The sequence below is a fragment of the Microcaecilia unicolor genome, unplaced genomic scaffold, assembly GCF_901765095.1.
Source record: "Microcaecilia unicolor unplaced genomic scaffold, aMicUni1.1, whole genome shotgun sequence".
Classification (NCBI taxonomy): Eukaryota; Metazoa; Chordata; class Amphibia; order Gymnophiona; family Siphonopidae; genus Microcaecilia; species Microcaecilia unicolor.
In genome coordinates this window covers 262,603-329,793 of record NW_021963002.1, presented here as the reverse complement: position 1 = coordinate 329,793, position 67,191 = coordinate 262,603, and the positions used below count along the sequence as shown (strand labels likewise).

Sequence of the window (67,191 nt, the reverse complement as noted above, 5' to 3'; positions counted from 1 at the left end):
TGGTCATCGCGGCCTTCCTGAGGAAGGAAGGAGTACAAGTCCATCCTTATCTGGACGACTGGTTGATCCGAGCCCCCTCTTATGTAGAGTGCGGCAAAGCTGTGAACCGGGTGGTTGCTCTTTTGAGCTCCCTGGGGTGGATCATCAACTGGGAGGAAAGCCAGCTGCGCCCAACTCAGTCCCTGGAGTATCTGGGAGTTCGATTCGACACCCAAGTGGGCAGAGTGTTCCTGCCAGACAATCGGATTGTCAAGCTTCAGGCTCAGATGGACCAGTTCCTAGTAGCCTCTCCTCTTCGGGCTTGGGACTATGTGTAGCTGTTGGGCTCTATGACGGCCACGATGGAAGTAGTGCCCTGGGCCAGGGCTCATATAAGACCACTACAACACTCTCTGCTGCAGCGCTGGACTCCGATGTCGGAGGATTATGCTGTGCGCCTTCCCTTGGACCCAGCAGTGCGCAAGGCGCTGAGCTGGTGGACGCAGACAGACAAGTTGTCTGCAGGAATGCCTCTGGTGACCCCGGAGTGGATTGTCGTCACGACGGACGCCTCTTTGTCGGGCTGGGGAGCCCACTGCTTGGGAAGGATAGCGCAGGGGCTCTGGTCTCCTGCAGAGATTAAGTGGTCTATCAACCTCCTGGAACTCAGAGCCATTCGGTTGGCGCTTTTGGAGTTCATCCCGGTACTGGCGTTGAAGCCTGTACGGGTCCTGTCGGACAATGCCACGGCTGTGGCCTATGTCAACCGCCAGGGAGGTACCAAGAGCGCCCCTCTAGCCAAGGAGGCCATGAATCTATGCCAGTGGGCGGAAGCGAACCTGGAACAGCTGTCAGCGGCCCACATTGCCGGAGTCATGAATGTCAAGGCTGACTTTCTCAGTCGCCATACCTTGGAGCCCGGAGAGTGGCAGCTATCTGCTCAGGCGTTCTTGGACATCACGAAGCGCTGGGGCCAGCCGAGCCTAGATCTGATGGCGTCATCGGCCAATTGCCAAGTGCCGCGCTTTTTCAGCAGAGGACGGGACCCTCGATCCCTGGGAGTAGATGCTCTTCTCCAACAGTGGCCGACACAAGAGCTTCTCTATGTGTTTCCGCCCTGGCCCATGTTGGGCAGGGTGCTAGACCGGGTGGCAAAGCATCCGGGCCGGATAATCCTGGTGGGTCCGGATTGGCCCAGACGTCCCTGGTATGCGGACTTGATCAGGCTCTCAGTGGACGAACCTCTGCGACTGCCAGTTTAGCAGGGCCTGTTACATCAGGGTCCCGTGGTGATGGAGGATCCCTCCCCCTTTGGTCTTACGGCCTGGCTATTGAGCGGCAGAGTCTGAGGAAGAAGGGCTTCTCAGACAAGGTCATCGCCACTCTGCTGAGAGCGAGGAAGCGCTCTACTTCTACTGCTTACAGAAGCAGGTTCACTTTCTCCATTTACTGCTCCAATTTCTTCAGTGCTGGTGTTCCTGCAAGAAGGTCTGGAGAAAGGCCTGTCGCTCAGTTCCCTGGAAGTCCAGGTAGCGGCCCTGGCTTGCTTCAGGGGCCGCCTGAAGGGTGCTTCCCTGGCTTCGCAGCCAGATGTGGTGCGTTTCCTCAAGGGAGTTAATCACCTGCGCCCTCCTCTGCACTCAGTGGTGCCTGCGTGGAATCTCAACCTGGCGCTAAGAGCCTTACAAAGCCGCCTTTTGAACCCTTGTCGAGGGCATCTCTGAAAGACCTGACGTTGAAAGCAGTCTTTTTGGTGGCTATCACTTCAGCCAGAAGAGTTTCCGAGCTCCAGGCACTCTCTTGTCGAGAGTTTTTTCTGCAGTTCACTGAGGCAGGAGTGACTATTCGCACAGTGCCTTCCTTCCTACCCAAGATTGTTTCTCGCTTCCATGTGAGTCAGCAGCTCTGTCTCCCTTCCTTTCGTAGGGAGGACTACCCAGAAGAGTATTCTGCTCTCAAATATCTGGATGTGAGACGGGTCATCATCAGATACTTGGAAGTGACCAATGATTTCTGGAAATCGGATCATCTGTTTGTCCTGTTTGCAGGTCCTCGTAAGGGTCTGCAGGCTGCTAAGCCTACAGTGGCAAGATGGGTCAAGGAAGCCACTGCAGCGGCTTATGTGGCCGCAGGGAAGGTGCCGCCTATTCAGTTGAAGGCCCACTCCACTAGAGCTCAGGCGGCCTAGATGGCAGAGGCCGGGTCCGTCTCCTTGGCAGAGATATGCAAGGCGGCAACTTGGGCATCGGCCCATATATTCTCCAAGCATTACCGCTTGACTGTGGCTGCTCGGGCGGAGGCCCGGTTTGGAGCTTCAGTGTTGAGGTCAGGGATTTCAATGTCCCGCCCTGGGTGAGTACTGCTTCCGTACTTCCCACCAGTCTATGGATTGATCAGCATGATGATATGGAAGGTAAAATTATGTATCATACCTTTGTGCTGCTGCACAATCAAAAGTATGCAATCGACGTTAGTTAGCGTCGGTATCGCAGTGTTGCCAGATGGCGGAAATTTTTGCAACCCAAAAGTAGCTCAAAATAGCACAATATGAATATAAATATTGATAAGGTCAATATTAATGTTAATAAGGTAATCGTAATCATCATAATTAAGTACAAAGGTAATGCCACACTGGGACAGACCAACCGCCACCTGAAGCTGAACATGTCCAAGACCGAGCTCCTCGTCTTTCCACCTAAGCCCACTTCTCCTCTTCCCCCACTCTCTATCTCAGTTGATGGCACCCTCATCCTCCCCGTCTCATCTGCCCGCAACCTCGGGGTCATCTTCGACTCCTCCCTCTCCTTCTCTGCACATATCCAGCAGACTGTCAAAACCTGTCGCTTCTTCCTTTTCAACATCAACAAAATTCGCCCTTTCCTCACTCAGCACACCACCCGAACTCTCGTCCACGCTCTCATTACCTCTCGTCTTGACTACTGCAACTTGCTCCTCACTGGCCTCCTACTCAGCCATCTATCCCCCCTTCAATCCATTCATAACTCTGCCGCACGTCTCATATTCCGCCAGAACCGATATACTCATATCATCCCTCTCCTCAAGTCGCTTCACTGGCTTCCGATCAGATATCGCATCCAATTCAAGCTTCTCCTCCTTACTTACAAATGCACTCACTCTGCTGCTCCTCACTACCTCTCTACCCTCATCTCCCCCTACGTTCCTGCCCGTAACCTCCGCTCACATGACAAATCCCTCTCAGTACCCTTCTCCACCATTGCCAACTCCAGGCTCCGCTCATTTTGCCTTGCCTCACCCTATGCCTGGAACAATCTTCCTGAATCCCTACGCCAAGCCCCCTCCCTACCCATCTTCAAATCCTTGCTTAAAGCTCACCTCTTCAATGCTGCATTCGGAACCTAACCTTTCGAACATATAGGTAGCCCCAATCTGTCTGACCTATCAGATTAACTGTACATTTGTCTTTTAGATTGTAAGCTCTTCGAGCAGGGACTGTCCTTCCATGTTAAATTGTACAGCGCTGTGTAACCCTAGTAGCGCTTTAGAAATGTTAAGTAGTAGTAGTAGTAGGTCCATCAAGGCCAGCATTCTATATCCAACAGTGGCCAATCCAGGTCACAAATACTACTACTACTATTTAGCATTTCTATAGTGCTACAAGGTGTACGCAGCGCTGCACAAACATAGAAGAAAGACAGTCCCTGCTCAAAGAGCTTACAATACCTGGCAAGAGCCTGAAAAAGTTCAATACATTTTATGCTGCTTATCCCAGAAATAAGAAATGGATTTTTCCCAAGTCAATTTAATAATGGTCTATGGACTTTTCCTTTAGGAAGCCATCCAAACCCCGCTAAGCTAACCACCTTTACCACATTCTCTGGCAACAAATTCCAGAGTTTAATTACAGGTTGAGTGAAGAAAGATTTTCTCCAATTCGTATTAAATGTACTACTTTGTATCTTGCCCCCTAGTCCTAGTATTTTTTGAAAGAGTAAACGAACGATTCACGTCTACTCGTTCCACTCCACTCATAATTTATAGACCTCTATCATATCTCCCCTCAGCCGTCTTTTCTCCAAGCTGAAGAGCCCTAGCCGCTTCAGCCTTTCCTCATAGGGAAGTCGGCCCATTCCCTTTATCATTTTCATCGCCCTTCTCTGTACCTTTTCTAATTCCACTATATCTTTTTTGCGATGCGGCGACCAGAACTGAATACAGTAGTCGAGGTGCGGTCGTACCATGGACCAATACAAAGGCATTATAACGTCTTCACTTTGTTTTCCATTCCTTTTCTAATAATACCCAACATTCTATTTGCTTTCTTAGCTGCCGCCGCCGCACACTGAGCAGATGGTTTCAACGTATCATCAAAAAATAAAATAAAATTCTAGACCTAGTCCTTAGTGGAGTATTTGTGTGTATTATATGCGTATGTTCTGTACGTAACAGTTGTGTCAAAAGGTGCCATGAAACAATAAAAAATGAAACGCACACCTGACAGTTGTTGCCATTCTGCCTTTTTTCTTGGGCATGCGCAGAACATAGACGCATACTGCGAGACCATTCTGCGCATGTTCTAGGCGCTTTCTCTATCAAGCTGCATGTAGACTTACTCATTTGCATACAATTTCCTTGACGCCTTGACTGCTGTTCCATATTTGGTAAGTTCAGCGGTGGGTATACAAGTACCTGGATATTAACGGCAACTTTTGAGCACTGGTCCTCCAGCATGGCTCTTCTTATGTTATGCTATGTTTATTGTACAAGCCCCAAGGAGTATTATGAGATTCTGACTACTGTAGATCAAGTAGGGCAGAAAAGAAAAGGTAAAGCAGGGTCAAGAGGGAGGATATGATACATTTTCCAACGAAGAATTTAAGATTAGTTAAAGGGCAACCTATCAAGGTATTTGGGTAGGGCTGAAATCTTTTGTAAGGGTAATGAACATTTAAGTTGTCAGATGGCAGGACAATGGTCCATTCCTCAGGCACATAAAAATTAAATTCAGAAACAATGATAAGTAACTGATGAAATCCAAATCGTGAATCACTGATGGACCACTGTTCTCTCTAAGCTGAGCGGGTGTCCTCTAACTTCATTGCCACCAGTAGGGGGTGGTGCTTCAATATTTTTATTTTCAATTGCTAGGGACAGGCAGGTTCCCTGGAGTCCTGCAGACCTTGCCTGTCCCTCACTATTGAAAATGTGATAGTGAAACAGCACCCCACACTGGCAGCACTATAGATGGAGGACTCCCGCTCAACTTATGAGGGAACAGTGTGATGGCCTATCACACATTAGGTTTCATTTGACTAAAAATCACCTCTGTTAAAATGTAGTCTCTCACATGTACAGTTTCAGTGGATTGGGCAAATATCTCATCTCATACCAGCATTTTGCATTTTCCTACCTTGGGGCAATGTGTTATCTCTGTGAGCTTGAGGGGATTCACACCTAAAGTGCACAAGCAGAAAATTATTGAAGTGGCAAAGCTCTATGGCTTATTAAGAAAAGCAAGGTTAAATTTCTGATGGGATGACAGTTGCATCTGCATTTCCTTAATGCTCCAGTGTGCAGGTTTTGTCAATTTGCTTTGAAGCACTATTCTTTACTTACCACATTGATTTGATCAGGTTTCAGCCTGACCCTTCTTGCCAGAAACTAAAAAAAAAAAAAACAATTGGAGAGATTTAGACTAGAGCTGAGGACAAATAGAGACCAGCAGGTGAGGAACTGAAAGGGTCATGGAGGAAGATAAAGCAGACAAATAATTGAGAACACCCAATGAGCTGACTTTTGAGAACATGAAATGAAGTTTGAAGCCTCTTGATAAATGATGGATGAAGTGTAAATGTGTTGCCACTTAGATATCACCCTCTGTCTCAGATGCTGAAACCTCCATCGCTGTACTGAACACTGGAGCAATAGCACGGGAACAGCGTGCAAGCACAACTCCCTAATGCTCAGTGCTAATAAGATGCAAATATAGGCGTGCTCATAGCGTTGAGCATTAGGGAGTTTGGCGGGAGGATAGTGTTTGCTGCATGTACTCAACAGCTGTGAGTTAAGTACAGCTCTTAAGGGCATGCCTAGAACACCAGAGGTGCAGGAGGGAAAGAGGAGAAAAGGGAGACTTTTGCCAGCGGGAAGACTTTCAGATCCACCCGTAAAGCTCTCCATTGCAATCACCTACTAACCGCTCATGAACAGGCAGGTGCGGGAGAAACCCAATTTCTAGCTCCCCCCCCCGGCTCTCTTCTGACATCTCGGTCCATGCAAAGAGTGCAGAAGGGATATATTTGGGGAATGATATTAACCTGCACTGTAAAGTTTAAGGACATGTGTTCAGAACATGAATACCAGATATTTACCTTTAAAATGTTTATTTACAATACAGGAAATGCAATAATGTTAAAAGAGGCAGTTTTTAGGGATCTTAAACAAGGGAAATGTGCCACTAGATAAATATTGTTAGAAAGTCTGAATTATAAATTAGGCTGGATTAATAGTAACTCACTTTGATAGAGGCTGCTGGTTGGAGTGGTAAAGGAGATCCTTGCTGGAAAAGAAGTCTTTTTGTTGCAGAGTTGTTGCTGGAGCCTGGAGAAAATCTTATCTTGGACGTGTATGAAGTCCAGCGAGGCCCAGGGATTCAGTGAAGGTCCATAGAGGTACAGATCCGGAAGAAGCAGAGAGAGAGAGATGAGAATGTTCCAGGGTTTTTATAATTTCTTGTTGGACCATAGGCTGAAGTTAGGTGGGGTGTATTTGATCCAATGAAAACTAATGGGTAGGTTCTCTTCTGGTTTTGAAAATGGAGCAGGGTAGCTGTTCACATGTTTAATGACATCATAAGAGTTTCTGGCTGGCTATCTGCTGGTAGATACACAGGTATTTGACAGATTAAAAGAGTCATTGTCTGGCTTAGATAGACTTTCTTTTGTTAGATTAGGTAGGTAGATGGGCTTTTCAGCCTCTGAGTCATTGTCTGTGAGTTTCATCCATTTTTTTGATTGCTGTTAATATGCAGACTTGTTCTTTGGAGATGTGGTAATGGACTATAAGTATCCACCTGGCTAGCCTGGTATCAGTGGTCTTCAAGGGGAGGGTAAAAGTCAGACCAGTTTATCTGATACTGCTCCAATAAGTCTTTGCAGCTGTATATATATATATATATATATATATATATATATATATATATATATCTTTTTCACGTTACCAAGATCCCTCTGTAACACTAATTGTATATTTTCTAATATATGACCACTATTCATAAATATTGTAAGCCACATTGAGCCTGCAAAGAGGTGGGAAAATGTGGGATACAAATGCAATAAATAAAAAAAATAAAAAATTATATATATATATATATATATATATACATTTGTATCTGATTCCAGCAAAATCAGTAACTCTGAAAATTCCTCATATCATGCTACACTGGGACTGGGAGAAGGCTAGAGGCTGATGCAGGGCTGGAGCTGGGAGAAGGAGGTCTGATGGTGGCAGATGCTAGGACCAGGCATTGAGTTGGGAGAAGTGTCTAATTCTGGGGCTGGGAAAAGAGGCAAATGCTGGAGCGTGGCAGTGGGGAAAAGGGGTTAATGCTAAGAGAGTGAGAAGGAAGAGGAGGACAGATTGGGGGGAATAATTCAAGGGCATGTGCAGTGGAAGCTGGAGATGGCAGAGCAGAAGGACAGATGCTGGAGGCAAGAAGAATGACAAGCAGGGAGAATACAAGAAAGAAAGGGAAAGAAAAGCCTTCAGGGGAGAATGAAAGGTGTGAGAAAAGAGCGGGATGAAGAAATACAAGGATGGAGTAGATGTGAAGGATGAGGGAAGTGCCTCTAGTGGGTTGGGAGTAAATGAGAATGGGTGAGAATGGTGGACATCAAAAGAGAGTGTGGGTAGTCTCTAGTGAGGGAAGGGTGCAAGAAAGAAGAGCCTTCAGTGAGAGAGAGAGAAGTGTGTGTGTGTGTGTGTGAGAGAGAGAGAGAGAGGCAGCATTTCTATAGAGAAAGAGGGGGAGGGATGAGCCTGTAAAAAGTGAGTTAAAGGAAAACAGGGGCAAAGGATGGAGAGATGAGTGGAGAGATAGCATGAAGAATCAGGAGATTGGGGGGCCTAGGAAGCATCTTTGACTCCTCCCTCTCCTTCTCTGCGCATATCCAACAGACTGCCAAAACCTGTCGCTTCTTCCTCTTCAACATCAGCAAAATTCTCCCTTTCCTTTCTGAGCACACCACACGAACTCTCGTCCACGCTCTCATTACCTCTCGCCTTGACTACTGCAACTTACTCCTCACCGGCCTCCCACTTAGCCACCTATCCCTCCTTCAATCCGTTCAGAACGCTGCCGCACGTCTTATATTCCGCCAGAACCGATATACTCATATCACCCCTCTCCTCAAGTCACTTCACTGGCTTCCGATCAGTTACCGCATACAATTCAAGCTTCTCCTCCTTACCTACAAATGCACCCGGTCTGCGGCTCCTCACTACCTCTCCTCCCTCATCTCCCCCTACGTTCCCGCCCGTAACCTCCGCTCACAGGACAAATCCCTCCTTTCAGTACCCTTCTCCACCACTGCCAACTCCAGGCTCCGCTCATTCTGCCTTGCCTCACCCTATGCCTGGAACAATCTTCCTCAACCCCTACGCCAAGCCCCCTCCCTACCCATCTTCAAATCTCTGCTTAAAACTCACCTCTTCAATGCTGCTTTCGGCACCTAATCTTTCGAGAAATATAGTATGCCCTATCAGATCGACTCTACACTTGTCTTTTAGATTGTACACTTGTCTCTAGATTTACACCTGTCTTTTAGATTGTACACTTGTCTTTAGATTGTACACCTGTCTTTTAGATTGTAAGCTCCTTGAGCAGGGACTGTCCTTCCATGTTAAAAATGTACAGCGCTGCGTAACCCTAGTAGCGCTTTAGAAATGTTAAGTAGTAGTAGTAGTATAAAGAGAAGGGACTATGGAAGTTCAGAGAGAATATGAAATGAAGAGAAGCTAAAAAGGAGGAATAAGAAAATGGGTAGGGGGTCACAGAAAGAGGAAATGACCTAGATATCAGGAAGAGTTGAGTTACAGGGAAAAAGTTGGAGCTGGTGAGAAAATGACAGCCGGAGAATGTAGATAAGGGCTTGTGGGGGTGATTATAGTGAAAGGAAATGGGGGACTATGGAGCAAATGACAGACAAAATAGACTGAAAAAGGAAAGAGAAACAGGGGACAATGGGAAGACAGTAAGAGAGAGAGAGAGCCAAACTGGAAAGGAGATGCTGAAAAGAGAATTTAGGAGAAGAATAACATAAGGCAAGTGGAAAAGAAACTGAATCCAACCTAATTAGAAATATTAAGTGCCAAAACAAAGGTAGGAAAGAAAAAAATTATTTAAAAAATGTTTGGAATTGAAATGTGTCAGCTTTGGAAAAAGTACATTTTTATATTTTGTAGCCTACAGAAAGAAATGCATTTCTATTTCTCATTTACCAATATACAAATGTCTAAGGAAGCCAGACTCTATATGTCAGTTTTTGTCTGCCTGTTTCTTTCTAATTTATTGTCCTTCTAATTATGGTCTCTTATTCTGAATGTGTGACTGAGGTGAAGGATTCTGCTAGTGTGTATTTCCTTGGTAGGGATCTGTAGCACTCCAGCTTGTTCTAGTTTCCAAACAGTAGCTATATTGGTGCTCTAAGGCCTGGTGTAGTTTTTACAGTATTGTGCTACTACATCTTAAGAAGGAAAAGTGACTGAAAGCGTAGCTAAGGTAAAAGAAAAGTCATAAGAGAAGATAACAGGAAGAATAGAGGAAATTGTTTTTGGTTATCCTTAATCATCCCTGTTGTAAATAAGGTAATTTTCTGGAATGGCTGTGGGATTGAGATGTTCTAAGGGGTGGAGCCGTGGAATGGGGCAGGGCTAGGGGCATGCACTACAAGTCTCCCTTTCAAAAATTGGGCTCCCTTGGCAGCTCTGCCATGTAGAACATGCCTTACACACAGAAAATCCTTGATAAAATTATATTTAAAGTGGTTAAAAGGGCAAATCCTTTTTCAAAATTACAATAACAGTAAAATAAAGCTACCGAGCATAGACGGGTCTTGCATTTACATATTCCAAAGTAGCAAGTAGGGGAACTTAGAATGCATATGCAAGTCCATGCAGGTGTGGGTAAACTTGAGTGCAATGCAGGCATCTAGGAGACACCCTCTACAGGACACACACAAGGACTTCAGCTCTGGATGAGTGCTCTCTCTTTAGATTTCCAAGCACGGGTCCTACACTCTTCTTCCAGACAGCTCCAGAACAACCCCAACATAGGGACTCAATGAGGTCAAACTGAGCCCAAGGTATCAAGATCTGCGGTGATAAGCAAAGCGGAAGAAATATACACTCAAAAACCCACAGGACCCCCCTCAGTAGCACAGTACCTCTCCCTTTTTCGCAAACCCACATGTCCCAGTCCAGTATCTTTCCTTCATTCTCAAACTCCCCACCCTTGTAACTTTCCTTTTCCAGAGTTCCACCCCCCCTCCTCAGCCAAGGAGGTTCAATGATAAGAGATGGCATGAGCCTATTTGGCCTATTATTTGGGCTGAAGCCAGTGGATGGAGCTTGCCACCATATTGGTTTGTCCAAAACAATAGCAAACTTGTGAGGTTTATATTGTTTTATTAAACCTCCTTAGTTTTTTCAGTGTTAGGAGAGGATGGGGGGAAGGATGTAAGGGGAGGAGGGGTTTGGGGAGTTTTCGAGGAGTCCGTGAAGGGGGGAGGTTTATGTTTTTGTCAGAGCTTGCTTTGTTATATTTGTAATGCTGTATTGTAGATTTCTGTGCTGCACTATATGCCTTTTTTTTAATCTAAAAAAGACATTTATTAGAGAACATGAATTGCAAGCTATATGAAAAGTTGATACACATGTGCTTCTTCCCTAAAGGATACCATGGATACTAATTTAAAAAATACTTGACATGGTTCAGACCCTTCTTAAAACTTGGTCTCCTCTTTACCTGTCCTGGTAGGGTCGGCTGGAGTCAATAAAATGATGATCTCCCCAAAAATTATGTTCATTTTAAGTATGTTACCTATCTTATTTCCCCCTTGCTTTTATAAAAGTATTGACAAAATTTTGATTAAGTTCTTGTGGTCTGGGAAAACTACCAAAATTGCTCTTGCTACTCTTAAATCCACCAAGGAGAAATCTGGGGTTTTATTCTCCGATTTTCTCACTTATCATTGAGCCTTCATATTACAGCAAGCCTCCAAGTGGTTAGTAAGTGATCTGGCCTATTCCCCTTCATGGTTACAAATTGAAAAAAGTAAATGGTATCCCCTAGACCTTAACTCATATCTACATTTAACACTTATGGACAAATTAAAACAAGACCCCTTGATTTCCAATGCGTTTTCATCTTTACTAAAACTAGACAATCTTATGGTCATTACATCTGACACTTCATTGAAGTCATCCTTATGGTATAACCCTAATATTTAGATACTAAAGACTCCAGAACATGAAAAAAGCTTATTTTATTAACAAAATGTTAATCATTCACACATGACAATCTTTCACATATTACCACTCATTCACTTTAACATGTATCAACCAATTATCAGAATTCGGAAAAAATGTATATAGCTATGCCGATTGATCTTTACCAATAATTGTTATTCATCGGTGCTTGTGTATAGTCCTTTAAAGCAATATACAACTTATACATATGATATTATAAGTTCATCTTCAATACTGGTTCTATGAAATAGAGCCAGCACATAGTTAGTGCTGAATATCGTGCACTAGCACCATTTTAGAACCATCTTACACCGTAGTAGTATGCTCAGTCCATGAAAGTTCATAACTATTTTCGTGCTACTAGCAACAGTGATTAAGACACTCCAAAATTGAAATGGCTGAACACATGTAAGCGTGCTTGAAATTTTCACATCGCCGGTTCCCCGATGCTGATCGGCATTTCGTCTCCTTCTTCAGGAGGAACCACAACTGTAACAATATTACAGCATATCATCCATTGTTCACTTCATGCAAAATGTATGAATTATTTAATTACATTAACATATTGAAATGTACTTACTAATAATATAACACTTGGCTGCTCGCCAGCGTGGCAGTCGGCAGTGCTTCCGTACAGGAATCACGTCACCGGAAGTTGCTATACGCATGGCAAAAAGGCGCATGAATTAAATACCCAGCACGGCGCCCTGACAAACGTCACACCCATTCGACCTCCAAATTGAGGCCACGTGGTGTTACTGTGTCCCATGTATAAATGTAACGCTGCTCCAGTGCAAGTAAGCGAGCGCTTATGTCCCCGCTTCTATCGCTAGGTAAAATCTGAATTAATACAGCACATTGAAGCTGGTCAATAGTGTGTTTATATTGCTGCCAATGAGACACTAGTGGATTCTCCCTTTTGCCCAAGCGTAGGTTGCTAATATGTTCCGCCAAACGTTTTTTTAATTGCCTCTTCGTATGGCCAATATAATATAATGCACAAGGGCACCAAATACAATACACTACCCCTTCACTAGTGCATGTTGTATGTTGTTTTAAATAAAATTGTCTTGCACTGTGAGGGATATCAATAACATTAGTGTCTACAGAATAGCAGCAATATACACATTTACCACATGGGGAATGCCTACCCGTAATGTTATGATGTTTAGGGCGTTTAAGCAGCTCACCCACATTTGCCTGCCTTGTGTACGCTACCTTCGGGTGTTCCATGAACTCGGGATGCACAGACAGAACATGCCAAAATTTGTGAATAATAGAGGAAATGCCTCCTGCTCTATTCGAAAAAGGTATAACACATGCCACTGTATTGCTGGAGGAGACCTGACCCGACTGAAATAGCCAAGGGCGATATGCATACAATGCTCTCTTGTATGCATTCCGTATGACCTGTTTAGGATAACCCCGCTCTATGAATCTGTTACTCATATCTCGAGCTTGTACTTTAAATTCACCAACTGAGGTACATAAACGGCGCAGCCTCAAAAATTGGCTTACAGGAACACCTCTCTTCAGAGCTTTATGATGAAAACTCTGATAATGGAGAAGGGTGTTCCTGTCTGTCGGCTTACGATAGATGGTGGTATTGAATCCACCATCTTGTGACCTAATGATCTTAATGTCCAAAAATTCTAACTCATATGTAGCTATTCTAGAAGTAAACTTAATGTTGACATCAGCTTGATTAAGAAATGTTATGAAGGCATTAAGAGTTCTAAGTGGACCACGCCAAAACAGGATGACATCGTCTATGTATCTCTTCCACATGACCACATGGTCGACCCAACTGGAAGTGTAGACATAAGTTTTCTCATATTGAGTCATGTATAGACATGCCAGGGAAGGAGCGACGGTAGCTCCCATCGCTACTCCCTGAGTCTGAACATAAAATTGGTTATTAAATTGAAAATAATTATGTCCAATCACCAACTTTAATAATGATGTTAAAACCTCTACTTTAGATAAAGGTATCTGGGATGCTATCAACTGGTCACTAGCCAATTTTATCGCCTGCTCCTGCGGAATGTTGGTGTATAAGGCAACGACATCCAGCCCCACCATATAGAAATCCTCACCCCCACACGATTCCAACTGATCTAGTATTTGAATAAAATGAATGGAATCTCGAACATAAGATTCAGCTTTTTTGACCAAGGGATTAAGAATCTTGTCTATGTATTTAGATATAGGTTCCAATATTGAATCACGTGTAGATACTATTGGGCGACCAGGAGGATCCACCAGTGACTTATGGATTTTAGGGACAAAGTATATGTATGGAACCTTTGGACTTGGATGGCACAAATATTTTTGATCCATCCTAGATAAAATTCCATCTATTACTGCTTTGTCAACATGTTGTGTAATTTGTTCCTGCAGCCACTTAGTAGGGTCATGGTCAATAGGAATATAATATTGCGTCTGATTTAATTGATTCATACCTTCATACATATATTTGTCTCTATCCATGATCACAGTGGATCCTCCTTTATCCGCCCTTTGAATAATGATGCTCTCATTATTAGCTAAATCTACAATGCTTTGACGTTGTACTCGAGACAAGTTACTACCTTGGTTAAACATTTTAGATTCCAAATTATCAACCGCCATTAATACTAACCTCTGATAAGCAGCAATGGAAGAATCCATTGGTCCAGGGGGCATCCATCTAGACCTAGCCCCAGGTTTAACAAGGGGTTTGTTATCATCATGAGGATGGGCGGGGTTACCAAAATGGAGCCTTAGCCTTAAGTCGCGAAAGAATCTATATAAACCTCTTCTAGTTTCAAAAGAGTCATACCTATTTGATGGCACAAATGATAGCCCTTTGGTCAAAATCTCCTCCTGCTTTTCAGTTAGCTTAATACTTGATATATTAATGACCGTATTTATTTCCTGGGATTTCGTTTGGGTTTGGCCGATTTGTTGTTTGCTTTGGGATCTTTCACATCGACTAGAGGCTGCTGCGGGATACGTAAAAAAGAGTCAGATAATGTTGCCATAGGGTGTTGTGACACCCCCTTCGTATTAACTGATGCAACTACTTGCTTATTTGACTTTATTTCATCGCCTGATGATTCACTGGATGATAACTTAAACATCACCTTTCTACCTCCGCCCTTGCCTCTACGACCCCTTCTCTTCTTATCCATCCAACTATAGATGTAACCTTTGGTATAATCATATTCATCCCGACGGAACTTGGCTACTTTTATAGTGCGTTGCTCTTTAGTGTAATTATCAATCTTCAAATTATGCTCTTCCAGATTTTTTTCGAAGATGCTTTTTTCCTGTGCTATACACATGGCATTCTGTTTAGACTCTAGCTCTTCTTTAATACCGTGAATCTCTTCTTGAAGCGCATCTATAGTAAGTAGCATCAGGTCCATTGAGCACTGTGTGATTACCGAATTCCACCTTGCCACGTATTGCTCATTACCCAAAAATCTAGGTTCTTTCGGGATTCGTAGGCCCCTAGGGACCCGTTGTACATGGCAATATTCTATAAGTGCTGCTGAGTGGAGTTCGGCTCGAACCAGTGCCTTATGGACCCTCAACACCTCATCCCAAGAACTATCAGGTTCTGTCTGTGCTCCCGAGAACAATCGAACACCACCCAGTAATTCCGTTATGCGTTCCTCCGAAAGCCCTGTCTTTGACTCCCACCCTGCGGCAGCCATACCCCTATAAATATGTAACTTATAACTAACTATCTAACCATAGGGATTACATTCAAAAACCAGAGTCTATTTAAACATCTAGATACTAAAGACTCCAGAACATGAAAAAAGCTTATTTTATTAACAAAATGTTAATCATTCACACATGACAATCTTTCACATATTACCACTCATTCACTTTAACATGTATCAACCAATTATCAGAATTCGGAAAAAATGTATATAGCTATGCCGATTGATCTTTACCAATAATTGTTATTCATCGGTGCTTGTGTATAGTCCTTTAAAGCAATATACAACTTATACATATGATATTATAAGTTCATCTTCAATACTGGTTCTATGAAATAGAGCCAGCACATAGTTAGTGCTGAATATCGTGCACTAGCACCATTTTAGAACCATCTTACACCGTAGTAGTATGCTCAGTCCATGAAAGTTCATAACTATTTTCGTGCTACTAGCAACAGTGATTAAGACACTCCAAAATTGAAATGGCTGAACACATGTAAGCGTGCTTGAAATTTTCACATCGCCGGTTCCCCGATGCTGATCGGCATTTCGTCTCCTTCTTCAGGAGGAACCACAACTGTAACAATATTACAGCATATCATCCATTGTTCACTTCATGCAAAATGTATGAATTATTTAATTACATTAACATATTGAAATGTACTTACTAATAATATAACACTTGGCTGCTCGCCAGCGTGGCAGTCGGCAGTGCTTCCGTACAGGAATCACGTCACCGGAAGTTGCTATACGCATGGCAAAAAGGCGCATGAATTAAATACCCAGCACGGCGCCCTGACAAACGTCACACCCATTCGACCTCCAAATTGAGGCCACGTGGTGTTACTGTGTCCCATGTATAAATGTAACGCTGCTCCAGTGCAAGTAAGCGAGCGCTTATGTCCCCGCTTCTATCGCTAGGTAAAATCTGAATTAATACAGCACATTGAAGCTGGTCAATAGTGTGTTTATATTGCTGCCAATGAGACACTAGTGGATTCTCCCTTTTGCCCAAGCGTAGGTTGCTAATATGTTCCGCCAAACGTTTTTTTAATTGCCTCTTCGTATGGCCAATATAATATAATGCACAAGGGCACCAAATACAATACACTACCCCTTCACTAGTGCATGTTGTATGTTGTTTTAAATAAAATTGTCTTGCACTGTGAGGGATATCAATAACCTATATCTAAATACATAGACAAGATTCTTAATCCCTTGGTCAAAAAAGCTGAATCTTATGTTCGAGATTCCATTCATTTTATTCAAATACTAGATCAGTTGGAATCGTGTGGGGGTGAGGATTTCTATATGGTGGGGCTGGATGTCGTTGCCTTATACACCAACATTCCGCAGGAGCAGGCGATAAAATTGGCTAGTGACCAGTTGATAGCATCCCAGATACCTTTATCTAAAGTAGAGGTTTTAACATCATTATTAAAGTTGGTGATTGGACATAATTATTTTCAATTTAATAACCAATTTTATGTTCAGACTCGGGGAGTAGCGATGGGAGCTACCGTCGCTCCTTCCCTGGCATGTCTATACATGACTCAATATGAGAAAACTTATGTCTACACTTCCAGTTGGGTCGACCATGTGGTCATGTGGAAGAGATACATAGACGATGTCATCCTGTTTTGGCGTGGTCCACTTAGAACTCTTAATGCCTTCATAACATTTCTTAATCAAGCTGATGTCAACATTAAGTTTACTTCTAGAATAGCTACATATGAGTTAGAATTTTTGGACATTAAGATCATTAGGTCACAAGATGGTGGATTCAATACCACCATCTATCGTAAGCCGACAGACAGGAACACCCTTCTCCATTATCAGAGTTTTCATCATAAAGCTCTGAAGAGAGGTGTTCCTGTAAGCCAATTTTTGAGGCTGCGCCGTTTATGTACCTCAGTTGGTGAATTTAAAGTACAAGCTCGAGATATGAGTAACAGATTCATAGAGCGGGGTTATCCTAAACAGGTCATACAGAATGCATACAAGAGAGCATTGTATGCATATCGCCCTTGGCTATTTCAGTCGGGTCAGGTCTCCTCCAGCAATACAGTGGCATGTGTTATACCTTTTTCGAATAGAGCAGGAGGCATTTCCTCTATTATTCACAAATTTTGGCATGTTCTGTCTGTGCATCCCGAGTTCATGGAACACCCGAAGGTAGCGTACACAAGGCAGGCAAATGTGGGTGAGCTGCTTAAACGCCCTAAACATCATAACATTACGGGTAGGCATTCCCCATGTGGTAAATGTGTATATTGCTGCTATTCTGTAGACACTAATGTTATTGATATCCCTCACAGTGCAAGACAATTTTATTTAAAACAACATACAACATGCACTAGTGAAGGGGTAGTGTATTGTATTTGGTGCCCTTGTGCATTATATTATATTGGCCATACGAAGAGGCAATTAAAAAAACGTTTGGCGGAACATATTAGCAACCTACGCTTGGGCAAAAGGGAGAATCCACTAGTGTCTCATTGGCAGCAATATAAACACACTATTGACCAGCTTCAATGTGCTGTATTAATTCAGATTTTACCTAGCGATAGAAGCGGGGACATAAGCGCTCGCTTACTTGCACTGGAGCAGCGTTACATTTATACATGGGACACAGTAACACCACGTGGCCTCAATTTGGAGGTCGAATGGGTGTGACGTTTGTCAGGGCGCCGTGCTGGGTATTTAATTCATGCGCCTTTTTGCCATGCGTATAGCAACTTCCGGTGACGTGATTCCTGTACGGAAGCACTGCCGACTGCCACGCTGGCGAGCAGCCAAGTGTTATATTATTAGTAAGTACATTTCAATATGTTAATGTAATTAAATAATTCATACATTTTGCATGAAGTGAACAATGGATGATATGCTGTAATATTGTTACAGTTGTGGTTCCTCCTGAAGAAGGAGACGAAATGCCGATCAGCATCGGGGAACCGGCGATGTGAAAATTTCAAGCACGCTTACATGTGTTCAGCCATTTCAATTTTGGAGTGTCTTAATCACTGTTGCTAGTAGCACGAAAATAGTTATGAACTTTCATGGACTGAGCATACTACTACGGTGTAAGATGGTTCTAAAATGGTGCTAGTGCACGATATTCAGCACTAACTATGTGCTGGCTCTATTTCATAGAACCAGTATTGAAGATGAACTTATAATATCATATGTATAAGTTGTATATTGCTTTAAAGGACTATACACAAGCACCGATGAATAACAATTATTGGTAAAGATCAATCGGCATAGCTATATACATTTTTTCCGAATTCTGATAATTGGTTGATACATGTTAAAGTGAATGAGTGGTAATATGTGAAAGATTGTCATGTGTGAATGATTAACATTTTGTTAATAAAATAAGCTTTTTTCATGTTCTGGAGTCTTTAGTATCTAGATGTTTAAATAGACTCTGGTTTTTGAATGTAATCCCTATGGTTAGATAGTTAGTTATAACCCTAATATTCACATAAATAACCATTCTCTCCAATGGAAAGAATGGTTTCAGAGTAACATTTGGTCTGTTGAAGATGTTTTTTCAAACAACAAATTGAAACCATTCTCAGCACTTCAAACTTAGTTCAATCTGCATTCTACCCAATATTTCCATTGGATTCAGTTGAAACATTTTTTTGACTCCATCCAGACTTATTTATCATCCCTATGACTGGGTGCTCCATCTCTTTTTGATGTTGTCTCTTCAATCACATCAAAAGGTCATGTTGCCTCCAAATTCTACAAGTTCATGATTACTTCACTCTACAGTGGTAAATCTAGTCTATGGTCTATATGGGAATCTGAGCTGAAATGCCACTTGACAGATCAGCAATGGAGTTTGTTCTGGATGAAAATCAGTAGACCTACAGCATCTGCAAATTATTTGCAATCTCTCTTCTTTCTTCATCACAGGTCGTTATTGACTCATAAAATGAAAATTGCTGGTCTCTTGGATAATGACTTGTGTTGGTCTTGTAAATCAGCTATAGGAACCTTCAATCATATTCTTTTTGATTGTTCTAAAACCTTCAAATTTTGGAATAATATTTGGTGTGTGATTTCTGATATTTTTCATTTATCTGAAGTGCTTTCAATCAGTAAAATCATATTCCATATCATCAAGCTGATCAATCCATAGACTGGTGGGTTGTGTCCATCTACCAGCAGGTGGAGATAGAGAGCAAACTTTTGCCTCCCTATATGTGGTCATGTGCTGCCGGAAACTCCTCAGTATGTTCTCTATCTCAGCAGGTGGTGGTCACACACAGCAGCAGCTCTGGCTAGGCCTCCAAGCCTAATTTTTAGGTTTTGTTGAGTGCCTGGGGTTGAGGGCTCTTTTGAGCAAGTGCAAACCTGGTGGTGCCAAGTCCCTCCTTTTCTCCCCCCTCCCGCTGGCTCCGTTAAAAAAAAAAAAAAATTTTGAACGTCCTTAAAGGCGTTTATTTCGACGTTTATTTAAGCGTCTATTGCAGCTACTCACTGGGACACCAGGTCGTTACAACTCGGAGCGGACAGCAGGTAATTTTTACCTTTTTATAGCGGGCAGGGGGTTCCCCGATTCTTCTCCTCGTGGCATATGGCGTCGGAGGGCGAGGGCGCAAAGGGTCGCTCCCCGGGTCGCTTGAGCGCTTCTAGAGGGGATGCGGGGGTCTTAAAGCCTGATTCGCCCTTGTTGGGTGACAGTTTCGTGACCGATGAATGTCCCGGTCCTTCCTCCGGCGTGGCGGTTTTTCCCGCCATAAACGCCCATCCCCCGCTCCTCGCCTCCGCCATCTTGGCCGGCCACGCGGCTCGGACGGCTTCTTCTTGGGCCGCCCTTGAGGTTGGAGACATTAATGCCATGAACGCCCTTAATTTGGGCGACGGCACAGAAGCGGCTAAAGTTAAGAGCCGTTCTTCCCGCGCGGCTCCTTCGCGGAGTTTCGCGCCGGACGCCATTTTGGATGCGCAGCATGTCTCTCCCCCGCTATTGCTAGCGCCGGTTGAGGGTGCGTCTAGGGCTGTGGCCCAGGCTGCGGAAGTGCACAGTCTGGGGGGTTTCTCCCCCGAGTTTGTTTTGCTGCTGCATCAGGCCTTCCTCATGCACAACGCTGCCCCTGCTCCCTCATCTGGTAAAGAGGTTGAGGTTCCCGGAGGTAAACGCCCTCGGGTTGATTCCCAGGCCTTGGAGGACTTTGTCTCCTCCGATGTAGATGAGGGCAGCGTGTCTGAGGTCTCCCAACGGTCCTTTGCGGATTCCTTGGAGGAGACGGATCCCCGCTCGGATGGAGCGGATGACCCCTCTGCAGCGCGGCTTTTTAGCCCAGAGGATTTGCCCAACCTGTTGTTACAGGCCATGGGCACTTTGAAGATTTCCTCTCCGGAGGACGTCTCTCCCTCAGCCCCTGTTGGCTCTGCCATTATGCTGGGGACGAAGCGCCCGCCTAGAACCTTCCACGTGCATGATGCCATGCACACCTTAATTTCGGCTCAATGGGATGTCCCAGAAGCGAGCCTTAAAGTGGCTAGGGCTATGTCCCGCCTCTATCCTTTGGCTGTGAGTGAACGTGAGGCCTATCTGTGGCCTACCGTGGATTCTTTAATCACTGCGGTGACTAAGAAAACGGCGTTGCCGGTGGAAGGTGGCACGGCCCTAAAGGACGCCCAAGACAGAAGATTGGAGGCGGCCTTAAGGTCGTCCTTTGAGGCGGCTGCTTTAAGTTTGCAGGCCTCAGTTTGCGGCTCCTATGTGGCCAGGGCGTGCCTGACTATGGTGCAGCGGGCTTCCCCCTCGGATCATTCCTTGAGGGCTGATTGGCCGGCCCTGGAATCGGGCCTAGCCTATTTGGCAGACTTGCTGTATGATGTCTTGAGGGCCTCAGCGAAAGGCATGGCTCAGACAATCTCTGCGCAGCGGTGGCTTTGGCTGAAACATTGGTCTGCTGACCACGCCTCTAAATCCCGCCTGGCTAGGTTGCCTTTTAAAGGCAAGCTGCTCTTTGGGGTCGAGCTGGACAAAATCGTGACCGATCTCGGCACGTCTAAGGGCAAGAAATTACCAGAGGTCAGGGCTCGGGCTAGTACTCGTCCCGGTACCTCCAGAGGACGGTTGCAGGAAGCCCGTCGGTACCGCCCGGGCAAGTCGGGTTCCTCTGCCCCCTCTTCCTTCAAGAGGAATTTCTCCCCCAAGCAGCATTCCTTTCGCAGAGACCGCCGTCCCGGAGGTGCTCCCTCCGGTCCTCCCCCAGGGTCTCGTACCCAATGACGGGGTCTTGGTCCACGCCCCAGTGTAGATTGGAGGACGGCTGTCCTCGTTTCTGGGCGAGTGGACCACAATAACTTCAGACGCGTGGGTGCTGGAAGTCATCAGAGACGGCTACAAACTAGAGTTCTGCCGACCCTTAAAAGACGGGTTTGTACTCTCTCCCTGCAAGTCTCCGGTCAAAGCTGTGGCAGTGCAGCAGACCTTGGACAATCTGATCCGCCTGGGCGCAGTCGTTCCGGTGCCAGAAAGTCAGCTTGGCAAGGGACGTTACTCCATTTACTTTGTGGTACCAAAGAAAGGAGGTTCTGTCCGGCCTATCCTCGACCTCAAAGGGGTCAATCGGGCCTTGAAAGTGCGGCACTTTCGCATGGAGACTCTCCGCTCTGTTATAGCGGCAGTGAAGGCAGGAGAGTTCCTGGCATCCTTGGACATCAAGGAAGCGTATCTGCATATTCCCATCTGGCCTCCTCATCAACGCTTTCTGCGTTTTGCAGTCCTGGGACGACACTTCCAGTTCAGAGCCCTCCCTTTCGGGTTGGCTACTGCTCCGCGGACCTTTTCCAAAGTAATGGTGGTCATCGCGGCCTTCCTACGAAAGGAAGGGGTACAAGTCCATCCTTATCTGGACGACTGGTTGATCCGAGCCCCCTCTTATGCAGAGTGCGGCAAAGCTGTGGACCGGGTAGTTGCTCTTTTGAGCTCCCTGGGATGGATCATCAACTGGGAGAAGAGCCAGCTGCGCCCGACTCAGTCCCTGGAGTACCTGGGAGTTCGATTCGACACCCAAGTGGGCAGAGTGTTCCTGCCAGACAATCGGATTGTCAAACTTCAAGCTCAGGTGGACCAGTTCCTAGTAGCCTCTCCCCTTCGGGCTTGGGACTATGTGCAGCTGTTGGGCTCTATGACGGCCACGATGGAAGTTGTGCCCTGGGCCAGGGCTCATATGAGACCACTTCAACACTCTTTGCTGCAGCGCTGGACTCCGATGTCGGAGGATTATGCTGTGCGCCTTCCCTTGGACCCAGCAGTGCGCAAGGCGCTGAGCTGGTGGATGCAGACAGACTAGTTGTCTGCGGGAATGCCTCTGGTGACCCCAGAGTGGATTGTCGTCACGACGGACGCCTCGTTGTCGGGCTGGGGAGCCCACTGCTTGGGAAGGACAGCGCAGGGGCTCTGGTCCCCTGCAGAGGCAAAGTGGTCTATCAACCTCCTGGAACTCAGAGCCATTCGGTTGGCGCTTTTGGAGTTCATCCCGGTACTGGTGTTGAAGCCTGTACGGGTACTGTCGGACAATGCCACGGCTGTGGCCTATGTCAACCGCCAGGGAGGTACCAAGAGCGCCCCTCTAGCCAAGGAGGCTATGAATCTTTGCCAGTGGGCGGAAGCGAACCTGGAGCAGCTTTCAGCGGCCCACATTGCCGGAGTCATGAATGTCAAGGCGGACTTTCTCAGTCGCCATACCTTGGAGCCCGGAGAGTGGCAGCTGTCTGCTCAGGCGTTCTTGGACATCACGAAGCGCTGGGGCCAGCCGAGCCTAGATCTGATGGCGTCATCGGCCAATTGCCAAGTGCCGCGCTTTTTCAGCAGAGGACGGGACCCTCGATCCCTGGGAGTAGATGCTCTTCTCCAACAGTGGCCGACACAAGAGCTTCTCTATGTGTTCCCGCCCTGGCCCATGTTGGGCAGGGTGCTAGACCGGGTGGCAAAGCATCCCGGCAGGGTAATCCTGGTGGGTCCGGATTGGCCCAGGCGTCCCTGGTATGCGGACTTGATCAGGCTCTTAGTCGACGATCCTCTGCGGCTGCCAGTGGAGCAGGGCCTGTTACATCAGGGTCCCGGGGTGATGGAGGATCCCTCCCCCTTTGGTCTTACGGCCTGGCTATTGAGCGGCAGCGTCTGAGGAAGAAGGGCTTCTCAGACAAGGTCATCGCCACTATGCTGAGAGCGAGGAAGCGCTCTACTTCTACTGCTTACGCCAGGGTTTGGCGTATCTTTGCAGCGTGGTGTGAAGCAGGCTCACTTTCTCCCTTCACTGCTCCAATTGCTTCAGTGTTGGCGTTCCTGCAAGAAGGTCTGGAGAAAGGCCTGTCGCTCAGTTCTCTTAAAGTCCAGGTAGCGGCTCTGGCTTGCTTCAGGGGCCGCCTGAAGGGTGCTTCCCTGGCTTCGCAGCCAGATGTGGTGCGCTTTCTCAAGGGAGTTAATCACCTGCGCCCTCCTCTGCACTCAGTGGTGCCTGCGTGGAATCTCAACCTGGTACTAAGAGCATTGCAGAAGCCGCCTTTTGAACCCTTGTCGAGGGCATCTCTGAAAGACCTGACGTTGAAAGCAGTCTTTTTGGTGGCTATCACTTCAGCCAGAAGAGTTTCCGAGCTCCAGGCGCTCTCATGTCGAGAGCCTTTTCTGCAGTTCACTGAGGCAGGAGTGACTATTCGCACAGTGCCTTCCTTCCTGCCCAAGATTGTTTCTCGCTTCCATGTGAATCAGCAGCTCTGTCTCCCTTCCCTTCGTAGGGAGGCCTACCCAGAGGAGTACTCTGCTCTTAAATATCTGGATGTGAGACGAGTCATCATCAGATACTTGGAAGTGACCAATGATTTCCGGAAATCGGATCATCTGTTTGTCCTGTTTGCAGGTCCTCGTAAGGGTCTGCAGGCTGCTAAGCCTACAGTGGCAAGATGGGTCAAGGAAGCCATTGCAGCGGCTTATGTGGCCGCGGGGAAGGTGCCGCCTATCCAGCTGAAGGCTCACTCCACTAGAGCTCAGGCGGCCTCGATGGCAGAGGCCGGGTCCGTCTCCTTGGAAGAGATATGCAAGGCGGCAACTTGGGCTTCGGCTCATACATTCTCCAAGCATTACCGTTTGACTGTGGCTGCACGGGCGGAGGCCCGGTTTGGAGCTTCAGTGTTGAGGTCAGGGATTTCAATGTCCCGCCCTGGGTGAGTACTGCTTCGGTACATCCCACCAGTCTATGGATTGATCAGCTTGATGATATGGAAGGTAAAATTATGTATAATCATACCTGATAATTTTCTTTCCATTAATCATAGCTGATCAATCCATAGCCCCTCCCAGATATCTGTACTGTTTTTATTCTGGTTGCATTTCAGGTTCAGTTACTTCAGAAAGACTTCGTGTTCAAGTTTTTCACTTGGATTCTTCAAGAGTTAAGACGAGTTTGTGTTACAGTGAGCTGCTGCATTCCTCTCCCCTCCGTTTTACGGGGCTGGATTGAGACTTAAAATTCTGCCGGCACTCCCTCCCGCTTCGTGCGGCTGTAGGGCAGCTTTGTACCCCTCCCGCTTCGGCGGTGTTAGGGTCAGTCAGCTCCTCCTGCGGTTGCGGTTGCAGGATAAGCCAGATCCCCCCGCATCGGCGGGTGTGGTGTCCCTCCCCCGCTCCGCGGGGATGAGCTGGACGGATTCCCCTCCCCCACTTGTGTGGGGATGAGCTGGGTTAATTCCCCTCCCCCGTTTCGGCGGTGGTGAGCTGGGCAGAGTGTCCCTTCGTGGGTGTAATTCTCTAAGTGCTGAGTCCTGCGGATGGAGCTTTGATATCGACATACTGAGGAGTTTCCGGCAGCACATGACCACATATAGGGAGGCAAAAGTTTGCTCTCTATCTCCACCTGCTGGTAGATGGACACAACCCACCAGTCTATGGATTGATCAGCTATGATTAATGGAAAGAAAATTATCAGGTATGATTATACATAATTTTACCTTTGGTTCGCCTGTTATTGAAAAGGTTTTAGATAAATATTCCTCCAAATTGTATGATACGTTAATTGCTATTGGTCTAAAAATGGTTTTAGCAAATTGGAAGGATAACTCCTTTCTTAATTCTCACTTTTGGTGGCATTCTGTTTTACAAATTCACAAATTTGAATTATCTTTAGCCATCAAAGTTATAAATTCCTTATATTTTGACAAAGTGTGGTTGCCTTTAAAAACTTATCTTTCTTTAAACAAGAGCTCTCCATAATATTTGATTGTAATTTTTTGTACCTATCCTTTTGGTTCTAATTTTAATTATTAATTTTATCAATTTCTATGTAAATTGCAGGTTCTGTTTTGAATTTATTTATAAATTGCTTTCCCCTAATCCCCTCCTCCTTTACCTTCCTACCTTTCCCTCCTCTGTTACATGTATATTGATATTCTTTGATTTGAGTATTTGATTATTCCTTGTACTTTGCATTTTATCTCTGTATCATTATAAATTAATAAAAAGTTTCAAGGACTAAATTGCTTCTCTTCAACATTTAGCATCTAGCATATAATGAACATTTCTGTCTGTCTGATGTGATTAGAATCCAACCACCAGATGCAAATCGCCTGTGGTGCGGGTTAAATATTGGCCAGCACGTTTCCGTCTTCCTCGCTCTCGGGACTGTGCTTGTGTGGCACACAGAACCTCCTGGAAGCCTTTCACCCAGTGGCATAGCCAAGGGTGGGCCCGGATGGGCCCAGGCCCACCCACTTTGAGCTCAGGCCCACCCAGTAGCAGCACACTTATGATGTGGTTGGCAGGGATCCCCAAGCCCCACCAGCCAAAATCTCCCTACAACTGTCCCTCCTGTGTACCTTTGTAAATAGCAGATCTTCGCCTGCAGCGACTGATACATACTGGTTTCACCGGCCCCACATCCTTCCCTCTGATGTATTCCTGCCTATGCAGAAACAGGAAGTTGCATCAGAGGGAAGGCTGTCGGGCCAACATGAGCAGTGTGTATTAGTTGCTGCTCGCTGCCGGTGAAAATCTGCTATTTACTACTTATCATTTCTAAAGCGTTACTAGACTATGCAGCGCTGTATGTCTCGTAGGTATTCAGGGGAGGGAGGATGTTTGAGAGACCACATGGCATGCAGGCGAGAGAGTAAGAGACCAAATCACTTGTGGGACAAGGCAGAGTTCTGCCTACCCATCTTGGGCCCAGGCCTACCCAAAATTGGGTATCTGGCTACGCCCCTGCTTTCACCTCTCCACTATGCTCTGATAGTCTTTTTTATTTGAATGCATCCCATATGTAGTTTCTCTGTGTACTTTATGCTGCATAAGCCGGCATGTTTAAATATAATTGAGATGAGATAAAATAAAAATGCACAACGACAACATGGATGCAACTTGCAACAGCTGATAGTTTGTTATGAATATACCAAGATGGCGGCTGCTGGGGGGGGGGGGGGGGGAGCCAGCTTCAGCGTTGTGACGTCACGCCTGCATAAACCCGAACCTCCTTGTCTTCTGCCGCGTTACGTTCTGCCGGAAACACTGTTTCCGAAACAGGAAATACGCCAAAGGGGCGTGGGAGAAGGATTAAATCGACGGGGTTGGTGGCGGGCGATTGCAGGCATGAGTTTAAAGGTAGGGTAGGGCGGAATGGGGCCCCAGAGGAGTTTGAAATTGAGACACAGCTGTCGGATAGGGGAGAGGGGAATGTACGACAGACCTCGGTCGCGTGTGAAGAAGGATGTTCGGCCTGTGTGAACGTGAGAAGTAGAATGTACGTGATTTGGTATCTCTGCTGTTTGGCTGAGAATGTGAACGTAAATGTTTCCTTTCACATTGACCCTTGAACCCCTTCCTCCCCCCCCCCCCCCCCACCCGAGAGTATGAAATCAGGCAATTCAATTATTTACTATAGAGTTAAATAAAAACAAAAGTAAAAAGTGACTTAGATACATGTTGGCTAAGTTCAGCTGATTATTACCCATACCTAGTCAGCTATTAAAATTTTTTTTCTTGTATTGCTGATTTCTTTTCATCATTATTTCCTGGTAAAATACTAGAGATGCCTCTTCCGCCCTAGCTGTTACCTAAATTGCCCTAGACTGAAACGGTTTGATATATTGAGCCCGTGAGAGGGAGGCATTGTCAGTTAGGCAATCATATTTGTTTGTATGTATGTATGTATGTTAGGTGGTGGACAATGGGCATACGTAATGAAACGTTATTAGGCTGGGAGATGGATGGATGGAAGGAAGGAAGGAGAGGGATCATGGCTGGTTGACACTCTGTTTAGATTTGCTAAACGATGCTGAAAATTACTGCTTGGCTATTGGTTTGTTTTCTCCACCAAAACTCGTTCTTTGTGATCACCAGTAATTTCAGAAGCTTAATTTGGTTTACTACTGAAACTGCATGGATAGATTAGCTGGCTAAGTCCTTACTTAGCTGATGACATCCTCGTGGAATTTTGTCTTTTGTAGACAGTGTTTGATTACTTCTCTCCATTTATTAATCTTTATGATCTTAATTTCATATTTATGGCAAAATAATTATTCTGTTAGAATTTATTTACTATCCTTTTTGAAGACATTCACCCAAGGCAGTGTAAAGCAACAAACAATAAGTTGAATATAGGCTATAGATAATTTAACAATAAAAATACTCAAATAGTAGTAAACATTATGATATAGTATGCTATTTACAGTACCTGTTAAAACATCTTACTAGACAGCATAGGGTTTGAACAGAGGTGTTAGGTATAGATAAGATTGAAAAACAAGAGAAAATATGGATTAAGGAAAAATTGCACATGGAAGTCAAAAAAATACATGAAAATGATCTTAAGTAGAGTAAATCTGCTATAGTATGTGCAGCTAGGTTGTTTGACTAGTTTGTTGCTTCTTCCATTAAAGACTTGGGAGAAGAGCTACACTTTCACCTGCTTCCTGAAGTAGACATTGTTTCATTAAGCAAAACCTTTTGGGAATGTTTCGGAGTGTAGAGGCTACTCCGAAGAATGCTTATTGGAAGATATCACTTTGTTCAATTTTCTTTTGGAGAAGATGTGGTCCTTAGTGATCTCAAAGGTGCAGATAGGAAGATCCATTTTATTTAAGGGAACCTCCATTTATAGGTATTTTCCACTTCCAAGTGTAAAAAGAAAAACTTTCTGGAATATCCATGCATGGCTGTGCATGTATCTGGAAACAAAAGAAAACCTCTGTGAGGATTCCTTTAGACCCTTTGATGGACCATGAAAATTTGGTGTGGATGAGATGCCCAGTGGCCATGTGACTTATATGCGAGTCACAGGGTGGGCTAAAAGTTAGGGTGCGACCTAACACACATACCACTTGAATTGGATTTACCATGCATTACTCATGTATAAGTTTAAAAGTGTACCCATTCTGTTCCACTTGGGATTCTATATACCTCTTGTATCTCCCCTCAGCCATCTCTTCTCCAAGCAGAAGAGTCCTAACCTCTTTAGCTTCTTCTCATAGGGGAAGCATGCCATACCCTTCCATCGTTTTGGTCACACTTGTGTAGCTTTTTTTAATTCCATCATATCTGTTTTTAAGATGCGGTGACCAGAATTTCACACAGTACTCAAGGTGTGTTTGCAGCATGGAGTGATAGAGGCATTATGATATTTGTTTTATTCTCTATTCCTTTCCTAACAATTCCCAAAATTGCTTTTGCATTTTTGGCTGCCACCTCACACTGAGCAGAAGATTATCATATGGTACAGTCTCGATAATCTGACCATCCGGCATATACGACAGACCCCCCCCCCCCCCCCCCCCCCCCCCCGTGATGCCATCGTTCATTGCTGATTAGTGTTAATAAACAATAGTTTAAAGATACCCTATGCCTGTGCTTTATGTATAAGGTATATTTTCTGTGCATTTTTAAGGGGTTACCATTGTTTTTTGTATTATCTGACTTTTCACTTATCCAACAATGAGTCAGTCCTGTTTATGTCGGATAATCAAAGACTGTATAGTATTGTTCATGATGATACCTAGATCCTTTTCCTAGGTGGTGACTCCTAATGTGGAAACTAGCAACATGTAGCTATAATTTGGGTTATTAAGATTTACCACCTTTTTGAAGGAATTCACTCAAGGTGGTGTACAGTAAGAATAGGTCAAACGTGAGCAATAGGCAATTACAGCAGTAAAAATATTCAACTAACAATACAAAGTATGGCATGGCATACTACTTGCAATGTCAACACAATACGTAATGGAACATTATAATTGATAGTGATGGGTAAGAAAGTAGGAAGTTAGAAAGTAAGGTGACTGATTTGAAGAAAGTTGCACATGAGGTCAGAGAGATGGTTAAATATTATCTCAGGGTAGGGGTGGATAAACTTGTCCCACTGCAGTATGTGTAGCCCGAGTAACTCCTTGAGTGAGACTTAGTTACTTCTTTCATTAAAGGCCTGGTTGAAGAGCCAAGCTTTCACCTGCTTCCTGAAGTAGAGATAGTCTTGTGTTAAGCGGAGCCTTTCAGGCACTGCATTCCAGAGTATGGGGGGCTACTCCAGCGAAGGCTCGCTTGCGGGTATCACATTGTGTAATGTCTTTTGGAGAGGGTGTGGTTAGTGAAAGCCCTTGGTTCCACTAATTATTAGGCTACTCCTCCACTCCAAAGGAAAAAGGGAGCGAAAAGCTTAAAAGCAAGGGGATGCCATGGAGCTTGAAAACTGCAAATTTGCCTTCGTTTCTCATTCTCTTTTAAATTTCTCCACTAATATATCTTCAACTTGTCCAGTTGCAGAATCTCGTCTGTGGGTTTGCTTTGTAGGATCTCAAGCAGGTGGTTTTCTACATTTATCATTTCACGTCACTAGGTGGCAGCATAAGACTTCTGGATAGAGTTTGCATTGCCATGCACAAAGAACTACACCATGCTGGAGTTAACTTTTTTTCTTTCCTAGAGAAGGGAAGGTATTGAGATGGGTTGACCTGAATACCAGTGCACAGAAAACTGTTAATCCAGAAATGAATCCTATATGTTTTCATTTGATCTTTTAGCAAGCATAAAACTTGGGTCTACAACAGGATATGAAGCAGGACTAAGGGAAATAAGTTGTTTTTGTTAGTTACAAATAGTTTCTTGGGTTAGAAGTTCTTTAACTAATAAACATTTAAGATATTTGAGGGTTTTTTGTTTTGTTTTTCTTTCTGAAGTTGGTGAGTAAAAGGGCTTGTTAAGGTCATTAAAGGACAAAGTGATGTGTAGTCGTGTCATTCCACTTTTATAGGTAATAAGTAGAGAACAAAACAAAGAAGAGAAAATAAGATGATACATTTTTTATTGGACTAAATACACTTTTTGATTAGCTTTCAAACGTAATACTTTCGTCAGGTGTTTTGATGTTTGCTTATTTCTGATTTGAAGAAAAATGTGTTGCCTTTTGAAAGGTAAACCAAAAATGTATTTAGTCCAATAAAAAGGTGGTATCTTATTTTCTTTTGTTCTTTTTCTATTTAAGGTCATTAAAGAAATCACTGGAAACAATAGTATTTCAGTCACGTGGTAGGCAAGCAACATAAAGTGTGGTACGGCGATCATATTTTTTTGTACATGCTTTAAACTTATCACCACCTCCACCAGCCTGGCATGAGAAGTAGGAAGAGGAGGAAGCAGCCCAAGGAGTGGGATACCATGCTAGATAAAACAGTGGAGTTGTTTGGCAATTACCTTATTACATAAAACAAGGGGTCCCAGAGTGCATGTGCACTCTGGATTTAAAAAAAAGGAAACTCTTTGCTTTGTAAGCATCTGGAGTGGATCTTGGTCTTTATGCCAAATAAGATATGCAGTAAAAATCCAGGCTATATTTAAGATCAGTTCACCGCTGAACCTTGAAAAATCTCAGGAGAGGAGAAAGACATCCAAGACTTTCCTGTGCTACAAGGCAGGCTGTCTCTGCTTCGTCGACTGCTAAACTTAGCTCCAGGGAGGTCAGAAGCCCTGAGATGTGCTGATTGCTTGGAGATTAATGAGGTGCTCTGTAGGCTTTGGAGGTGATCCAAGCACCTAACAGGAGTGGTACTGAGCCATTAGCACTTATTCACTTGTCAAGCATCCAGAGGGAGATAAAGAAGAGAATGTATCCTCAGTCTCTCCTGTATTGGACTCAGCTGATGAAATAAGTGTCCACAAACCCACCAAGGAAGAGAAATTTCACCAAAGGAGCCCTGGTTTTCTAAAGACTTCCCCATCAATAATAAAAAAAAATCAATGGTGAAATTCTTTCAAAAACAAGGCCCTGGAGCCTACATTTGCTTTGTTTCCGGTACTTTATAAAACCAATGTATGTTTTCCACTCCAGCTGAAAATGGAAGAGCAATGATCTGTGGCTGGGGAAGGAAACCATTTAAAGGAAGATAGAGCAGAAATAGGGATAGCTCTTTCTGATTTATCCATATTTATAAGGTTAGCTAATAGGAGACTTAATTACCAATTAGTAATAACCCTAAATGAAGACTGGCAAGGGGCGAGGGTGTAACCTGCACAGAGCAGCAGTACCAATCTTTAAATTAAGGCCTGGTTGGGGAGGGGGGGAGGTAACCTGTATGGTGTGGCAGTTAAAATTCTAATCTTACAAAGCAGAATGGATGGTCATTTCAGTCTTTATCTGTTGTCTGTGTTCCTATAATTATATGCCTAAGTATAAAATTGTGCAAATATTTGTCCTGTTTTTGTCACATCACACATCAGCTAAGTGCATCTTCTAATGCTCCTCAGTGCTCCCCCCTCCGAGAGGAGCATGAAAAGGTTTGGATTATTGATGAAGTACGTTCTAGATGTAGAAGTCGGTGAGCTACATTACTAGCTTTGGGGAGGGAGTGGTTATACACTGACCTCCCCTTCCCCAAATCAACTACTGTACCAGATTGTACCCCATCCAATAATGAATGCACTATGACACTTTCTAGCCATTGGTTCAGAGATCCCAAGTTAAGGTCCTGACTCGGAAACCCAGGTTTGTGGAGGGCTGTTCTAATTTCCATTTACTTCCATTGAAGTTGCTGAGAGTACAAAACTTTATTTCACTTTAGGGCTGTAGTTAAAAATCAGTGCTAAAGATGATTGAGGAATGTTTTACTTCTAGTGCACCTCTGTTGGACCAGCTTTTGCGTGCAGGTCCTTTCTATGAAAGTGTACTAAAATTAAAGCACTCTTATTGCATATTAAAATCTTCCTGCATCACAAATGAAGGAATTTGTAACATTTTTGGGCGTATTATCAGCTACTCTATGCCCCATCAACTGAGAGAAGGATTGCACAGTAATAGGCTTGGGTGATCCAAGTACAAACCTCAAATGGATAGTGACTTTAAATTCCCCCATAAAACTGTAGGAAATGGACTGAACAATAAAGCAGAGCACTTTGACGAAGACCCCAGAATAGAGAATGACACGAGGATAAAAATTGTCCCTGTCCCTACCCCCTTCCCCGTGGGCTCTGTTCTCATCTGCAGAAGCCTTGAACACTTATGATTTTATATTTAAATCCTTTTATTTTTTTTTATAAAAAGGAGCAATATGCTGTGCAACTGTTGTGTATAAATTACAAATGGAAAACAATAATAATAATGAGCAGCTATAATAAACCCTCCCACCACCACCCTCTATATTTCCAACCCTAACAATAGCTGACTTCTACTACCTCAAGGAATCCTAAGCCACCCTGTTAAAATGTCCAGGAGTACAAAATACAACATGTTCTGTATGCCCCAGAGGGAAGAAATATGCCCTGTGAAGCACTGTTATGATTTTTTAATCTGTGGATGAATAAGAAGTCATCAAAAATCTTAGGACTGAGTCTAGCTCTCATGTCTTCCACAGTCCCTCCAGCAATGTAAGATGTCTTCTTAGAAGATGTGCTGGTAGCAGGATGTACAGGATCCCCCATGCAAGTTTTGCTAGCTGTAGCCAGCATGTTTGCTTGTTTTTCCAAAAAATAAAAATATTTTCATCTGCATCAATCAAACATAAATAATAGTCCAGTTCATTAACAGGCTTCCAAATAGAAAGTGACATGGGGACAAAGTTTGTCCCTGTCCTCACGGGCTCTGTCCCCACCCCGTCCCTGTGGGATCTGTCCCTGTATCATTCTCTACCCCAGAAGAGGATGGTGTTCGCTCTGAATTTTAAATGCTCAGTGAAGAGATAGTATTACTGTTAACACATCTACAAGTAGTGGACACAGAATCGCCTTCAGATCACCTTAATATACTTAGTATATCTTGGAGGAAAGGAGAAACAGGGGTGATATGATACAGACGTTAAAATATTTGAAAGGTATTAATCTGCAAATGAACCTTTTCCGGAGATGGGAAGGTGGTAGAACTAGAGGACGTGAATTGATGTTGAAGGGGAGCAGACTCAGGACTAATGTCAGGAAGTATTTTTTCACGGAGAGGGTGGTGGATATGTGGAATGCCCTCCCGCGGGAGGTGGTGGAGTTGAAAATGGTAATGGAATTCAAACATGCTTAGGATAAACACAAAGGAATCCTGTTTAGAAGGAATGGTTCCGTGAAATCTCGATTGGGTGGCAACGCTGGTAATTGGGGAAACAAAATGGGAGCTGGGCAGACTTCTACAGTCTACGCCCTGATCATGACTGAATAGATAGGGATGGGCTTGAGTGTAAATTTTAAGGGGCTTCGATGTTAGCTTCAGAACTTAGTACAAGAATAGTACGGGGTAGACTTCTACGGTCTGTGCCCTGAGAAAGACAAGGACAAATCAAGCTCAGGTATACATATAAAGTATCATATACCATGTAAAATGAGTTTATCTTGTTGGGCAGACTGGATGGACTTTACAGGTCTTTATCTGCCGTCATTTACTATGTTACTATGTTAATTTAGTCCACATTATTGTGCTTCCAAAGCCTTGCTAGGATCCTGCATTGCCCAAGTCATACCGACCAATCTCATTATTAATAATAACTGTGTGAAACTGCTTGCAAAGGTGATGACAAATAGTATGGCACAAGTACTGCTGTTGATTGTCCATGATTCACTAGTTGATTTGTCAGGGATTGATCAATGGCAAAAACATTGTGGAGAATTTTAACATCCTTGGAATACAGGGAACTGGTTGGAGGGCCCTCACTGTTAATTAGCTTTAACACAGAAAAGCATTTGACTTAGTTCCTTGAGATTTAATTTATGCAACTCTAGAAAAGTATGAATTGATAGCATTTTGTGCCTATGATTAGGGAGCTATACTCCTTGCCCAGAGCTAAATTATTCGTTAATGGGCTAGGATCGGAAAGTTTTATCAGGGCTTGAGACAGGGCTGCTCTTTGTTGTTTGTGCTGACTCTTGATCCTTTCGTTCCGGTTATACAAGCTAATCCAGGGCATTCAAGTAGGTCTTGTATCTTTTAAAATAGTGGCCTTTGCTGATGATATATTGGTGCATTTAACAAATTCACATAGATCTCTGGAAGCTCGAGAGAGTTTTGGGGAATATGGAGACTATGCAGGCTTTCGATTAAACTTAATGAAGTCAGAGGTTTTGTCATCAGCAGAACTGCTAAGACAGATCTGGGGGGATCATTTTCCTGTATAGTGGGTGATGGGGCCTTTTAAGTATTTAGGGATTCAATTAGCATCATCCACTAAAATGTATGCTATTAATATCACTGAGCTATTGGAAAGTACTGGGCAGTTGGAGAGATTTACTGCTTTCACTTATTGGTAGAATTAGCCTCATTTGCATGGCAATATATTTTAATTTGCTCTCCAGATGTTTTTGGGCAAAGAGGAAACCTAAACTGAAGTTGCATTGTTTGCTAGATCAAAGGGGGTTGGGTCTCCCCATTGGGAGATTATATAGTACAGCCTGCCTACTAAGAGATATTATGGATTGGATGCAACACTGTCAATGATTTACCCCAAATGAATTAGAAATTGCTTATTATGCTTCTTATCAGTTTCCCTCAGCTGGAAGGGGACCCTTCAATGATGGACCAGATCTCTTTGAGGAGAAATGTGGCTTGAGCCTGGCCTAGATATAATCTAACCTTTCTAGCATTGGAGACAGCAGGAATTTGTTTATTGAAGCACCTCCATACAGGGGAAGGGCTATTGATTCCATTCTAGGAGCTCCAACTTTGTATAGGGTCTAGATGGGGCAATAAATTTGCTTATAGTCAGACATTGTCTTCTCATTGAACTGAGACCAGTTTAAACTTCATATGGGACAAAAGATACATGTTTTTTTTTTTTTTTAATGAAATTTCAAAACGTAACATTTCAGTTGTGGGTATACACAATGCCATGTATCAATTAGAGACAGGAAAAGATATGAGCAGGGTGAAGTAACCATGGGGAAAAAGAACGTAGGGATAGAGCTGGGGGGATTTGGAAATGTTGCATAACATCAACGGCCTTCTGGGGCTTAACATGAGTGCTGACCTTCAGGAGTGCTTTCATAGAACACCGTATGGAGCGTATTTTAAGCAGGCACAACTATTTAAATCAGGCAGACTACTTTCCCCTATAATGTCAAAGAATGGAGAACACGTTATATCATTCTTTTTGAAGCTGCTCAGAAATACATTTTTGGACAGCAGTAACAAGACACATGGCCACCATTCTGGGCTGTAGGGTAGCGGGTTTCCCTGAACAGTTACTATTGGATAAATCGGGTGCTTTCTGTGGGAATGACAGAGGAGGGACATTCTGTTTTGTAAAATGTGCATGATTATAAGAAAATGTATTTTGCAATCTTGGATTACTCCCGGTCCCCCAGTTTATTGGAAGTGAAAAGGCCAGCTGCACCTCCTACTATATATGAATGTGATATAATATCCGTTCTCTTTGCTCTATGTTGATGGTTGAATTTTATATTTGTAATGTTGGCCTTGGTTTCTCAATAAAATTGTTAAAAGTTAAAATCTTCCTGGAGAGGAAGTGACGTCACAAACTCTGATGGCTGCCTGAGTCCGGAGCTCCATTGCGTCCCTGCTTTCAATTAGTGAAAAAGAGCTTACACCTGTCTCTGAATTGTTACCTGGTATTACAGAAAAGCGTTGGACTCTTTTGTGGTCACTTTTGCTCGGCTGGGAATTATGTCCTCGATCCAGAAGGAGAGTGAACTTCGGTCAGCGCAGCAAGCCGGTAAGGCCGCGAGCCGTCATGTGCTCTCCTCGGCTCGTGCCTCCCATTCTGACTCGGACTCTGCTATGTCTACCGCTGAGATAGGAAGCGCTTCTGCTAAGTGAGGCATTTCAAAAGATCTTGCAAAATGCCTAAAGGTGATTCGAGAGGAGATTAAATCCTCTAAGGAGGAGATACTTGATCATATGGATGTCCTGTGTGTAGACCTGTGCGAGCTGGGAGGGCACGTGGAGGACTTAGAGGCTCGTGTCGACGAACAGGCAGAACAACTGAGCGGGGCTGATTCTAGAATTTCAAAACTCCTCGAATATTTGGATGAGCTGCAATATAATGTGGATGACCAGGAAAATCGGGGGCAAAGGAACAACCTCTGTTTTCGTGGGGTCCCTGAAGTTGTGAACAAAGAAGATGCAGTCTCGGTGGTCAAGCTGCTGTGCGGTAAGCTACTTGGATCAGAGGACATCGCGGTTGGAAGAGAACGGACAATAAGCCACGGGACATTGTATCTTGTTTCTCTTCCTATGTCACTAAAGAGAAGTGATGCAGCGGGCTCATCAGGTCTCACATATTGATTACAATGAGGCTCATGTGAAGGTGTTCCAGGATCTGTCCCAACTGACTTTGGCTAAATGTTGTGCGATGAAACCAGCTTTGAACATATTAATCACAAATAAAATCCCGTACCATTGGTCCTTTCCCTTTGCCCTCTGCTTCACAGTGGGGGGAGGGGGGGCTGCATCGGATCAGACTTTTATCTGAAGTTTGGAAGGTTTTGCACGATGAAGGCTTGATGGCTGCTGAACATCCGCCTGTGGATCTTGCCCCTACAGCTCGGGCCAAACTCCAGCAGTGGAAGCGTGTCTCCAACAAACCTAAGAGCCCCTCGAAAGCTACCTGAAGAGACTGATTTTATTGCAGGATTATATCTGATGGTTTCTGTGACTCTGTGTATAGGGAGGGGGTTTATTTTTGTATCCTTATGCTGAACCTATGGAATGTACTATAGATATAGTTTGCTCTAGTCTTGCTAGTGAGGGGTTGGAGGGGGGTGTGGGGGAGGAAGGGGAGTTATGGCTATTTCTTTGTGTGATGTTTCAAGAGGGATGTATGTGTTAGGGGTAGCAGGGATTGTGGGGGAGAGTTGGGTCTTGGGTGGTGTTTCGGTTTGGTGGGTCTCTTTCTCTGGTTTGCTTAGTAAGGGGGCTTTGTTGGTCCTTGTCTAGGGGTTTGTGATGGTTGGGAGAGGGGTGAGGGGGTGGGATTGTGAGTAATGTAAGGGGGGGTTGAAGGGTTGGGGGTCTTTGAAATGGGTGGGAGGGGTTGTTTTCTTTTTCCCTTTTCTTTTCTCTTGCTTTTCCTCACCTTTCAGCTGTTGGGTGAATCTGTGGCTTTGTGCTATGATTGGGCCTCACATTATGTGGTACGTGCTATAAATGAGTGTTGATCTTAAGTTTTTGACTTATAACATCAAGGGTCTCAACTCCCCTCAAAAGTGTCAAAAATTATTTAAGGAATTGCTGTTACATACTCCTCACGTGGTATTTTTGCAGGAGACCCACTTTAGGAGGGAACACGAAAAATTTCTGTTCCATCATCAGTACCCTAATGTTTTTTGTGCTTCCGATGCTAGCGCCTCGAAGAAATGGGGGGTTGCGATCTTGCTTCACTCTTCCCTGCAGGTTCAGGTGCAGAAAGTTAAGCGTGACCCTGGGGTCGTTTTTTGCTTTTGCATGCGCTTCTGAATAATTCAGATTTTTCTCTAGTTGCTGTGTATGCGCCTAATGAATCTCTAGTTGCTGTCTATGCGCCTAATGAATCTCGGGGGGAATTTTATGTTTGGCTTGGAAAAATGGTGCAAGCTGACCTGTTTGGTAAGTTGGTGTTGGGGGGTGACTTTAACACAACATTTGATCCGGTCATGGATAAGTCGGGTGCAGTCTCGAGGAATTGACATTAAAAATTCTAAGGCTTTGGTTGCTCTAGCCCGCTCTTTAGCTATATGCGATGTGTGGCATCTGCATCATCCTAGGGAAAGAGATTACTCTTTTTATTCTCATTCACATGATTCTCATTCTCGTATTGACCATCTACTCCTTGATGTATCTCTGACTCAATGCAGAATTACTTCAGGTATTGGATCTATTACCATTTTGGATCATTCCCCAACTTGGTTTCATCTTTCTGTGAGGCTGATAAGGATGTTAGGTGGACTCTAAATGTCTCCTTGCTAAGGGATGAGAAGTTGTTAGCTGCATATCGCATTCTCCTGAGGGAATATCTTCCCTATGGGGATTGTTTGGGACGCTTTAAAGACTGTAACGAGATTTTTTTTTTTTTTTTTAAACAGGCTAGTATCCAGGCCAGGGCCCGGCAACAAGAGGTGGCTACGTGTATGTCACAATTACCTTGTTTGGAGGCCCGACATAAGTCCTCGCACTCGGTGTCTATTTTGAGGCAAATCCAAGCTGTTCGCCTTAGATTGGACAATATATACTCAGAACAATTACAGTTTATAAGAGGTCAGCAACAGCTACATCAGTACTTTTACTCAGAATAAGCCTGGCTGCTCTTTAGCTCTTAGATTGAGGCAGCAGAGGTTTGACCGTACCACTCTGCGGATTGGAGATGGTAAGAATAAGGTGTTGACTCAGCCTTCTTTGATCCGTCAGCGCTTTCAGTCCTTTTATAGGTCCCTGTACTCGGCAGATTCTAATATTCATCATGATGCTATTGAGGCCTTTCTTTCCTCACAGAGCCTTCCCTCTTTGTCAGATGAGCAGTGCTCCTTACTTGATGGTGTCATCAAGGCAGATGAAATTGTTTCAGTTATTAAGGACTGGATGGTCTGCCGAATTATTTTTATAGGGGGTTTAGGGGAGAATTGGCTCCTCTCCTAGCTGAGATTCTTAATGATGTTCAGGAAGGGGAAGCTCTTCCTCCATCTATGATGGAGGCTTGAATAGCAGTGATTCCAAAGCCGGGTAAGGACAAGGTGGACTGTGCCTCATATTGCCCCATCTCCATTCTTAACTCTGATGTTAAAATTATAGCTAAGGTTTTAGCGAATCGATTAGCTAAAGTCCTTCCTGAATTAGTTCATCCTGACCAAGTTGGGTTTCTTCCCCAAAGGCAAGCTAAAGATAATGTGCGTCGTATGGTCAATGTGTTGCATGTAGCTACCAAGTCAAAGACCTCTTTATGTCTTTTGGGATTGGATGCCGAGAAGGCCTTTGATCGTGTTCGTTGGCCTTTTATGATCAGTGTTATGGAGAAGCTGGGGATTGGGCGGGGCTTTAGAGGCTAGACTCAAGCTCTTTATAATTCTCCCAGAGCATGTGTGCGTATTAATGGGGGTAACTCTCCTATGTTCCCTTTATCTAGGGGGACTAGGCAGGGGTGTCCCCTTTCGCCTATGCTATTTGCACTGGTCATGGAGCCTCTTGCTAATGCTATTCGTGCTAACCCTAATATCTCGGGGCTTCTGGTTGCTGGTCAGGATTATAAACTGGCAATGTTCGCTGACGATATATTGCTCTCTCTAACTAAACCTTTAATTTCATTGCCTAATCTGATTCAGCTTTTAGCAGAATATTCCTCGGTCTCTGGTTTTAAGCTTAATATGTCTAAATCAGAGGCCATGGCAGTGGGTATTCCTGGCCCGATTTTAGCGTCCTTACAAAAAGCCTTTTCATTTCCCTGGATGACCCGCGGCATTAAATATTTGGGGATTACTCTTACTAGCAAATTCTCTGATTTATTCTCAGCTAACTATCCTCCCCTTTTGAAGGATTTATATAAAGATCTGAAGGCTTGGGGCTCCATTGAGTTATTGTGGTTTGGAAGGATTGCTACGTTGAAAATGAATGTGCTGCCACGCTTGATGTATCTCTTCCAAATCCTTCCTCTGTTTGTCTCGCTCCTTTCTTTCGGGTATCCAGATTCGCCTTCTTCGTTTCATCTGGTCCAATAAAAAGCTGTGTCTTTCTAGAATGTTGTTGTATAGGGACCAAAAAGAGAGAGGGTTAGGTGTTCAGAATGTGTACTGGTACTACAAAGCTGCTCAGGCACGGGTGGCCATTGAGTGGTATCATGCAAGCCCCCATAAGAGGTGGATTGGTTTGGAACAGGATTCGGTTGGAGCATGTCAGTTGCGTTCTTTGATATGGCTTCCTCGGAGGTATAGAATGATGGATAAGGAGATTTGTCTCTCAATTTTGACAACTTTTCATTATTGGGACAGCTTATTTGTTAAGCAGGACTTGATACTCTCTAAGCTTATACCAGTAATTAACAATCCACTTTTCCCTCCAGGCCTTGAATCTGGGACTTTTACGAATTGGTTCTCGGTGGGCCTGGAGTCCTGGGGCCAATTTTTTGATGAGGGTGCCTTTATTCCATTTCATAGCTTGACTGAAAACTATGCAATTTCACCCAAGTATATTTTTGCTTATACACAAGTGAAGCACTTTCTTTCTGCTGGGGAATTTAAGGCAAAAGTTTTGCGTGAGGATTCTAAAGGGATGAGGGGTTTGATCTCTTGTTTGTATTCCTTTCAGTGTCAGCGGGTTTGGGACCCTGTTGAGTATCAAGTGCGTTGGCATCGGGAGCTGGGGGTGACTTTGAGTGATGATGATTGGAACTTTATGGAATGTGCTTTGTCTAGGATTTCTATCTCTATACCATTTAAAGAAAATGCACTAAAAGTCTTGTACAGATGGTACCTGACTCCTGCACGCCTTCATCATATGTTCCCGCAGGTGTCTTCATTGTTTTGGAGAGGCTGTGGGCAGGAGGGCACCATGGGGCATCTCTAGTGGACTTGTATTAAAGTTCGAGCCTTCTGGAAGTTGGTGCAGTACAGACTCCAGAGGTGGCTCTCCAAGCCAATAAAGTGGTCTCCTGAGTTTTTTCTTTTTTCTAAGAAACCACCTGGCCTGACTACTTCACAATCTCTACTGGTTCGTCAAGCTATGTTGGCAGCTAGGGTTACTTTGGCCGCTTCACGGAAGTCCTCGCAGGTACCTTCAATTGTTAAGTGGCTTAATAAGCTATGGTACATGTGCGAAATGGAGAGGCTTTGGGCTCAACACTGTAAAATGGTATCTAAATGGGAAGCTATTTGGCACCCTTTCACTTCTAACCGTGTTGAGGGCTGGAGGCTGGAAGTGAGGTGAGGGGGTTTCCTCCTTTATATATTAATTTCTTTTTTTCTCTTCTTTGTTTAGGAGGGTAGGGAGGGGATGTTGGGACAACTGTATTTAAATCAGATAAATATTGAAGTTTATTATGTATTGTTATCTACTTTGTGGGAGTTCCTTATAGTGGAACCTTAGGCTTTATAGGACTAAAACGCTATGCTAACTTGACTCTGTATGGTGTTGACAGCTACTTGTATTTTGTTAATTCTCCCAAATCTTAATAAAATCTTCCTGCATCAGAAGTTGTTAAACTCCACAAAAACGTATGCTAAAATTGTTGGAATGTAATTGTATTTTTACATGCATTGCCTGTCACCTATTATTTCTCTGTGATTACTCTGTGACCTCTGATGTGAATTACTTAGAGAGGTCACACTGCTATGCAACTTCCTGTGGGGGTTAGACACAGCAGATGCAGCACATGGAGCACATGGAGCTCATGATCTCTCCTAACCTGAGAGGATCTATGGTGGTGTGAGCATCCATTACCATCTAAGCACATGGAAGGAGCTGATAATACAAATGTATAGTAATATGTATATATAAGCCTGTCTGATTATAATCTAACTACAAACTGTGAGTAAACAGATGTTTTGTTACTTCAACTTTAAAGTGACTCAGCAGTGAATTATTCAGGGGTGAATGAGAGAGAGATGAAGAAAGAAATTAACATTTCTAAAGCTGAAGCTGTGTGTACTAAAATCTGCTAATTATTTACTACAAATAATCCAACAAAGGGTTATGGGCCCAGGGTCCAGGAATTGAAAAAGAAGAGAAATATTACCAGGCAGAAAAAAAGGCCACATTTTTCTCTTAAGTTTTAAAGGAAAGATTCAGTCTGTCTCTCTCTCCCCCCACACAGCAGACAGAAGGCTAAGAAAATGGCTGAGGGAAGAAATTCACCATTTTTCTATTCTCTCAAGGTGCCTAGATTAACTGAGTTTAATTATCAGCAGTGGGAACTAAGATTCATATGTCTCCTTCGAGCAAAAAGATTAAATATATGCTTAGACCAAGACAGAACAGATGAAAATATGGCTGAATGGGACAATGCAAACTATTATGTGAAGTGCATGCTTTTGGAAGCTCTCTCAGAGAAACAAGCCATATTAGTGGAGGGAAAAGATACACCAAAGGACATTTTATATAACTGAGAACTATGTATGCAACTACATATGCAAAGCAGCAACCAATTTGGTTGGCAGAGTTGAATGAAACCAAATTAAGGGATAAAAGTAAATGTAATGATCACATTATGCATCTTATGTCTTCATTTCAAAAGCTAGAACTTTCTGGAATTCCCATGTGTGATGCATTGAAAAGAGCATTTCTTTTTACCTCACTATCAAAGAAGTTTGATGTTTTTAGGTCTGTAAATGAGGCCATTGAAGGGCAATCTTTTGAACAGGCAACATCAAAACTAAGGCAGGAATGCATAATAAATGATTCTGAGGAGATGTGTTCTCAAAGCAAGTCAGAGAGAAATGAAACAAATTTCTTGGCAAAGAACAGAGGAAGGCGGAGCTATGGGAAAACTCCACCCAAGGGCAAGCTGATTTGCTACTCATGTGGAAAGGAGGGACATGTATCTAAATGGTGTAAGGAAACACAAAACACTCCCTCTAGCTCACCTAAGCCAATGGAACTAAAGAATTTTCAAACCAGGAAATGTATGAAGGACAAAGATAAACACAAGGGTTTTCTAATGGCAGAAAATCTTTGACTATGGTAAATAATAATTCAAATGAAAGTACTTGGATTTTGGATTCAGGGAGCACATGCCATTTAACCAATTGTAAGGATTTCTTTCAGGAAATGTGTCCAGAGGAAGGTATTCTTAAAACTGCAAACGCAGGGACTGCTAAGATCCAAGCAAATGGGATTGGATTCTTAAAATGCAAAGTGTCTAATGAAGTTAAAGAAATTCCTGTAAGTGATGTCTTGTATATTCCCCAAGCAGTTTGTAATATGCTTAGTGTATCTACATTAGATAAGAAGGGATTTGCGATTCATTTTGAAAATAGTAAGTGCACAATCTCTAAAAATGATGAAGTGTATGCTGAAGCTTTTATGCATAATGATGTTTATAAACTGAGCATTTCAGGTGAAGCCTCACATATGGCGCAAGTAAGGAAGAATGATGGTAAATGTAGTCTGGAAATCTGGCACAGCCGCCTGGGACATCGTGATTCTAAGGTGATCCAGGATCTTTACAGTAAGCAACTGGCCACCGGCATTCAGATAAGTGCAGATGCTGGTAAAATGGAGAAATGCATAGACTGTGTTACTCAAAAAGGTGTGAGACCCTCATTTCCTGCATACACAGGAAATAGGAGTAATAAAGTGCTGGACTTAATACACAGTGACTTATGTGGACCGTTTAATATCCCATCATTGGGAAATAACAGATTTGTGCTAATATTCTTGGATGATTTCTCTAGATATTGTGTGGCCTATTTGCTGAAAGAAAAAAGTCAAGTCACAGACATGCTGAAGAAATACGTAGCCATGGTGAGCAATAAATTTGAAAGAAAACCAAAGGTTCTTCAGACCGACAATGGTGGTGAGTTCACTTCACAAAGCATGCGCACATTTCTAGAACAAGAAGGCATTCAACATATCACAACAGTAGCTTATACACCAGAGCAAAATTCTGTTGCAGAGAGAAAATTTAGGTCACTTGTGGAAATGACCAGATGTATGCTGTCAGATAGCAATCTCCCTAAAAGACTATGGGGGGAAGCCATTCTCACAGCAGTGTACCTACAAAACAGAATGCCAACTAAAGGCGCTGAGCGCACACCACATGAGACATGGCATGGTAGGAAGCCAAACCTGTCACACATAAGAACATTTGGAAGTACAGCATATGCTCATGTACCAAAGCAAAGAAGGCATAAGCTGGATTCCACAACAGAAAGGGGCATTTTAGTTGGCTATACTCCAGGACACAAAGGATATAGAATTTTGAATCTGAAAACTGGCATTGTTGGCATAAGACATGTTACATATTTTGATGAAAACAAAAGGGTTGATAAAGGCTGGATTATCCCAGATGAGCCTTATCATCCAGAATATGAAACTAGAACCATAATAGACATGCCAGTGTATATAAATGCCATACCAAGGCAGATGTCTGAAAGCAACTCATCTGTATCTAACGAGGAACAGACAGAGGAAACAGACACAGAAAGGATCATTGAAGAAGACAGTACAGTTGGAGAAGGGGAATCAATTGGAGAAGGACTCTCAGATTTAGAGGATGCAGAAAGGTCGGACCAACCTGTAGTCAGACGCTCATCCAGGGAAAACAAAGGTGTTCCACCCCCAAGACTGTCTTACCTAACAAAGTCAGCAGAAGCTCAAGAGCCCTTAACATGGGATGAGATTGAGAAAATGCCAGCAGAAGAAGCTGCTGAATGGCATAAAGCTGCACAAGAAGAAATTGATGCATTGGATAAAAATAATACTTGGATTCTTACAAAATTACCTCCTGGCAAGAAAGCTATAGGATGCAAATGGGTATTCAAGTTAAAAAGGAATGCACAAGGAAAAGTGGAAAGGTATAAAGCCAGATTAGTGGCAAAGGGATATCTTCAAAAATATGGAGAAGATTTTGATGAAGTGTTTGCACCTGTAGTGAAACACACGACAATCAGAACACTTCTGAGCATTGCAGTCTCAAAAGGCATGCAAGTCAAACACATTGATGTGAAAACAGCGTTTCTTCATGGAGATATAACTGAAGACTTGTACATGGAACAACCAACAGGTTTCATAAATACAAAACAAAGACAGCTAGTGTGTAAATTAAACAAAGGTCTTTATGGATTAAAGCAAAGTGCAAAATGTTGGAATGATAAATTGCATGAAATATTGACAAATTTAGGATTTAAGCAAGGTGAAGCAGATAAATGTTTGTACACTAGGTGCACAAATGGACAATATGCATACATTTTAGCTTTTGTTGATGATCTGCTCATTGCAAGCAAAAGTGAGCAAGAGTACAAGGACATTGTAAAGTGTTTAAACCTCAATGTTGAGATAAAAGAACTTGGTAATGTGTCATACTATCTTGGTATAGAAATTGAGAAACAAAATGATGGTTCTTATCTTCTAAGCCAGAAGCAGAAAATAAATGAGCTTATTGAAAGTTTAGGTATGCAAGATGCCCAAGTTGTAAGCACTCCCATGATCACTGATTTTCTGAAGGATGAAACAGTAAGAGAACCTTTACCAGATAACATCCAATATAGATCAGCCATAGGTAAGCTTTTATATCTAGCTACCACATACAGGGCTGATATAGCAAATGCAGTAGGAATTTTGAGCAGAAGGGTCAGCTCACCTACCAAATCAGATTGGACTGCAGTTAAAAGGATGGTAAGGTATTTAAAGGGTACCATTGATTGTAAATTAAAGATTTCAGCCAATAGTAATCCAAAACTAATATGTTACTGTGATTCAGATTGGGCAGGGGATCATTCTAATTATAAATCCACAAGTGGATATGTGTTTATGTATGGAAATGTACAAATTTCATGGGCCAGTCATAAACAAAGTATTGTGAGTTTGTCTTCTACAGAAGCTGAATATGTGGCCGTATCGGAAGCGTGCAGAGAACTGATGTGGATTGAAAAACTTTTGCTGGATTTCGGAATAGCTGAAAAGAGACCAATCCAGATAATGGAAGATAATCAGAGCTGCATCCGACTGTCACAGAATGACAAGGTTCAGTCACGCACCAAGCACATCGCAACGAAATACCACAACGTGCGAGAGTTGGCAAAAGAAGGGGTCATCAGTCTACACTATTGTCACACCAGTGAGATGACAGCTGACATCATGACCAAACCGTTACCCAGAGAACATTTTGTGAATCTGCGTATAAAGCTTGGACTTTGTATGAATAAATAATTGCATGACAGTTATGCATGAGAAGGGGTTTGTTGGAATGTAATTGTATTTTTACATGCATTGCCTGTCACCTATTATTTCTCTGTGATTACTCTGTGACCTCTGATGTGAATTACTTAGAGAGGTCACACTGCTATGCAACTTCCTGTGGGGGTTAGACACAGCAGATGCAGCACATGGAGCACATGGAGCTCATGATCTCTCCTAACCTGAGAGGATCTATGGTGGTGTGAGCATCCATTACCATCTAAGCACATGGAAGGAGCTGATAATACAAATGTATAGTAATATGTATATATAAGCCTGTCTGATTATAATCTAACTACAAACTGTGAGTAAACAGATGTTTTGTTACTTCAACTTTAAAGTGACTCAGCAGTGAATTATTCAGGGGTGAATGAGAGAGAGATGAAGAAAGAAATTAACATTTCTAAAGCTGAAGCTGTGTGTACTAAAATCTGCTAATTATTTACTACAAATAATCCAACAAAAATAAGAGAGATGATTGGAGCCAGCAAATCTGCAAAATGACATATCACCATGCTGTCCATTCCACGTATTCTGCCTCCATCTTCAAGGTGGGAAATGGTTGTGACTGAAATCCTCTTCTTTTTTGTCACTTACAGGTCCAGGCCAATGGAACGGATGAGACGTGTGCCACGTTTGTGTTACTCAATGAGGACCATACCCTTGGAAACGCTCTCCGCTACATGATCATGAAAAAGTATGTCCTTTCTTTACTTCAGAAATTGCTTCATTCATGGAAAGAGCATGGCACTTGGAAACAATGAACCTTATTTTCCTGTTCCGTCACTCTGGAATTCTTTTCCCTCTTATATCTAATCTGAATTATCATTTCTTAAGTTTAAGGTTTTGCTGAAACCATTTCTTTTTGATAAAGCTTTTAAATCACCCCCGTGCTGTTTTTGGGTTCCAGGATTGTCTGTCTGTCCCAGCAGCGCAATACGTGCTCCTAGATCGCTATAGTAAATGTATGAATAATTCTTGTCGATTGGTCTTATGCTTTTCTATTTTACTTTGGTGTTCTTTTCTAATTTCATTTTTTTTTAAATTGTGAGCCACTATGACCTGCAACCAGAAGGATATCAAGTCTTTTAATATAAACCTGAACACAGTAAAAAGCGAACATTACACTGAAGGGGGCAGACCAGAATTACATCTTTAAAAGAGTAGATATGTACATGAGAAATAATGGACTAGATTATATATATCACGCCAAGATCTCTGCAAGGAAATCAAAATTTCCTTGTCATCAGCAGCACATGAATCCATTACGAATGGGTTGTGTCCACCTACCAGCAGGGGGAGACAGAGAACACTGAAAACCATAGTGCCTCTAGGATGGCTAGCTCCATCTGCCTCTCAGTATTTCTCTGTCTCCCAGCAGGGTTGGATGCAGCTTGTTCAGCTCCTTGAAGATTCTACCTGGGGTGGCTCCTGTGCTTTTGCCAGTTGTAGCAGGGGTGTTGTGGCTAAGTGGAGCCCACTTTAAAGGCACATAAGTTCGCCCTTTCCCTGCCTTTCCCACCCTCTTCCGCCTCCGGAGTGCCTCTGTAGCTGTTTGCCTCCAACTTTCCTCACAGCGTAAAAAAAAAAAAGCACTTTTCAGCGCTGCTATTTCTGAGGCTTTTCCTGACTGTGCAGCGTGACCGGAGCTCATGGACTCAGTCCTTTGAGGTAATTCCCCGTCGGAGAGTAGCGCGCACCCCCCCCCCCCCCCCCCCTGTGGTCAGGCTGTGGGGACTCTAAGGGATCTGGCAGGCCTTCGTGGTCTGAAGAGCCAGAGGAAGGTGCCAGTTTGCCACTGGATCTGGATGATCCCACTGCGGTTCGGATTTTCCACCGCGATGAGCTGCCAGCACTTATCTCTGATGCCTTACAGGCCCTCTCTTTTGATGACCCTGTTCAAGGCGAGGCCTCCTCTGGTAGTCCGAGGATGGTGAGTACTAAGAAGCCTGCTTGTGCCTTTCCTTTGCATGACTCCATCCAAGAGCTTATTTCTGCTCAATGGGCTGACCCCGAGAGGCCCTTGAAAGTGTCCAGGGCGATGGGGCATCTTTACTCTCTAAGTGAGGATCACTTGGCCCGTTTTGGGATGCCTAAAGTGGATGCCTTAGTCACAGCGGTGACAAAAAAGATCACCCTCCCAGTAGAGGGGGGGGGGGGGGTCACCCTGAAGGACATTCAGGACCGGCGGCTGGAATCAGCGCTAAAACGGCTCTTTATTTCGGGCCTAGCCTTAAGGGCGTCTGTTTGCAGTTCTTATGCTGCTTGAACCTGCCTCTCTTGGTTACAGGCAGTGGAACAGCCTGTGGATGGTGCGGAGTCCCTCGCTGAGGTTGCACCGCGCATGGAGTCGGCCTTGTCATTTTTAGCTGACGCCCTCTATGATCTGATCAGAGCTTCAGCTAAACAGATGTCTGTGGCGGTGTCCGCTCGCTGCCTTCTATGGCAACGGCATTGGGCGGCTGACATGGCCTGTAAGCAAAGGCTGGTGAAGTTGCCCGTTCGGGGCCTTCTGTTATTTGGAGAACAGTTGGAGAAGATTGTTAAAGACCTGGGTGATGCTAAACCCCAGTGGTTACCTGAGGATAGGCCGCGGCCTTCTTCCAAGGGTCAAGTGGTTCCCTCCTCCTCCAGACCTCGCTTCCGTGAAGCTAGAAGGTATCGCCTGGGGCGCTCTGCTGGGTTTACTCAATGTGCGCGCTTTCAGCAGAGGAACTCCTTTCGCTTGGACAAACGCTCCGCAGCGTCAGGCTCAAGGCCAGGAGTTCAGGGCCGTCCTCCACAATGATGGGACGCCGGTCCACTCCTCCTTTACAGCTGTAGGAGGACGCCTTTCCCTCTATCTCGAGGAGTGGACCAAGATTACCTCAGATCAGTGGGTCCTGGACCTGATCAGAGAAGGTTACCGATTGGAATTCGGTGCCCCGGTGGAGTCCTGATGCGGTACTGCTGTCAAACGGGCGGCAGTAGAGGAGACCTTACAAGTCTTGTTGCACCTTGGAGTGGTGATCCCTGTGCCTCCCGCCGAACACGGCTGCGGTTGTTACTCCATTTATTTTGTGGTGCCTCGAAAAAGGCGGGTCTTTTTGGCCCATTCTCGACTTAAAGAAAGTCAACAAGTCACTAAGAGTGCGGCATTTTCACATGGAAACGCTGCGCTCCGTCATTGTGGCGGGACAGCCAGGAAAATTCCTCATGTCTCTGGACCTAAAAGAAGCTTACTTGCACATTCCTATATGGCCCCCGCACCAACGGTTCCTCCGGTTTGCGGTGTTGGGAAATCATTTTCAGTTTCGTGCCTTGCCTTTTGGCCTCGCCACAGCTCTTCAAACCTTTTCCAAGGTAATGGTGGTAGTAGCTGCTTTTCTCAGGCGAGCGGGTATCCAGGTTCACCCGTACCTCGACGACTGGCTCCTCAGAGCGGACTCTGCAGAAGAGAGTCGTCATGTAACAGCCAGAGTGGTCTCAGTACTGCAATCTCTGGCTGGGTCGTCAATATACCCAAAAGTCACCTGACCCCCTCTCAATCTCTAGAATATTTGGGGGTCCAGTTCGACACGGCCTCGGGGTTTGTCTTTCTACCTGAGCAAAGGTGATGCAAGCTTCAGAATCAGGTCCGTCTGCTCCTGAGGATGCCTCGCCCGCGAGCTTGGGACTTTGTCCAGCTGTTGGGGTCGATGACGGCCACCTTGGAAGTGGTGCCATGGGCGAGAGCGCACATGAGACCTCTGCAGATTGCCCTGCTTCAACGATGGTCTCCTATGTCCCAGGATTATCAACGCAGACTCACATGGCTCCCTGCGGCCTGACTCAGTATGGAGTGGTGGCTCTCAGACAGCATACTGCGGTGAGGAATGCCGCTAGCACTTCCTGATTGGTGCCTGGTGGTAACGGATGCCAGCCTGAAGGGCTGGGGAGCACATTACCAGTGAAGATATGCCCAGGGTCTGTGTACACCCGAGGAAACGGGGTGGTCCATCAATCGCTTGGAACTGAGAGCGATATTCCAGGCTCTTCTGGCCTTCCACAAGACTCTGAGGGGGCTTGCTATCCAGGTTCTGTCAGACAACACGACAGCGGTGGCCTACATAAATCGTCAGGGCGGCACTCAGTGCAGGGCCCTGGCCGTGGAGGCCGCACAGATTTGCCACTGGGCCGAGCTCCACATGCAGCTTCTGTCAGCAGCTCACATAGCAGGTCAGAGCAACGTGCAAGCCGATTTTCTCAGCAGGCATCAAATCGACCCGGCGGAATGGGAACTGGCAGAAGAAGTTTTTCTTCAGATTTGTGCCAAATGGGGGCCTTCCGGAATGGATCTAATGGCGTCAAGTGCAAACGCCAAAGTCCCTCGCTTTTTCAGCAGACGGAGAGATCCTCGCTCGGCGGGGTTGGATGCACTGGCTCAACCCTGGCCCTCGGGCCTCCTGTATGTGTTCCCTCCTTTGCCCTTGATAGGGCGAGTCCTCCTGCGGATTCGGCTGCACCGAGGATTAGTGATTCTCATCGCTCCAGATTGGCCAAGGCGTCCATGGTATGTGGATCTCCGTCGGATGCTGATGGAGACTCCACTTCCTTTGCCTCGGGTGCGGAACCTGTTGGTTCAAGGCCCGGTGACTATAGAGGATCCCTGCCGATTTGGTCTTACGGCCTGGCTCTTGAGAGGGCCCAATTGAGAGATAAGGGCTATTCTAACAAGGTCATCTCCACTCCCTTGCAGGCCCGCAAGCGGTCTACTTCCGCAGCTTATGGACGAATATGGAGTAAGTTTGAGGAGTGGTGTGTTCCGAAAGAGGTCACACCCGTGCGGGCTACGGTCTCGCTGGGTCCTGGACTTTTTGCAGGATGGCTTACAAAGAGGCCTGGCTTACAATTCCCTTTGGGTGCAAGTGGCAGCGTTGGCATGCTACCGAGGGAAAGTCTCTGGCTTGTCCCTTGCTGTTCATCCGGACATTGCCCATTTTTTTCAGAGGGGCGCTTCGGCTCCGTCCTCCCGTGCGGTTGCCTTGTCCAGCCTGGAACCTGGGGCTGGTGTTGAAGGCTTGCCAGTGTTCGCCTTTCGAGCCGCTTAAGCGAGCTTCGGAGAAGGATGTGACTCTCAAGACAGTCTTTTTGGTGGCCATGACATCGGCTAGACGCGTATCTGAGCTTCAGGCGCTGTCCTGTCGAGACCCTTTTCTACAATTCTCGGAGTCCGGAGTAACGGTACATACAATGCCTTCCTTCCTGCCTAAAGTGGTTTCAGCGTTTCACCTGAACCAGCCCATTTTTCTTCCTTCCTTTTCTAGGGAAGACTTTCCGGATTCCTTTGGGCAATTGCATCTTTTGGATGTCCACAGGGCTCTGTTGCAGTATCCTCAGATGTCAAATGACTTCAGGACTTCTGATCACCTTTTTGTATTGTTGACAGGTCCTCGACGCGGGTGCCTGGCCTCTAAGGTCACTATTGCCCATTGGCTCAAGGAAGTCATTTTTGCTGCGTATCTGCTGTCAGGTTGGTCTCCGCCTGACGCGTTTAAGGCGCATTCCACGAGAGCAATTTCCTCTTCGTGTGCTGAAATGGGTGTCCTTTCTCTTCAAGAGATCTGTCGTGCGGCTACTTGCGCTTCTCAGCTCTTGTGCGGCATTACAGGCTGGATGTTGCAGCGAAGCAAGACGTGCAGTTTGGAGCGCAGGTGCTTGCGTGCGGCGTGGCCTGTTCCCACCCTACATAGGGAGTGCTTTTTTACATCCCAAGTTAATGGATTCATCTGCTGATAATGATAAGGAAGGGAAAATTAGGTTCTTACCTTGGTAATTTTTTTTTTTTAAGTTGCTTCCTCTCTGAATGCAGGTGTCTACAACTGTCTGTTAGACAATTCAAAGTATCAGATTTTTTTTTGTTTCTTTATTTACATGCTCTCTCTCATAAATGAATGTAGAGAAGTGCATGGTGGGAGGTATGTGTACTTGTTTTATCTCCAGTATTGGCGGATACTTTTGCAAACACACTGGATCTGAGCTTTGCATTTGGCAGTGGTGTTAATTATACATACTGAAGCACTGTAAGTGCTGCACAAAGATGTTTGTAAAGAGCCTGCTTGTCAGATCTAACCATGTTCTGTCTGAGCCTGTTGAGTATTGCAGGACCAGTCAGCTGCTGACCTGAAGCTTAAAAGCCAATAAAGAACACGTGGAAAGAATATGCAGGATCTGGGTGGGAGACCTCACCTGTTTTCTTTTCAAAGCATTAAAGCAAGCGTAACACTGGCTGCTGGGGGGAGGGGCTTTCAAGAGGTGGCATAGGTTTTTTTGTGTTTAGCTACAGCAACTTTTCAGTTCAGTTATTATCAAATCCACCAGGTATTTAAAATTTCATTTGGGATCAGACATACTAACGACTTTTGTATCCCTGAGGGAAAAAATGCTGAAAAAATCTCCATGGCCATTAATTTGTATGCATTTCTTTTGGCATTGTTTAGCCCTGAAGTAGAGTTCTGTGGCTACAGCATCACACATCCATCAGAAAGCAAAATAAACTTTCGCATCCAGACTCGAGGTAAGTGTGTGGCTGTAACTTATTTCACATTTGCTTGTCTTGTCAAGGACTCGCTATGATTCAGTGTTGTGTTGCTTCAGAACATAGATCTGTGCTGGCTTAGACCAATGGTTCTTCATGCCCAGCATCATGTCTAAGAGTGGGAAGTACTGGGGAGAACCATTCCTTGGTGATCTCTCTTAGAAATACAATTAGCTAGTAACTGTTCATGCTGCTTTCATCCAGAAACTTGCCCAAGCCATTGTTTCCAAATGCAAGCTATGCTGCTTGCCTAGACATCATTCTCTGCCATATTTCACAGCTTTAACATGCATGTACCGAAAAAAAACACTTAAGAAAATTAAGAAGGTTAGTATATTCCTAAATTAGCATTGAATTAGATGTAGGGCTTCTATTCTTAGGTGCTAATAAATAGTACACGTAGATGTTAATTTAGGTGTTCTTTGAGGATACAACCCCTTCCCCCCCCCCCCCCCCCCCCCAAAAAAAAAAAAAAAAAAAAAACTATATTCATTAGTGTTTTCGTGCTACCAGTACATTTTCTGGATGCCTTTGTCTTGAATCCTTGGCCTATAGCTTACATCCTGTGAAAAATGCTATCATCTGGTAGTTGTGTTGAAGCTTGTTAGGTATTTGTATTTTTACACTCCCCACCCTGAATCTACACTGATGGTTTGTATCTTGTCTCTCTAGAGCTGAGTCCCCAGCCCATACCCCAGCCAGTTTTTGTGGGATAGCCAAAATAAACATGCATGAGACTTTGCATGTACTGCCTGCAAATTTGTTGTACACATTAATTGTGGAGATTGTTAAACCCGGTTGGTTGGGCACTGTTGAGGAGAGTGTAACTTTAGCTCCTCTTGTTCCATCCTTTTACTTCAGGCCTCTCCTGTACTGCCTCCTTCTTATGGATGTCTTTTTAGATTTGCTGTCTAGAATTGCACATAGTCCTCAAAAATGGTAGTTGAGCCAGAGACCTATACTGCCCTGTATTGGCAATAGGAAGCAAGTCACTTATTTTTGATCATAAGTGGACTATCTGTAATCTAGGAAGTATGTCCCACCATAATGTATATTGGACTGCCTTGCATAGCCCTTTCTGGATCCCCCATATTTCAGAGGCAAAAGGCAGTTTATTGCAGATATACCAAGCAAAACATGTTTTTTTTTCATTTTTGCACAAATCAGCCATAATGGACTTATTTCTTTCTGCTATTGTAGGGCAGTATATTAAATAAATAACATTGGCTCTTCCTTTCTACCTTTTTGTCCTGACTCTCCTCATCTGATGGGAACTCCCTTAAAGCCGGTGTCAAAAGTTTATTTTTTGTTAATACTAACAGAGCATGTCAATCTGATGTTCAGAGGTATGGTAAAGTGCAAAGAAAATAGAAATTAATTAGGAAGGACAAGTTGGAGCAGAAAATGGGGTTAGCTTTTTCTGTCTTCCTTTACTGGTTTCCTTCTCCAACCATAGATCATTCTTCTCCTTTTTCAGCTAAGGTGGAGAAGCCCGTGTTTTATAAAACAAAAACTTCACAGAGTTTCTTGAGAATTTTATTATAGAAAACCAGTGAAACCTCTTTCTAGCTAACTGGAAACATAAAGCAAACGTAGGCTCCAGGGCCTTATTTTTTTTTAAAGAATTTCACCATGTGTAAATCCCTGTCCCTTGGGAGGGGAAACACTTCAGCCTAATGGACTGAAAATAAGAGAGACAATTAGGCTTAGATATAGGTGCAACCAGTAAAAATCTTTATTGGTATATCACTAAGCCAAATACAAAGTAATTGTTCTTTATGGAGCAAGTTGTCATACAGCAAAGCCAGATGCAAACACTGAATAACAAAGACTGCTCAGCTAACACTGTCCCAGCCATCACATATATACTGTTGTAAGTTTCATTTTCTCCCAAATCATGTGATTTCTCCTAAACTAGAATCATTAGGTAGCCTGTGCCATATATGGATTGCTCCTGTATCATATCAGTCTCTCCTGATGTGTGTGTGTGCACGTGCACACTTGGTGGCCATTGGCTAATTAGTTATCGGTACTGCGTGGAAACTAAAACAATACCCATGTGTCATCTCTCCCCAAGACTGAAACATTCTGGGCATCTTAGGCTCACTGTATCTATCCTCAGTCTCTCTCATATAAGGTTATATCCACCTTATATGAAAGGCATACTCAGCTCTAGCCAAATGTGCATCCTTGAAGTGTCATTCCTCAGTTCCTGAGAAAGCACTGTATGTTCGCAAAGTTGCTAACTTATTAAGCTAACTTGTGAGAACCAAACAGAGCAATGTAAAGGCTTTTGTAGCAGGCCTAGCCTTTGTAACAGGCCTAGCACAGGAAGGAATATACAACCACTGATTTTTTTGTTGTTGGAAAATAGTATTTTGAAAGACTCCTTTGGTGTACTTCCAGACCTTTAAAACGTCAGTAAAAATATTTTTTTAAGGCTTAATTGCCTTACATATATAAAAGATGAGTTGCACTTAAAGCTTTTTTTTTTTTGAGAATTGATGGCAGAACACAGGCTAGAAACAAAAGCTCTTCTTTTAAGAGAAATATTGTCAGTATTCCCAGTTCTCTCCTGTAAGGTCTTTGTAGGCGCTATTTCTTTAACTTTTCGATCTTAACATACAGTGCCCAGACACTTTCCCGCATCTTCAATTCACACTTCCTAAGCAGTTACCCGACACAACCATGCTTTGATTGGCGACTCTGCATCAGGGGCACGGTGGTATAAATGACAAACATAAGAAAATTAAATGACAGATCCAATTTTACTTCATGCTCTATAACAGTGTTTCCCAAGTCCAGTCCTTGTGTACCCCTTGCCAGTCAGAGTTTTAGGATATCCACAATGAATATGTATGAACTTGATTTGCATATACTGCCTCCATTATATTCAAATCTTTCATGCATATTCACTGTGGATATCCTAAAAACCTGACTGGCAAGGGGTACTCAGGACTGGACTTGGGGAAACACTGCTCTATAATGTGGCTGCAAGGACTTCAAACTATGAAGTGTGAAGTAAAATTGGATCTTTTAATTCATTTTCTTATGTTTGACATTTACAGTTCCTTAGCCCCTGTTACAGAGCTGCCACTCAAAACATGTTAGTGTATGTTAGCTGCTTCGGCAGTGTGAAGTGAAGACATGGGAAGGTGACCGGAGAAATTTGTGGTTCAGTGACCCAAGATAAGGGTTTGACTTGTTAACCTTTTGATTATGCTACTTATGGACATTATATGGACAATTGTAACTATTTTTGGTAGTTAAATAATGAATTTTTAAATCCAAACTATACAAAACTATTTGGAAAACTTCCTATGGACCCTAATATATGAATCAAAAACTTAAGCATTATTGATTCTTCAGTCTAATCATCAGTCCAATTTTTTCTGTATAGAGTGTTTTGAGAATGGGGTTATTTAGATATTGGAACATAAGGCATAAGAATCATGGGATGTGATCCTGATTACAGATGAACCTTATGGCATGGTTAAAAAGTGAGGCAAAGGACACAGCACGAGGAATGGCAAGTCAAATGTAAAGCACTGATAAGGAAAGCAAAGAGTCTTTGAAAAGAAAATTACCTTGGAGACAAAAACACATAATAAAAACTTTTTTTAGGTATATTGGAAACAAGAAGCTGGTAAATAACTGAGGAGCAAAAGGAGCACTCAGAGGGCAAGGCATAGCAGGGAGACTAATGCCCCTGTTTACTAAGGTGCGCTAGTGTTTTTAGTGCACGCTAAATGCTAGAGATGGCCAGTGGTGTGCTGGAGCCGGCTCGCAAGAGCCGCTTGTTAAATTTTGACAGCTCTTGCGAGCCGGTTGTTGTTGGGGGCGAGCCGGCTCCATTGCGGGAGGTAAGCATGGCAGGAGGGCGCCATCACTGGCCATGCTTACCTCCCCTGCCGCTCCGAAGCATGCACAACCATGTCCTTCGCCCCCCTCCGTCTTTTTTGAATTACCTCCGTCGAAGCGCCGCCATTTAAAGCCCTGCTGCGTGCTGGCTGGCCGTCTCCAGGCTTCCCCTGCTTGATTCGGATGATGTTCGTGCCTTAGTCCCGCCTTCGCGAAAAAGGAAATGACGTCAGAATGAAGGCGGGACTAAGGCACGAACATCATCCGAATCAAGCAGGGGAAGCCTGGAGACGGCCAGCCAGCACGCAGCAGGGCTTTAAATGGCGGCGCTTCGACGGAGGTAATTCAAAAAAGACGGAGGGGAGGGTGGGAGCGAAGGAGCGGCAGGGGAGGGAGGATAATCGCTGGATGGGTAGAGGGGGGCAGGGGAGAGACCTGCTGGGCATGGGTGGGTAGAGGGGGGCAGGGAAGAGACTTACTGGCCATGGATGGGCAGAGGGAGGCAGGGGAGAGATTTGCTGGCCATGGATGGGCAGAGGGGGGCAGGGGAGAGAACTGCTGGGCATGGATGGGCAGAGGGAGGCAAGGGAGGAGAACAGCTGGCCATGGATGGGCAGAGGGAGGCAGGGGAGAGAATTGCTGGGCATGGATGGGCAGAGGGAGGCAGGGGAGAGATTTGCTGGCCATGGATGGGCAGGGGAGAGAATTGCTGGGCATGGATGGGCAGAGGGAGGCAGGGGAGAAAACTGCTGGGCATGGATGGGCAGAGGGAGGCAGGGGAGAGAATTGCTGGGCACGGATGGGCAGGGGAGAGAATTGATGGGCAGAGGGGGGCAGGGGAGAGAACTGCTGGGCATGGATGGGCAGAGGGAGGCAGGGGAGAGATTTGCTGGCCATGGATGGGCAGAGGGGGGCAGGGGAGAGAACTGCTGGGCATGGATGGGCAGAGGGAGGCAAGGGAGGAGAACAGCTGGCCATGGATGGGCAGAGGGAGGCAGGGGAGAGAATTGCTGGGCATGGATGGGCAGAGGGAGGCAGGGGAGAGATTTGCTGGCCATGGATGGGCAGGGGAGAGAATTGATGGACAGAGGGGGGCAGGGGAGAGAACTGCTGGGCATGGATGGGCAGAGGGAGGCAGGGGAGAAAACTGCTGGGCATGGATGGGCAGAGGGAGGCAGGGGAGAGAATTGCTGGACAGAGGGGGCAGGGGAGAGAAGAGAATTGCTGGGTATGGATGGCTAGAGAGGGGCAGGGGAGAGAGGAGAGTTTCAGGACATGGATGGCAGGGAGAGCAAGAGAAATTCTGGACATGGATGGAGGGGAGGGAAGGGAGAGAGAAGAAATGCTGGACATGGAGGGAAGATAGAGGAAGGAGATTAGATGAGGGAAAAGGAAGTGAGGAGAGAAACTGCACATGGATGGAGAAAATAGGAGGAAGCTGGATCCACTGTACAGTCAAGTATGCGGAGGACCAGAAATGAAGAAGAAAGAAAAGAAATAAATGGAAAGGAAGCCCTGGAAACGGAGTCAAGGGAACAGATAGAGAGCAGCAGAATCAGATACTGGACCAGCATGATCAGAGAAACAAAGTCACCAGACAACAAAGGTAGAAAAAAAATAATTTTATTTTCATTATAGTGTTTGGAATATGTCCACTTTGAGAATCAGGTGCTGAACGTTAAAAGTTTATGTTTATTTACTTATTTATGGCATTTTATCCCATATTAAACATGAATTAGATTGGAACCTGGGTTCATTTAATTTTTTTTCCTGGAGAGAGTAATGTGTTGGCCGCTGCCCCCCCCCTCCCCCCCCCCCCGGGTATAGCCAGCTCTGCAATTGTTTTTTTGGGGGGGCACAGAGGTGGACGGGGGGGCGCAGGGGTGGACGGGGGGGGGCGCAGGAGTGGACGGGGGGCGCAGGGGTGGACGGGGGGGGGGGCGCCGAGGTGGACCGGGGGGGGGGGGGGGGGGGGCGCCGAGGTGGACCGGGGAGAGAGCCTGTTGTTAAAAATTTACCAGCACACCACTGGAGATGGCCATATGTTCCTGTGGGTATCTCTAGTGTTAGCGTGCGCCAAGTTTTAGCGTGCCTCTAGCACAGCTTAGTAAACAGGGCCCTAATTGAATTTTTTGCGTCGGTCTTCACTGAGGAAGATGTGGGGGAGATACCTGTGCCAGAAATGATGTTTAATATTGATGAGATGGAGGACATGAAAATGTAATAGGGCAATTTGACAAACTAGAGTAGCAAATCACTTGGACCAGATGGTATACACCCCAGAGTACTGATAGAACTAAAAAAATGTACTGAGCATATGCATAGGCATGGATTAATGGGACAAAGCCATGGGGAATCTTGCCTTACCTATCTGCTACACTTCATTGAAGGGGTGAATAAACATATGAATAAAAGTAAGCTGGTTGATATTGTGTATCTGGATTTTCAGAAGGCATTTGATAAATGACTCCTGAGGAAATAGTCATGGGATAGGAGGCAATGTCCTGTTGTGGATTAGGAACTGGTTAAAATATAGAAACAGAGAGTACAGTTAAATGGCCAATATTTTCAATGGAGAAAGGTATAGTGTTCTGAGGTTCACATTCTCATTACTAAATCCCACTCTGGTGTGTTCAGAAAGTGCACTAGTGCCATTTCCATATGTTAGTAAATAAGTCCTTATTGCCTTGATTGGGACTCTGTGGTAAATTATGTGCACACTTGAGTATTAGCATCAGGCCTTTTTTTTGAGGGGGTACTTGGGAGTACTGAGTACCGGCACCTTTTCCGTTGTCTGCTAAAATCGACCCATGGGCCCCAAGTTTTAATGAAAAAGCTCAGGCTCTACACAGCAATTCTGCCTTGTCATAGGTTCTGTGACTGGTTGCAGGGGGCCTAGCTATTGTGGGGTGGGTCCCTCAGTGATCACCCCACCCTTGAAGGGTGACCTAGCATTTGAATACCGGCACCTTTTTTTGCTAGAAAAAAACACACTGATTAGCATGTAATAGTGCACTTTGTTTGCTCAGCTTTATACATCTTGTAACAGCTTTGCTTCAGACAACTGGTTTGAATTTAGATTGGAGACACTTTTAAGTTCTTCATCACTTTTGCTATAGCAATGAAGTTAAAAATATTTGTGTGTAGATAGGAGAAAGTACAAACACTCGTTTTTCTGCTTATCATTTTTAGAGGATTTTAATCGTTTGCTTCTAGTTCTATTCCTCCAACCTGTTTTCTTTCTCTACTGTGTTCTTTCATAGTCTTTTCCTCTCCCTTTCTATTCCTCCCAGCATTCATCTATTCTCCCTTAACCTTTGGCTTCAGAAGCATGGGTTCCTCCGGACTAGAGGTCCCTCTTTATTTCAAAGTAGCCTCGGGCTTTGAGGGCTGACACTAGGACAGCAAGGCATTCAGGACTTGCTATTCTTGTATAATATTTATATTTTAGTACTACACTCAAAACATTGAAAAAGAAAATCCTATGAAAGAAGCAGAGATCATTTGTAGACTCTCATGCTTTCTGTCCTGAGCCATCCTGGGTAAAGCTTCAAATATTTCAGTTCGTTGCTGTGCACAGTATGAGACATACTAGAAACAGAAGCCCAAATGCAGTGTCCTCTGTGTGTTGTTAGGAAGGTCTTTTTATCTTTTTGGCTTTGCTGATCAGACTTTAAACATTGTCAGTTTTGCTATACATTTTTCATTGTTTTGAGACCCTCACCAAGGAATGTAGTAATAAGAGCTTGGATTCCATATTGTTTCTGAAGATGAAATGGAATTTTATTTTCTTAAGAACAGATTATTTTAAAGTCACGTTAGTTCATCTCAACAAGCTGCTGTTTGAGTTTTGGGGCCAATGTGCCAAAGTGTACTCAGTGTGGCTGTAAACATGGTGTTAATGTGTCTGATAAACAGCAGATGTTAAGAGGCAGATGTTAAAGAATATGTATACTTTTTACATACAGACTGTCCTGGGAATGTAGGAGATTTAGGGCAAACTAGGTGGGAGGGGCTGATGAATGACTGGTGCACACATTATTAACTCCTCATCCTACCAGGTCCCTCTAATCCCCTACGCCTCAGCGCTAATCTGGCTGGTGGAAGGTGAACAGCAGCAGTGGGCATCCTTCATCCACCTTAACCACTACCTCCTCTGCTACATGGGACCCAGATGGGACTTCGAATGGCATTGCACTACAGTGCCCTGCACAGTTAAAGGCATGAGTCTGGCCTTCACAACAGAGGAGGGCACTGAGACACTGCTGCTGTCTTCCTGCTTGGCTAGTTATCATGGGAGAGGGAAGAGTGTGTGTGGAGATCTGGGATGGATAAATGAGGGGCACACGGGGATAGGTAAAGGGGGTGGGAGGGAGAGAGAGAGAAGACTATTGCTTCCTCTCTTGCATGTGCAAGATCCTCTCTATTCTGTACTATAGAACCCACAAAGAGAGAGAAAAAATTCTACAGACACGCAAGCAAGATTGGAAAATTACTTAATAAGTATTTGAGGCCTATTCTCTGCTATTTGGCCCACTATGCCAGTGATTAGGATGTCATCCTAGCAGTGTTTGTATTTTGTTGAGAGGCAATTTTGAAGTAAATGACTTGCAGCTGTGCAGTAATTTAATTATTTTTTTTTTCAGTTTTAGTTGCGTAAATAGCAGCTCCAACCCAGAATTTGGCTCACGATGATTAAAACAATATTCAGAGATTCTGAGGAAATTGGCAAGCTTTTTTGACCTCTACTGGACAAAATTTTATGCAGCTTAGAATATGACACCTTAACCAAAATGTGTCCAGGACTCAACACCCCCTCTTCCCCCCCCCCCCCCCCCCACCCACACACACACACTAGTATACCTGCCCAATTGCAAAGTCCCTGATGTTAGATATAAAAAAAGGAACAACGTGGTTTCTGTATGAAAAATTTGTTGAAATAATGCATTATACTTATCAGTGATGTGCCCGGCACAGAAAATAATGTGACTTTTCTAAACGTTACATCTTGAGTAGTATGTTTGCTGCTCAGTGCTGTAGCTAATGAATAAATTATTTTGTATTGTGCTTTTTCCCCTCATGCAGAAATCGGAAGTGCTGGTCTGACTGCCTTCCTGTTTTGTAACAGCCAGTTTGATTAGGAGATCAGAGTGTGTTCGCCAAAGGTTTAATTCTTATGGCCTCAGCCTTGTTTGATCTCTTTCCTACAAAAGTCCAGGCAGCTGGACACTGCTATGATACTGTACCTCTTTTACTAATGCATTGTGTGCTCTGTCATCATCTAGGAGGACTTCCAGCTGTTGAGCCATTCCGGAGAGGTCTGACCGAGCTCATGGATGTCTGCCAACATGTGCTCAACACATTTGAGGTATAGCCATGTTTTGCTGGCTCAAGCATTTTTAAATGATATTACATGTCTGTCATTGTTAATGACATGTGGCTAGTGGGAGTCTTTCATTGTAACTTGTTTGTGTGGTCTTCATAAGTAATTCAGAACAGTGCTAGCACTTTCAATGCCATGCTGATGGATTTTGACCATGCTTGTTTTGTAGTAGCTCAGAGCAAGTTACATTCAGATACAGTAGAGGGTTTTTTTTTGTGTGTGCGTGTCCTCGGAGAGCTTACAACTTGTTTATCCCTGAGGTAGTGAAGGATTAATATACTTGCTCAAGATCACAAGGAACTGCTGTAGGATTAGAACCTTTGCTTTTTTGGTCCTTCACTTACTGTTCTTATCATTAGGCTATAAACTCCATAAGCCTTGCTCACAATTAGGTCTTCTGATTTTAAGCATCTGTGAAAGTTAATTTCAGTGTTTATTTTCTGATTAATTTTGAGAGCTTTTTAGATGCATAAAATAGTGTTCAGTGTTTTTTTGTGATTCGGACACATTTTAGTTGTTTCTAGGGTAGTCAAATATCTTTACATTTATTCTGATCCCTCTCCCTCCTTTTCCCCAAATATTAAATTATAGCTCACTGCAGTTTAGCACTCTTCCTGCCCATTTTCAGCATGGCTATTGTATCACCAATTCAGGCCTCTACACTGTGCCTTCCATTGGTTCCCTATATTTAGCTATTGCTCCTCTGAGCATCTTGTTCTCGATAACTGTTCTTTCTCTTCACTTCTCCATCATAAAATTGCTCAGCCCTGACACTTGAGCTGCTAGTACTGCTGATCTTCATGTATATGGGATGGTGGTGGTTTTGACATATAAAATGTTAATGTATATGAAATACTCATGAGAAAATTGTGTTTTATAGTATGTGGAGGGGCATTTTTGATATGTCCAAGTCCAACTTTGGACATTTTACTCAATTGAATCTTGTCTTAAGCATCTGGCTTGTTTGTCCATTATATCACCCTTCACACTTTTTTTGCATTGAATAACCAAATACAAAATGACCAAAACATTGTCATCAAACCTGCAGACAAAGGAGAGACTGTAGTCATTATGGACACACACAAATACATTGACGGACAAAAGACGGCTTTCAGACAACACATATTATAGGAAACTGACTGTAGAGCCCACATAGACGACATATTAACCAGGATGTCACCACTGAGGGACAGCGTTTTACAAAACCAGAACACTGCATGAATGATTTTAAGGTGAATACTAAAAGGAAACTTTTTAAGATAATCCAGGAATGTAAGACCTTTGAAGTCAAAATGATAAAATATTTTGACATTCACCAGACAGCACTTAATAAAGATCTGTTTTCTCTATCCCGCTATAAACCATAAAATTCTACTGTTGTCACCTTGTCAGCCATCCATCTTTCCCTGTTTCTCACCCACCCAGTTCTCCCTGTTTCTCACCCACCCAGTTCTCCCTGTTTCTCACCCAATGCTTTTCTGTTTCACTTGTATATTGTGATAATTGTCAACATTTGCTTATTTCTGATCTGAATAAGAAGGGTTACCTTCAAAAGCTAATCAAAAAATGTGTTGTTAGTCCAATAAAGGTATCATCTTATTTTCTTTTTTTGTGTTTTATTTCTATTTATTACCTTTAAAAGTGGACTAACGTTGCTACCACATCACTTTACCTGAAATCATTTGTTCGCAAAGTTTTTGCTATGATAATATAATAATTTTATTATTGTAGCTCTGGCTGATGTGTCCTTTTTGTTAGATTCAGAGTAGGTTAGCAATACAATAGAAATAAATTGGGCTATAACTACCAATCATCTATTTACTGCCAAATGGAAATTTATCCTCAATATTTTTTTTCCTTGTTTTAATCTTGTACAAATTTAATTTGGGAGCCAACTAATCCATTTATCATAGCACAGTTGGTAAGTGTCTTGCAAAGCATGCCAGATTAAACAATCTGTGTCATCAAAATTGTAACTAAAAATCACAAATGAAAGGCTTTAACACCTTGATGGCTCCTCCCCATTGTCTAGTTGTCGTCCGCTTAGCTTGCTGTCCATTTTTGGATAGGTAAGTTTATGAATTTCCCATGCTTGAACCACCAGCTCCCCTCATGTCTTATACCTGACCTCTCAATCCTTTTTCTCTGTTTGTCTAATTCATGCAGCTTTTATAAGTTTATTAAGCAAACATGGCAGATACACCAGCCTTCCTTTATGGCTATACTGTTGATGTCTGGATTGGCCATGGTCACTTTGGGCTGGTTAGTCCAGTTTTCACAAAAGCGTAATGCATCTTTATCTGTTAGGGTTGTAACTGTGGCTGCTCCATTTGTGCTAATAAGTCATGATGGAAAAATTGTAAGCCACATTGAGCCTGCAAATAGGTGGGAAAATGTGGGATGCAAATGCAACAAATAAATTTTAAATAATTAAATACTGTAGTTATACTACAATTTTATGCCATTGGCTTGTATTCTCCATTTTTTGATTGTATCTCTATTAGAGAATGACATGGGGATGGGGACAGATCCCACGGGGCGGGGTGGGGAAGGGGACAGAGCCTACAGGGTTGGGGACAAACTTTGTCCTTAGTGTCATTTTCTACTTTGAAGTCTGTTAATGAGCTGGACTGTTGTTCATGTTTGCGTGATGCCTACAAAGATATTTTGATTTTTTTTTTTTTAAAAACAAGCAAACAATGCTGGCCACAACTAGCAAAATTTGCATGGGGGATCCTGTACATTCTGTTACTAGCACATCTTCTAAGAATACATCTTCTATTGCAGGAAGGACTGTGGAAGACAGGAGAACTAGACTGAATCCTGAGATTAATGACTTCTTATTCATCCACAGATTAAAAAATAATAACAGTTCTTCATAGGGCATATTTCTCCCTTCTAGGGCATACAGAATGGGTTGTATTTTGTACTCCTGGACATTTTAACAGGGTGGATTAAGATTCCTTGGGGTACTAGAAATCAGCTATTGTTGGGGTTGGAAGTGTAGACAGTAGTAGTGGGAAGGAGGGTTATTGCTGCTCATTGTTATTGTTTTCTATTTGTAATTTGTACACAGTTGCACAGCATATTGTTCCTTTTTATACTTTAATAAAAAGATTTAAATATAAAATAAGTGTTCGAGGCTTCTGCAGATGAGGACAGAACCTGCGGGGATGGGGACAAACTTTGTCCCCTTGTCATTCTCTAATGTCTATCTCAAACACGTTTAAATAGTATCATGATTTAGTCGCTGCTACCTCTGGTGGTTGACTAGTCCAAGCATCTATCATACTCTTAGTAATGGAGTATTTTTTCATGTTCTGTTTGAATGTTCCTGCCTATCATAGACCCTTGTTCTTGAGAATTTCATCTTCCCATACTTTATTGAATTTTAAGTTTCTTATACTCAGCAGTGGCGTTCCTAGGGGGGCGGACACCCCGGGCGGCAACCCACCCCCCCCCCCCCCCGGGTGCAGCGCGGAACCCCCCCAGGTGCACGCCGCTGGGGGGGAGGGTGCCGCAGCGCGCGCCTGGTCAGAGTTCCCTGATTTCACGCGTTCGCTGGAGCTCCCTCTGACCCGGAACAGGAAGTAACCTGTTCCAGGGCAGAGGGAGCTGCAGCGAACGCGCGAAGTCAGCGAACTCAGAGCAGGCGCGCCGCGGCACCCCCCAGCGGTGTGCGGGGGGCCCACCGCCCCCCCCCCCCCCTTGGTACGCCACTGATACTCAGATACTGCTTTAAACTTTCTATTGATTTTGTTTTTGTTTTTACAGACAAGTATTAAGGAATACAAAGATCGTAAAGAAAATGAGATGGAATAGCTCCTGGAAGATAATATAAGATTTATGTGTATATAATTTATTCTTTTATGTATGTTTTTATAACAATTCTGGAACATTCTGATTTTTTCATAATAAAGCCCAGACTCCATGACCCTTACACATAGAAATGCTATTTGTAATTTTTTGTTTGTTTTCTATAGGGAAATAGTCTAGTTCTGTTAAGTTGAAATCTCAGAGAGGTCAGGGTATCTAGTAAAGTCACTGAACTGCCCTGCTTTAATTAGTACATTAGTATTTGCTCTTTCTTCCATATTTCAAAGTTGTTAATTGGGTTATTGGTAACTGTTGATATCTCTATTACAGTAACTCAGCAGTAACTCTCTCCAGTAGGTAGCTATTTCGCATCTTGCTGCCACCATCAGAAACTGGAGGTGCTTGACCTCTTAAATCCAGTTTGAATGTAATGGGAAAAGCTTTGATGGTCTTGTTCAATTGAACTTAGGATTTCTTCCATCATTTTAATGCACTGTGCCCAGAACCCCTTCATATAATCACTCCCACCACTTAACGGTGGAAAGTACCTATTTGACCACAATTCCACCAGCAGTTAGGTAAATATGGTGGCTCATTTTGTTCAAGCACATAGACTTACAAAGTTACATAGGTTACTATCGGGCTCATTTTCGAAAGAGATGGACGTCCATCTTTCGACATAAATCGGATCATGGACGTCCATCTCCCAGAGACGTCCAAATCGGTATAATTGAAACCTGATTTTGGACGTCTATAACTGAAGTCCGTCGCAAGGACGTCCAAATTTCAAGAGGGCATGTCGGAGGTGTGGTGAAGGCGGGACTTGGGAGTGCCTAACACTTGGACGTCTTTGAGCCATAATCGAAAAAAGCAGGGGCGTCCTAACGTAAAATTTGGACATTTTCACCCGGACGTGGTGTTTTTACGAATAAGGCACAAAAAGGTGCCCGAAATGACCGGATGACCTCCCGTTACTCCCCCAGTGGTCACTAACCCCCTCCCACCCTCAAAAAACATCTTTAAAAATATTTTATGCCAGCCTCTATGCCAGCCTCAGACGTCCTACTCAGGTCCATGACAGCGCATGCA

At 44.0% G+C, this 67,191-nt stretch overlaps 1 protein-coding gene across 1 annotated transcript; it reads left to right on the top strand.

The window, feature by feature from the left end:
- The first annotated feature begins 26,734 nt into the window (after positions 1-26,734).
- On the top strand, positions 26,735-66,232 carry LOC115458707 (DNA-directed RNA polymerases I and III subunit RPAC2-like). Its single transcript, XM_030188533.1, has 5 exons — positions 26,735-26,820; positions 47,086-47,183; positions 52,945-53,021; positions 62,189-62,271; positions 66,061-66,232. Exons 1-5 carry the CDS (start codon positions 26,809-26,811, stop codon positions 66,106-66,108), a joined length of 318 nt encoding a protein of 105 aa, XP_030044393.1. The 5' UTR covers positions 26,735-26,808; the 3' UTR covers positions 66,109-66,232.
- The last annotated feature ends 959 nt before the right edge of the window (positions 66,233-67,191 follow it).

Excerpts from the sequence above, each read along its gene's own strand:
- LOC115458707 (XM_030188533.1), top strand. Across the intron at positions 47,184-52,944 it reads CGCTACATGATCATGAAAAA|CCCTGAAGTAGAGTTCTGTG; the intron begins GTATGTCCTTTC and ends GGCATTGTTTAG. Across the intron at positions 53,022-62,188 it reads CTTTCGCATCCAGACTCGAG|GAGGACTTCCAGCTGTTGAG; the intron begins GTAAGTGTGTGG and ends GTCATCATCTAG.